This window comes from Salvelinus namaycush, unplaced genomic scaffold (assembly GCF_016432855.1).
Source record: "Salvelinus namaycush isolate Seneca unplaced genomic scaffold, SaNama_1.0 Scaffold1089, whole genome shotgun sequence".
Lineage (NCBI taxonomy): Eukaryota > Metazoa > Chordata > Actinopteri > Salmoniformes > Salmonidae > Salvelinus > Salvelinus namaycush.
In genome coordinates this window covers 10,197-82,285 of record NW_024057774.1, presented here as the reverse complement: position 1 = coordinate 82,285, position 72,089 = coordinate 10,197, and the positions used below count along the sequence as shown (strand labels likewise).

Sequence of the window (72,089 nt, the reverse complement as noted above, 5' to 3'; positions counted from 1 at the left end):
AGTCCAGAACAGACTATGGGAGGTGCACAGTACTACATAGAGCCATGACTACATGGAACTCTATTCCACATCAAGTGGTTCGACCGTGATCTAGCAGAGTTACTCCACCTCAAGAACTGCGTTTGGTGAAAGGCTCGGCACACGCATACTCAAGCTGACTGGCTCTCGTTCAGGCAAATGAGAAATAAGTGCACTCAGGCTATCCGGAAGGCCAAAGTTAGTTACTTTAAGGAGCAGTTCTCTCTCTGTGGGTCTAACCCCAAGAAGTTCTGGAAAACGGTTAAAGAGCTGGAGAATAAACCCTCCTCCTCACAGCTGCCCATGTCCCTTAATGTTGACGATGTGGTTGTTACTGATAAGAAGCACATGGCTGAGCTCTTTAATCACCACTTCATTAAAAAACTTCTTAGGGATCGGCGTCCCGTCCACTGTCCCGTCAACGGGACAGTTGTAAATCATGCTGCGCCTTGTGTCAAGATCGCAGATTCTAGAGAAACAACAAATGTCTGTACATATAAGTGTCTTATATCGGCTGAAAGGTTAAATTATTGTTAATACAACTGCACTGTCCAATTTACAGTAGCTATTACTGCAAAAAAAATGCCATGCTATTGTTTGAAGGGAACTCCTAACAACAAAACACTTTTTTCACGGCAATAGGTTTGATAAATTCACCTCTGAAGGTGAAATGTATACTTACATTCTGAAATCTTGCTCATATCCTAAAAAGGGTCCATATAGCACGCACAATCGATTTTGTATTTCCACTCGTTCAATCTGCAAAGAAAGTAATCTGTGAAAATCTAACCCTAAACGTTGTTTCAACCGGTCAAATCACGTCCGTAAGTATTCCTCAGAGATCCTAGAATGTAACCAGATTTCACTATATCATTAGGGGTGTAGTATATCCTATAGGACACCGTATTTGGTCAGAGAGCGACGCCTTCATGGCACGCCGATGACGCGGCTGGTCTTCATTTGACCGACTGTATCTTTTTCAAATAAGCACCAATCGGGGTCAAACAAAGCTAGCTAGATAGCCAACGAGCTGGGCTTTATGGGAGTATCCTGAAAGCCTGTGTCTGTTGCAAAATGCAGGTGCTAACCTTTTGCGACAGCATGCCTTTTCCTTTTGGAAGAGTTATGAAGTTATGAAAACTGGTTGTTTTGCAAATGTTGAACTTATAATATGGCTACTAATACTGGAAAAGCTAAATCAAAGTCCAAGTATACAGATTTGACAATATTATTTCAGAAAAATGTAATATGAATGCAAAGGTCTCCTTCACGATTTGCCCAAAAGTACCTGGGTGACTTCGCACTAAATGTCATGGAGAACGCTCGTACTTCAAGTTATCCTTCTGATACTTTGCAAATACACTGCTGCCATCTTGTGGACACCATCGGAATTACAACCAGAGTGATGGCTAGAACTTGAACCTTTCTCTTGCATTTCAAAGCCGGTGGAAGAAAAAAAACAGTTTATTTTGTATTTTCTTCTACCAGATCTATTGTGTTATATTCTCCTACATTCAATTCACATTTCCACAAACTTCAAAGTGCTTCCTTTCAAATGGTACCAAGAATATGCATATCTTTGCTTCAGGTCCTGAGCTACAGGCAGTTAGATTTGGTATGTCATTTTAGGCGAAAAAAGGGGGCTATCCCTAAGAAGTCAGGATTCCTATTTGACTCAGCCATGCCGCCAACATTTCCTCATCTCCCATCCCTTCTAATGCGACTATCCCCGATGCTTCTCCCTATTTTTCTCCTGCCCCGCTACAAAGTTTCTCCCAGCAGGCAGTCACTGAGTCCAAGGTAATAAAGGAGCTCCTTAAACTTGACCACCAAAAAACATCTGGGTCAGATGGTTTAGACCCTTTCTTCTTTAAGATTGCTGCCCCTATCATAGCCAAGCCTATCTCCAACCTTTTTGACCTGTCTCTCCTTCTGGGGAGATTCCCATTGCTTGGAAGGCAGCCACGGTTCATCCTTTATTTAAAGGGGGAGATCAAGCTGATCCTAACTGTTATATGCCTATTTCTATTTTGCCCTGTTTATCAAAACTGTTGGAAAAACTTGTCAATAATCAACTTACTGGCTTTCTTGATGTCTATAGTATTCTCTCGAGTATGCAATCTGGTTTCCGCTTATGGATGTGTCACTGCAACCTTAAAGGTCCTCAATGATGTCCCCATTGCCCTTGATTCTAAGCAATGTTGTGCTGCTATTTTTATTGACTTGGCCAAAGCTGTTGATACGGTAGACCCTTCCATTATTGTGGGCCGTCAAAGGAGTATTGGTGTCTCTGAGATGTCTTTGGCCTGGTTTGCTAACTACCTCTCTCAAAAAGTGCAGTGTATAAAGTCAGAACATCTGCTGTCTCAGCCACTGCCTGTCACTAAGGGTGTACCCCAATGCTCGATCCTAGGCCCCACGCTCTTCTCAATTTACATCAATAACATAGCTCAGGCAGTAGGAAGCTCTCTTATCCATTTATATGCAGATGATACAGTCTTATACTCAGCTGGCCCATCCCCAGATGTTGTGTTAAATGCTCTACAACAAAGCTTTCTTAGTGTCCAATAAGCTTTCTCTACCCTTAACCTTGTTCTGAACACCTCCAAACAAAGGTCATGTGGTTTGGTAACCCCACAGGTGTGATTACTACCTCTGAGGGTTTAGAGCTTGAGGTAGTCACCTCATACTAGTACTTGGGAGTATGGCTAGACAGTACACTGTCCTTCTCTCAGCACATATCAAAGCTGCAGGCTAAAGTTACATATAGACTTAGTTTCCTCTATCGTAATCGCTCCTCTTTCACCCCAGCTGCCAAACTAACCCTGATTCTGATGACCATTCTACCCATGCTAGATTACGGAGACATCATTTATAGATCGGCAGGTAAGGGTCCTCTCGAGTGGCTAGATGTTCTTTACCATTCAGCCATCAGATTTGCCACCAATGCCCCTTATAGGACACATCACTGCACTCTATATTCCTCTGTAAACTGGTCATCTCTTTAAACCCGTCACGAGACCCACTGGTTGATACTTATTTATAAAACCCTCTTAGGCCTCACTCCCCCCTATCTGAGATATCTACTGCAGCCCTCATCCTCCACATACAACACCCATTCTGCCAGTCACATTCTGTTAAAGGTCCCCAAAGCACACACATCCATGGGTCGCTCGTCTTTTCAGTTCACTGCAGCAAGTGACTGGAAAGAGCTGCAACAAACACTCAAACTGGACAGTTTTATCTCAATCTCTTCATTCAAAGACTCAACCATGGACACTCTTACTGACAGTTGTGGCTGCTTCACGTGATGCATTGTTGTCTCTACCTTCTTGCCCTTTGTGCCGTTGTCTGTGCCCAATAATGTTTGTACCATGTTTTGTGCTGCTACCATGTTGTGTTGCTACCATGCTGTGTTGCTACCATGTTGTGTTGCTACCATGCTGTGTTGCTACCATGTTGTGTTGCTACCATGTTGTGTTGCTACCATGTTGTGTTCCTACCATGTTGTGTTCCTACCATGCTGTGTTGCTACCATGTTGTGTTGCTACCATGTTGTGTTCCTACCATGTTGTGTTGCTACCATGTTGTGTTGCTACCATGTTGTGTTGCTACCATGTTGTGTTCCTACCATGCTGTGTTGCTACCATGTTGTGTTGCTACCATGTTGTGTTCCTACCATGTTGTGTTGCTACCATGTTGTGTTGCTACCATGTTGTGTTGCTACCATGTTGTGTTCCTACCATGTTGTGTTGCTACCATGTTGTGTTCCTACCATGTTGTGTTCCTACCATGTTGTGTTCCTACCATGTTGTGTTTCTACCATGTTGTGTTTCTACCATGTTGTGTTCCTACCATGTTGTGTTCCTACCATGTTGTGTTCCTACCATGTTGTGTTCCTACCATGTTGTGTTGCTACCATGTTGTGTTTCTACCATGTTGTGTTCCTACCATGTTGTGTTCCTACCATGCTGTGTTGTTGCCTCGCTATGTTGTTGTCTTAGATCTCTCTTTATGTAGTGTTGTGTTGTCTCTCTTGTCATGATGTGTGTTTTGTCCTATATTTATATATATTTTTTATCCCAGCCCCCATCCCCGCAGGAGGCCTTTTGCCTTTTGGTAGGCCGAAGAATGTGTTCTTAACTGACTTGCCAAGTTAAATAAAGGTTAAATAAATAAATACAATAAATAAAAAGTAACTGATGCAAGCAGTAGGGAGGAGGAGATATAACCATATATCTCCTCTAACCAGATGTATAAAACAGATAAAAATACATTTTATGGAACAGCGTGAAGCAACACAAACATAGGCACAGACACATGCATACACACACACAATAACATATGCACTATACACACACGTACCCATAGATTTTGTATTGTATATGTGTGGTAGTGGAGTAGGGGCCTGAGAGCACACAGTGTGTTGTGAAAGCTGCGATTGTATTGTAATGTTTTTAAAATTGTATAACTGCCTTAATTTTGCCGGTCCCCAGGAAGAGTAGCTGCTGCCTTGGTAGCAGCTAATGGGGATCCATAATAAACCCCAGGAAGAGTAGCTGCTGCCTTGGTAGCAGCTAATGGGGATCCATAATAAACCCCAGGAAGAGTAGCTGCTGCCTTGGTAGCAGCTAATGGGGATCCATAATAAATACCAATAACAACCCTGTTCCTGGAGAGCTACCGATCTGTAAGTTTTTGCTCCAACTAACCTGATTCTGCTTATTAACCAGCTAATTATTAGAATCAGGTGTGCTACATTAGGGTTGGAGTGAAAACCTACAGGACGGTAGCTCTTCAGAAACAGGGTTGGAGTCCTGCTCTGGCCAGAAACAGGGTTGGAGAGCCCTGCTCTGGCCAGGAACAGGGTTGGAGAGCCCTGCTCTGGCCAGGAACAGGGTTGGAGAGCCCAGCTCTGGCCAGGAACAGGGTTGGAGAGCCCAGCTCTTACCAGAAACAGGGTTGGAGAGCCCAGCTCTGGCCAGAAACAGGGTTGGAGAGTCCTGCTCTGGCCAGGAACAGGGTTGGAGAGCCCTGCTCTGGCCAGAAACATGGTTGGAGAGCCCAGCTCTTACCAGAAACAGGGTTGGAGAGCCCTGCTCTGGCCAGGAACAGGGTTGGAGAGTCCTGCTCTGGCCAGGAACAGGGTAGGAGAGCCCAGCTCTGGCCAGGAACAGGGTTGGAGAGCCCTGATCTGGCCAGAAACATGGTTGGAGAGCCCAGCTCTTACCAGAAACAGGGTTGGAGAGCCCTGCTCTGGCCAGGAACAGGGTTGGAGAGTCCAGCTCTGGCCAGAAACAGGGTTGGAGAGCCCTGCTCTGGCCAGAAACAGGGTTGGAGAGCCCAGCTCTGGCCAGAAACAGGGTTGGAGAGCCCTGCTCTGGCCAGAAACAGGGTTGGAGAGCCCAGCTCTTACCAGAAACAGGGTTGGAGAGTCCTGCTCTGGCCAGGAACAGGGTTGGAGAGCCCAGCTCTGGCCAGGAACAGGGTTGGAGAGCCCTGCTCTGGCCAGAAACAGGGTTGGAGAGCCCAGCTCTTACCAGAAACAGGGTTGGAGAGCCCTGCTCTGGCCAGAAACAGGGTTGGAGAGCCCAGCTCTTACCAGAAACAGGGTTGGAGAGTCCTGCTCTGGCCAGGAACAGGGTTGGAGAGTTCTGCTCTGGCCAGAAACAGGGTTGGAGAGCCCAGCTCTTACCAGAAACAGGGTTGGAGAGCCCAGCTCTTACCAGAAACAGGGTTGGAGAGCCCAGCTCTTACCAGAAACAGGGTTGGAGAGTCCTGCTCTGGCCAGAAACAGGGTTGGAGAGCCCAGCTCTTACCAGAAACAGGGTTGGAGAGCCCTGCTCTGGCCAGGAGCAGGGTTGGAGAGCCCAGCTCTTACCAGAAACAGGGTTGGAGAGTCCTGCTCTGGCCAGAAACAGGGTTGGAGAGCCCAGCTCTTACCAGAAACAGGGTTGGAGAGCCCTGCTCTGGCCAGGAGCAGGGTTGGAGAGCCCAGCTCTTACCAGAAACAGGGTTGGAGAGCCCAGCTCTGGCCAGGAACAGGGTTGGAGAGCCCTGCTCTGGGCTTAATGAATGTCTCCAATGTTCGTGGCTAGTTTCCTTCAAATCTGTTTGAGATTTCTCCATATGAATAAGCAATGCTACACTAGACATAGAACATATATTTGAAGAAATGTCACCTTACAGTTTAAAACACATCTGACAGCAAAACAAGGAAACAACAAAAGTAGACTTGTCAGTATTATTCAATTTACTTGTACAGCCAAACAACCACATACAACAATAGTGAACTCCACTGAAATGAAAAGCAAAGGATTTAACTTAACACCAGAATGAGAAAAGGCATAGGCATACATATAGACAAAACCATAACGCCTCCCAATGGGCAACCTGTTCCCTACATAGTGCACTACCTATGACCAGATCCCTATGGAGCAGTGGTCAAAAATAGTGCACTATATACGGAATAGGATGCCATTTGGAACGTAGACCCAGTCTTTTAGTCCCCTGGTCCTCTTCTCGTCCATCATCACCAGCCAGGAGACTTGTGTCAAAGGACAGAAAGCTGCTGATAAACACACAATTCTGCAAACCAGCTGCAGGAGGAATGTATGTGTCTATTCCCTATGGTGCATTATGGGGAACAGGGTGCCTTTTGGGACGCACTTTGTCTGTACATACAGGACCGCTGAAGACATCTGTTTTTACAGAATGAGTCGCTACGCTCACCGTCCACTTCCACCACGTGAAACACTAACAGCCAATTAAAACTAAAACAGTAACATGCATGTACAGATACTCGCTCACCTAGCTGATGTGATCATGAGGCAGACCTGGGTTCAAATAGTATTCAAAATCATTTCAAATACTTTAGCTGGTGTTATTAACCAATAGAATAATCTCAAAACAAGCCAACCCCGCCCATATGGCACTCCTGGCAGGCTAAAGCAAGTGCTAAAACCGTATGAAAGATTTCTACTACTATTTGAACCCAGGTCTGGAAGTAAGTGGTCCCATCAGTTAGCGGGGAGAAAACTATCCATCTATGTAGCATGTGCAAAAGCCATAGCCATAATCTCTCAATCTCAATACAAATAAAATAATATATTAAATTAACATGAAAGAACATCCCTTCTTTATAGGCAAATGCTATAGAAAATACAAGACCAAAACAGTGGAATGTCCTGCTACTGTCTTGCTATCCACACACACAGAGCAAGCCATTCATTTAACTCCCTTCTCTACAGCTCAGTTCAAAATCAGCTACTGTTATTAACCCGTGGCTTGCTTGACAGAAAAAAAATACACTTCAACAGGGAAACTGTTCAAGGACTCAAGCTTTGCCACCCGACAACCAGATTTAAAAAGCTTGAATTAGTTGGGGTAAGAAGGTGGCAAAGGTGCATAACAAACAACTTTTCTACCATGTAGTACTCAAATAACAATTGTTTTCTACCATGTAGTACTCATATAACAAGGGGTTTTCTACCATGTAGTACTCATATAACAAGGGTTTTCTACCATGTAGTACTCATATAACAAGGGGTTTTCTACCATGTATTACTCATATAACACGGGGTTTTCTACCATGTAGTACTCATATAACAAGGGTTTTCTACCATGTAGTACTCATATAACAAGGGTTTTCTACCATGTAGTACTCATATAACAAGGGTTTTCTACCATGTAGTACTCATGTAACAATTGTTTTCTACCATGTAGTACTCATATAACAAGGGGTTTTCTACCATGTAGTACTCATATAACAAGGGGTTTTCTACCATGTAGTACTCATATAACAAGGGGTCTTCTACCATGTAGTACTCATATAACAAGGGTTTTCTACCATGTAGTACTCATATAACAAGGGGTTTTCTACCATGTAGTACTCATATAACAAGGGGTTTTCTACCATGTAGTACTCATATAACAAGGGGTTTTCTACCATGTAGTACTCATATAACAAGGGGTTTTCTACCATGTAGTACTCATATAACAAGGGGTTTTCTACCATGTAGTACTCATATAACAAGGGGTTTTCTACCATGTAGTACTCATATAACAAGGGGTTTTCTACCATGTAGTACTCATATAACAAGGGGTTTTCTACCATGTAGTACTCATATAACAAGGGGTTTTCTACCATGTAGTACTCATATAACAAGGGGTTTTCTACCATGTAGTACTCATATAACAAGGGGTTTTCTACCATGTAGTACTCATATAACAAGGGGTTTTCTACCATGTAGTACTCATATAACAAGGGGTTTACTACCATGTAGTACTCATATAACAAGGGGTTTTCTACCATGTAGTACTCATATAACAAGGGGTTTTCTACCACCGTATTACTCATATAACAAGGGGTTTTCTACCATGTAGTACTCATATAACAAGGGGTCTTCTACCATGTAGTACTCATATAACAAGGGGTTTTCTACCATGTAGTACTCATATAACAAGGGGTTTACTACCATGTAGTACTCATATAACAAGGGGTTTTCTACCATGTAGTACTCATATAACAAGGGGTTTTCTACCATGTAGTACTCATATAACAAGGGGTTTTCTACCACCGTATTACTCATATAACAAGGGGTTTTCTACCATGTAGTACTCATATAACAAGGGGTTTTCTACCATGTAGTACTCATATAACAAGGGGTTTTCTACCATGTAGTACTCATATAACAAGGGGTTTTCTACCATGTAGTACTCATATAACAAGGGGTTTTCTACCATGTAGTACTCATATAACAAGGGGTTTTCTACCATGTAGTACTCATATAACAAGGGATTTCTACCATGTAGTACTAATGTAACAAGAGTTTTCTTTTGTTAAATGTCCCTGTAAAAAGTTAAGGTAGTACTCGCTTTTGTATTCATTCATTTTTATTACACACAAAAATGTGTATTTCCTTCTACACCCTGGAGTGTAACATGTTATCATTTAATATGTATCTATAAAGGGTCTTATACATTACTCTGTTGTATACTAGTACAGTCCCCAATAAATATCCTCACAACTATCACTTCATAATCACATCTGTTTGTCCACTTTGTCTGATGAGCAGAGTTCAGAGTTACCGTAAAATGTCTATTAAAAATTTTGTATGAAAATCTTTTCTTCGATCAAACTGATAGACTTGTCCGTCAGCATCGCCTCACTGTTCACAAACCTGTACCCAAACAGTTTCATTGTGGGTCCACAAACTCTCTGCACCACCTGGGCCAGTTTGTACGGTATGCTGAACCTCCATTTCTCTACTTGCTCGGAGGAGTTCTTCTGTGTTGAATAAACCCCACTCGCCTCATTGGAAGCCTGGGTGTTCTTTAGTACCCAGTCCTTCACCTGCGGAGTGAACGGGATCCCCGTGAACTTGTACATCTCCGCTGCCTTCCTCATAGGGAATCTGGCGATGTCCTCGTAACGTACTAGCATGTACCTCCGCCTCAGCCACGACGGCTGTCTCAGGCCAACCTCCGCAGACATCCTGATGTTGTCGCAGTTCCCTTTCAGCTTCCTCACCTCGTCGTCGTCAACGGGCACGTCTCCGTCCACGGCCCACTTCTTCCAGTTGTTGTACTTGGCGGAGAAGGCCACCATGCGGGAGGCCAGAACCGCCCGGGGGTCCCTCACCAGCTGGATGAACTTGATATCCAGACGAGGGTCCTCAGCGAGGGGTCTCAGGGTCTCCAGCTGACGCACCCGGACGGATTTAATGGCCCTGTGCTCCTTCTGCTGGCATGACTCGGACGCCATGGTCAGGTTGAGGGGACCACACTTCCTGGTCCGGCAATGGTAGCGTTCAAAGACTTTCTTAACGAACGGGCTACAGACGGACTCCTCACAGAGAGAGCTGCTAGATTCTCTCCTGAACAGGGCTGAGGTGACGTGGTCGACAGGAAGTGGGTCAATAAAGCTCTCCAGAGGGGTGAAGTCACACAGGAAGAGCCCCTGGAGGACTTCCCGGTAGGCCCGGGCGGCGGCTGTGGCGTTGGTCCCGCCGCCCTCTAACGTCAGCGACCTCTCGACGTGCCACAGCGGCTCGAACAGGTAGAACATGTTCTCTCCCTGCTGGTTGAAGAACTCGCCCACGAAGGAGGAGCCTGTCCGCGTGGTGGCCAATAGGAGGATGTGTTTTCTGTTTCCTGCTGACCCCATGACGTCTGACCTACAATACAGTACAAAATACAAAACTTTATTGTCCAATGTCAATCAGATCGGATACATTATTTTAACGTTATTCCAAACCACTTGGCCATCACACATACAAATACTGATGAGGAGTGGGGACACCATTATGCTAGCTTCAGGAATGTCTTTACTGAGATCAAACATGATTAGTTACACACAGCATTATAGGTACTGTAGTATCAATCAATCACATATATTTTATGAATCCCTTTTTACATCAGCAGTTGTCACAAAGTGCTTTTCAGAAACCCAGTCTAAGAAACCAGAGAGCAAGCAACGCAGAGACAGAAGCACAGTGTCTAGGAAAAACTCCCTGGAAGGCAGGAACCTAGAAAGAAACCTAGAGGAACCAGGCTCTGAATGGTGGCCAGTCCCCTCCTGACTGTACTGGGTAGAGAGTAACCAGGCTCTGAAGGGTGACCAGTCCTCTCCTGACTGTACTGGGTAGAGAGGAACCAGGCTCTGAGGGGTGGCCAGTCCTCTCCTGGCTGTACTGGGTAGAGAGGAACCAGGCTCTGAGGGGTGGCCAGTCCTCTCCTGACTGTACTGGGTAGAGAGGAACCAGGCTCTGAGGGATGGCCAGTCCTCTCCTGGCTGTACTGGATAGAGAGGAACCAGGCTCTGAGGGGTGGCCAGTCCTCTCCTGGCTGTACTGGGTAGAGAGGAACCAGGCTCTGAGGGCTGGCCAGTCCTCTCCTGGCTGTACTGGGTAGAGAGGAACCAGGCTCTGAGGGGTGGCCAGTCCTCTCCTGGCTGTTCTGGGTAGAGAGGAACCAGGCTCTGAGGGGTGGCCAGTCCTCTCCTGACTGTACTGGGTAGAGAGGAACCAGGCTCTGAGGGGTGGCCAGTCCTCTCCTGGCTGTTCTGGGTAGAGAGGAACTAGGCTCTGAAGGGTGGCCAGTCCTCTCCTGGCTGTACTGGGTAGAGAGGAACCAGGTTCTGAGGGGTGACCAGTCCTCTCCTGGCTGTACTGGGTAGAGAGGAACCAGGCTCTGAGGGGTGACCAGTCCTCTCCTGGCCTTATTGGGTAGAGAGGAACCAGGCTCTGAGGGGTGACCAGTCCTCTCCTGACTGTACTGGGTAGAGAGGAACCAGGCTCTGAGGGGTGGCCAGTCCTCTCCTGACTGTACTGGGTAGAGAGGAACCAGGCTCTGAGGGGTGACCAGTCCTCTCCTGGCTGTACTGGGTAGAGAGTAACCAGGCTCTGAGGGGTGGCCAGTCCTCTCCTGATTGTACTGGGTAGAGAGGAACCAGGCTCTGGGGGGTGGCCAGTCCTCTCCTGACTGTACTGGGTAGAGAGGAACCAGTCTCTGAGGGGTGGCCAGTCCTCTCCTGACTGTACTGGGTAGAGAGGAACCAGTCTCTGAGGGGTGGCCAGTCCTCTCCTGACTGTACTGGGTAAAGAGTAACCCGGCTCTGAGGGGTGGCCAGTCCTCTCCTGACTGTACTGGGTAGAGAGGAACCAGGCTCTGAGGGGTGGCCAGTCCTCTCCTGGCTGTTCTGGGTAGAGAGGAACCAGGCTCTGAGGGGTGGCCAGTCCTCTCCTGACTGTACTGGGTAGAGAGGAACCAGGCTCTGAGGGGTGACCAGTCCTCTCCTGACTGTACTGGGTAGAGAGGAACCAGGCTCTGAGGGGTGGCCAGTCCTCTCCTGACTGTACTGGGTAGAGAGGAACCAGGCTCTGAGGGGTGACCAGTCCTCTCCTGACTGTACTGGGTAGAGAGGAACCAGGCTCTGAGGGGTGGCCAGTCCTCTCCTGACTGTACTGGGTAGAGAGGAACCAGGCTCTGAGGGGTGACCAGTCCTCTCCTGACTGTACTGGGTAGAGAGGAACCAGGCTCTGAGGGGTGACCAGTCCTCTCCTGACTGTACTGGGTAGAGAGGAACCAGGCTCTGGGGGGTGGCCAGTCCTCTCCTGACTGTACTGGGTAGAGAGGAACCAGTCTCTGAGGGGTGGCCAGTCCTCTCCTGACTGTACTGGGTAGAGAGGAACCAGTCTCTGAGGGGTGGCCAGTCCTCTCCTGACTGTACTGGGTAAAGAATAACCAGGCTCTGAGGGGTGGCCAGTCCTCTCCTGACTGTACTGGGTAGAGAGGAACCAGGCTCTGAGGGGTGGCCAGTCCTCTCCTGGCTGTTCTGGGTAGAGAGGAACCAGGCTCTGAGGGGTGGCCAGTCCTCTCCTGACTGTACTGGGTAGAGAGGAACCAGGCTCTGAGGGGTGACCAGTCCTCTCCTGGCTGTACTGGGTAGAGAGGAACCAGGCTCTGAGGTGTGACCAGTCCTCTTCTGGCTGTACTGGGTAGAGAGTAACCAGGCTCTGAGGGGTGGCCAGTCCTCTCCTGGCTGTACTGGGTAGAGAGGAACCAGGCTCTGAGGGGTGACCAGTCCTCTCCTGGCTGTACTGGGTAGAGAGGAACCAGGCTCTGAGGGGTGACCAGTCCTCTCCTGACTGTACTGGGTAGAGAGGAACCAGGCTCTGAGGGGTGGCCAGTCCTCTCCTGACTGTACTGGGTAGAGAGGAACCAGTCTCTGAGGGGTGGCCAGTCCTCTCCTGGCTGTACTGGGTAGAGAGGAACCAGGCTCTGAGGGGTGACCAGTCCTCTCCTGGCTGTACTGGGTAGAGAGGAACCAGGCTCTGAGGGGTGACCAGTCCTCTTCTGGCTGTACTGGGTAGAGAGTAACCAGGCTCTGAGGGGTGGCCAGTCCTCTCCTGGCTGTACTGGGTAGAGAGGAACCAGGCTCTGAGGGGTGACCAGTCCTCTCCTGACTGTACTGGGTAGAGAGGAACCAGGCTCTGAGGGGTGACCAGTCCTCTCCTGGCTGTACTGGGTAGAGAGGAACCAGGCTCTGAGGGGTGGCCAGTCCTCTCCTGACTGTACTGGGTAAAGAGGAACCAGGCTCTGAGGGGTGACCAGTCCTCTTCTGGCTGTACTGGGTAGAGAGTAACCAGGCTCTGAGGGGTGGCCAGTCCTCTCCTGGCTGTACTGGGTAGAGAGGAACCAGGCTCTGAGGGGTGACCAGTCCTCTCCTGACTGTACTGGGTAGAGAGGAACCAGGCTCTGAGGGGTGACCAGTCCTCTCCTGGCTGTACTGGGTAGAGAGTAACCAGGCTCTGAGGGGTGGCCAGTCCTCTCCTGACTGTACTGGGTAGAGAGGAACCAGGCTCTGAGGGGTGACCAGTCCTCTCCTGGCTGTACTGGGTAGAGAGGAACCAGGCTCTGAGTGGTGGCCAGTCCTCTCCTGGCTGTACTGGGTAGAGAGGAACCAGGCTCTGAGGGATGGCCAGTCCTCTCCTGGCTGTACTGGATAGAGAGGAACCAGGCTCTGAGGGGTGGCCAGTCCTCTCCTGGCTGTACTGGGTAGAGAGGAACCAGGCTCTGAGGGGTGGCCAGTCCTCTCCTGGCTGTACTGGGTAGAGAGGAACCAGGCTCTGAGGGGTGGCCAGTCCTCTCCTGACTGTACTGGGTAGAGAGGAACCAGGCTCTGAGGGGTGACCAGTCCTCTCCTGACTGTACTGGGTAGAGAGGAACCAGGCTCTGAGGGGTGACCAGTCCTCTCCTGACTGTACTGGGTAGAGAGGAACCAGGCTCTGAGGGATGGCCAGTCCTCTCCCAACTGTACTGGGTAGAGAGGAACCAGGCTCTGAGGGGTGGCCAGTCCTCTCCTGACTGTACTGGGTAGAGAGGAACCAGGCTCTGAGGGGTGACCAGTCCTCTTCTGGCTGTACTGGGTAGAGAGGAACCAGGCTCTGAGGGGTGACCAGTCCTCTCCTGACTGTACTGGGTAGAGAGGAACCAGGCTCTGAGGGGTGGCCAGTCCTCTCCTGACTGTACTGGGTAAAGAGGAACCAGGCTCTGAGGGGTGACCAGTCCTCTCCTGACTGTACTGGGTAGAGAGGAACCAGGCTCTGAGGGGTGACCAGTCCTCTTCTGGCTGTACTGGGTAGAGAGGAACCAGGCTCTGAGGGGTGACCAGTCCTCTCCTGACTGTACTGGGTAGAGAGGAACCAGGCTCTGAGGGGTGGCCAGTCCTCTCCTGACTGTACTGGGTAGAGAGGAACCAGGCTCTGAGGGGTGACCAGTCCTCTCCTGGCTGTACTGGGTAGAGAGGAACCAGGCTCTGAGGGGTGACCAGTCCTCTCCTGACTGTACTGGGTAGAGAGGAACCAGGCTCTGAGGGGTGGCCAGTCCTCTCCTGACTGTACTGGGTAGAGAGGAACCAGTCTCTGAGGGGTGGCCAGTCCTCTCCTGGCTGTACTGGGTAGAGAGGAACCAGGCTCTGAGGGGTGACCAGTCCTCTCCTGGCTGTACTGGGTAGAGAGGAACCAGGCTCTGAGGGGTGACCAGTCCTCTTCTGGCTGTACTGGGTAGAGAGTAACCAGGCTCTGAGGGGTGGCCAGTCCTCTCCTGGCTGTACTGGGTAGAGAGGAACCAGGCTCTGAGGGGTGACCAGTCCTCTCCTGACTGTACTGGGTAGAGAGGAACCAGGCTCTGAGGGGTGACCAGTCCTCTCCTGGCTGTACTGGGTAGAGAGGAACCAGGCTCTGAGGGGTGGCCAGTCCTCTCCTGGCTGTACTGGGTAGAGAGGAACCAGGCTCTGATGGGTGGCCAGTCCTCTCCTGGTTGTACTGGGTAGAGAGGAACCAGGCTCTGAGGGGTGGCCAGTCCTCTCCTGACTGTACTGGGTAGAGAGGAACCAGGCTCTGAGGGGTGACCAGTCCTCTCCTGACTGTACTGGGTAGAGAGGAACCAGGCTCTGAGGGGTGACCAGTCCTCTCCTGACTGTACTGGGTAGAGAGGAACCAGGCTCTGAGGGATGGCCAGTCCTCTCCCAACTGTACTGGGTAGAGAGGAACCAGGCTCTGAGGGGTGGCCAGTCCTCTCCTGACTGTACTGGGTAGAGAGGAACCAGGCTCTGAGGGGTGACCAGTCCTCTTCTGGCTGTACTGGGTAGAGAGGAACCAGGCTCTGAGGGGTGACCAGTCCTCTCCTGACTGTACTGGGTAGAGAGGAACCAGGCTCTGAGGGGTGGCCAGTCCTCTCCTGACTGTACTGGGTAAAGAGGAACCAGGCTCTGAGGGGTGACCAGTCCTCTCCTGACTGTACTGGGTAGAGAGGAACCAGGCTCTGAGGGGTGACCAGTCCTCTTCTGGCTGTACTGGGTAGAGAGGAACCAGGCTCTGAGGGGTGACCAGTCCTCTCCTGACTGTACTGGGTAGAGAGGAACCAGGCTCTGAGGGGTGGCCAGTCCTCTCCTGACTGTACTGGGTAGAGAGGAACCAGGCTCTGAGGGATGACCAGTCCTCTCCTGACTGTACTGGGTAAAGAGGAACCAGGCTCTGAGTGGTGACCAGTCCTCTCCTGACTGTACTGGGTAGAGAGGAACCAGGCTCTGAGGGGTGACCAGTCCTCTCCTGACTGTACTGGGTAAAGAGGAACCAGGCTCTGAGGGGTGACCAGTCCTCTCCTGACTGTACTGGGTAGAGAGGAACCAGGCTCTGAGGGGTGACCAGTCCTCTCCTGACTGTACTGGGTAGAGAGGAACCAGTCTCTGAGGGATGGCCAGTCCTCTCCTGACTGTACTGGGTAGAGAGGAACCAGGCTCTGAGGGGTGACCAGTCCTCTCCTGACTGTACTGGGTAGAGAGGAACCAGGCTCTGAGGGGTGACCAGTCCTCTCCTGACTGTACTGGGTAGAGAGGAACCAGTCTCTGAGGGATGGCCAGTCCTCTCCTGGCTGTACTGGGTAGAGAGGAACCAGGCTCTGAGGGATGACCAGTCCTCTCCTGACTGTACTGGGTAGAGAGGAACCAGGCTCTGAGTGGTGGCCAGTCCTCTCCTGACTGTACTGGGTAGAGAGGAACCAGGCTCTGAGGGGTGACCAGTCCTCTCCTGACTGTACTGGGTAGAGAGGAACCAGGCTCTGAGTGGTGGCCAGTCCTCTCCTGACTGTACTGGGTAGAGAGGAACCAGGCTCTGAGGGGTGACCAGTCCTCTCCTGACTGTACTGGGTAGAGAGGAACCAGGCTCTGAGGGATGACCAGTCCTCTCCTGGCTGTACAGGATGTAGATTTAAGAGTGCATGTGGCCATTAAGGCCAGACTGTTTGTCTTACTGTATGATAAATAGTATATCATGATACACACACAGACCTCTGCTCGGTGTAGTTCTCCAGGCGTCTCTTCATGAGGGTGAAGACAGGGTCCAGCTTGCTCAGGGTAGTGAAGGAGGAGTCGTTCAACTTCAGGAGACCCAGGGCTGAGGCTGGGGCAGAGTTACTGGGCTGGAGGGGTGTCTGGGGGGTCTGCTTTGGGGTGAGCTTGTCTGAAACCCTACAAGACAGGGTTGGCAGTGTTAAACAACATGTTTTATAGTTTTACAAGACCATCTTATCCACAGACAGTGGAATCAATTAAAGTCAGTAAACAATCAATGCAATTGAAATCGAGACAACATGCCTACTTCATCCAATCAGACTACTTGGAAAACACAGCATGACACTTGATACCGCTTTGTGAGTAGCTGAAACGAATGTCCCAAACACACCGCTCTGAATAATGGTGAGTCTGTTCCAATCTGAGGGAGATCAGTACAGACAGACAGGCCTAATGCACACACACACAAACACACACACAAACACTCTCTCTGTTGATCATGGAGATGGGCTGAGGTTTACCGTGAGATAATGTTGTTTTCCTTCTCAATGATGACCAGTGCCACAATGAAGACAAGGGAGATTGTGTATTTCATCCTCATTCTGTGATGTAGCTGTGTCGGGATCTGCTGCTGTCACGGAATGTCTTCTTAATAGCTTCTGCCAATCTTCTTCTCTCCTCCAGACTCCCGCTGCCTATTCAAAGAGTCCTCCAGTTGTTCGTTGTTGTATTTTCCATCGTCTACACGGCTGCTTCATTCTGCAAAATGAGATTAGCATTACTAAACTGTCAGTCACACTTTCACGCTACAGTACTGTAAAAAAGAACACAATCCTTAAAAACAACTTAAACTGTTATAGTATAGAGGAATTCAATTGTTATAGTATAGATGACTTAAATTGTTATAATATAAATGACTAACATTGTAATAGTATAGATGACTTAAATTGTTATAGTAACGTTTACATAAATTGTTATAGTATAGTTGTGTTAGATTAAATCTTCTGAAAACTAATCTGTTGATAACCAGTCAAATAGAGGAGAAAGTATCACAGGTTCCACATACAGTATGCTATAGTATAGCTTGATGTAAACGTATCAGTGCCTTGTCGCTTAGTCAGCATGTTGGTGGTTTGAGGTGGGAGTTTAATAGCTGTGTTTATGGGTCATTCTAGCTTCCCGTCAACTGGAGTAGGACCCATTTTCGGAGACGATAATATCATTTCATACCACAGTGGTGTAAGAATAGAAAGCGTCAGAGTGGTTTCACAGGGGGAATTTAATCTGCTACTTCCCTTGGGTCTGCCTGTGTTTTCTTTAGGGCTACAGGGGGATTTCAAGAACCCAAGCACAATGTTAGTGTTGAAAGCTGGTGTCCCTCTAGAGATAAAACAATGTTTGCTCAGACTGAGCCTCTCTCTGTCTATCAATCTCTCTGTCTTAAACCAATTACAATAATATTTAATATTGCATATAGGTCGATCGTATTGCATCTACATGGCCATAATAGCATAAGAATGTGTTGTAACATGACCCATACACAGAGGAACAAAATATCTAGGCTTTGAATGCAACCAATACTGTCAAACATTACATGGCCAAAGGTATGTGGACCCCTGCTCGTTGAACATCTCATTCCAAAATCATCGACAAACCATTTCTGTATGGACCTCGCTCTGTGCACGGGGGCATTGTTAATACTGAAACAGCCGTTGTTGCTCCTACACATTTCCACTTCACAATAACAGCGCTTACAGTTGACCGGGGCAGCTCTAGCATGGCAGAAAGTCACTGAGCTCTTCAGTATGGGCCATTCTACGGCCAATGTTTGTCTATGGAGATTGCATGGTTGTGTGCTCGAGTTTATACACCTGTCAGCAACGGGTGTGGCTGAAATAGCCTAATCCACATACTGTTGGCCATGTAATGTATGTCACCAAGGTACCCAATCCACCAGCTGCTCCTTTATGTCAGCACTCAATGAGGTATTTTAAGAGAAGACTCAAGAGCACTCAGTGACATGTCCAGCAGGCTACCGAAACAAACCACTGTCTGGTGAAGACAGTACTGTAGCCTGGTCTCAGATCTGTTTGTGCTGTCTTACCAACTCCTAATCATTTATTCAATGATGGAGATAGGAGTTCACAAGTTAACACAAACAGATCTGGGACCAGGCTATTCATGGGTTGTTGATTTCGTCACAATATTGTTTTGAACGTTTGTTTAGGACTGAGCATTCTACTCAACGCATCGTCAATGAGCGCTGATGAAGAGTTCATCAAAAGGTGCATTACAGTGGCTTGTAAATACTATGACATTCAAAAGGAGGCAAATAATTAGTAGGAAAACCTTTCGTCATCATTTTGATGTCGCCCGATTAACATTAGATGCAATATAACGTTAGCTATCTAGCTAAGATTGAGGGGAGGCCACCGGATTTTAGCTAGCTAACGTCAGCATTGCCAGCTATTCTTTAAGAACTTTGCTAGCTAATGACAACATTGACATCTGTCTAAAGTCAATTTGACAACATGATAATGCTGGCAAAGATATTTCCTGCTAAATATTTGACTACTATTGTGTAATTTAGACTAAATAGCATTTAGCCTCCGTCCAGAATGATTAGGCTTATCACCACTTTAAAAGGATCCGCCCCTTTTTTAAAATATCCGCCCCTTTTTTAAATATTTAAATATAAATTACAAACCCAAATCTAAGTGCCTGTAGTTCAGGACCTGAAGCAAGGATATGCATATTCTTGATACCGTTTAAAAGGAAACACTTTGAAGGTTGTGGAAATGTGTAATGAATGTAGGAGAGAATATAACACATTAGATCTGGTAAAAGATAATACAAAGTAAAAGCCAACCGTTTTTTTGTACGATCATCTTTAAAATGCAAGAGAAAGGCCATATGTATTATTCCAGGCTAAGCACAATTTAGATTTTGGCCACTAGATGGCAGCAGTGCATGTGCAACGTTTTAGACTGATCCAATGAACCATTGTATTTCTGCTCAAAATGTTGTATCAAGACTGCCCAAATGTGCCGAATTGGTTTATTGATAACTTTTCAAGTTCATAACTGTGCACTCTCCTCAAACAATAGCATGGAATTATTTCACTGTAATAGCTACTGTAAATTGGACAGTGCAGTTAGATTAACAAGGATTTAAGCTTTCTGCCAATATCAGATATGTCTATGCCCTGGGAAATTTTCTTGTTACTTACAACGTCATGCTAATCACATTAGCGCACATTAGCTCAACCGTCCCGAGGATGGGACACCGATCTGTAGAGATCCTTAAGGCACCAGCATGGCGCCACCGGGAGATGGCGGCTTGAGAATGTTCTTGACGCGACCGAGTGACGGAGGTGCTATGAATAGCGAAGAAGGGCTTTCATTATTCCAACAGAGAGCTCCCAGACTGAGCACCTAAACAGTGACCTAACACTGCAGTAAAACAGTTACCTTTGAACAGGGGGATATATGGGAAACAGCACAGAGGCAAAAAGTTAACAGAAATTGAGGGGGGAAACCTGCTTGTCACGGGGCCATAAATTGTAACCATTATGAGAGTGTGAGAGTGTGAGCAAGCAGAACTGCAGCAGGATATGAAACCTGGTATCGGTCCCAAATGACCCCCTATTCCCTTTATAGTGCACTACTTTTGACCACTGTTCCTTTTATAGTGCACTACTTTTGACCACTGTTCCTTTTATAGTGCACTACTTTTGACCACTGTTCCTTTTATAGTGCACTACTTTTGACCACTGTTCCTTTTATAGTGCACTACTTTTGACCACTTTTCCCTTTATAGTGCACTACTTTTGACCACTGTTCCTTTTATAGTGCACTACTTTTGACCACTGTTCCTTTTATAGTGCACTACTTTTGACCACTGTTCCTTTTATAGTGCACTACTTTTGACCACTGTTCCTTTTATAGTGCACTACTTTTGACCACTGTTCCTTTTATAGTGCACTACTTTTGACCACTGTTCCTTTTATAGTGCACTACTTTTGACCACTTTTCCCTTTATAGTGCACTACTTTTGACCACTATTCCTTTTATAGTGCACTACTTTTGACCACTTTTCCCTTTATAGTGCACTACTTTTGACCACTTTTCCCTTTATAGTGCACTACTTTTGACCACTATTCCTTTTATAGTGCAGTACTTTTGATCACTATTCCTTTTATAGTGCAGTACTTTTTACCACAATTCCCTTTATAGTGCACTACTTTTGACCACTATTCATTTTATAGTGCACTACTTTTGACCACTTTTCCCTTTACAGTGCACTACTTTTGACCACTATTCCTTTTAAAGTGCACTACTTTTGACCACTTTTCCCTTTACAGTGCACTACTTTTGACCACTATTCCTTTTAAAGTGCACTACTTTTGACCACTTTTCCCTTTACAGTGCACTACTTTTGACCACTATTCCTTTTAAAGTGCACTACTTTTGACCAGGGCCCATTGTAGGGAATAGGGTCCCATTTGGGATGCATCCCTAGCTGTACCTGGCTTGCAGAGTGAGTAGAGTCTATCCATTGAAGACAAAGACGGATGTAATGAGGACTATTTAGGGATATCCTGCCCATTCTGCTGAAGGATTACTAAAATGTTACTGTTGGGATAATGTCAGCTTGGCTTTAATCCCTGACTAATGATCCAAGATGAAATGGGCAATCTGGGATTTAAACTCAACCAAAGCGGTCAACCCACCACTCTTTCTTTCTGTAAACAACTGAAGGATGTGGCTGGAGAAATGTAACCACTCTTAAATTAAGTTATATTCTTCAAATATCAATGGCTATTATATCATTCATAAAAATAAATGGATGTACCAATCCCAGATTTCCCCTTTAAACTCACTGCCTGCCATTAGAAAGGGTATCTTACATGACGAGAGACTGTGGCTATTCACCCACAGTAACAATTACTACATTGATTGAGGTGATGATTGAGGTGAAAATGTGCATCATTATTGAACCGGTTTGATATAATGGCCCATTCAATGAAAAGAGACAGGTTAACCCGTTGTCTATGTGTCTGCCACCACAACTACCATCGTTTAGTGACAAACCAGCTGTAGGCCTACTACACTATGGTCTCTTTCTATTCAAATGTCTATCTAATATCGATTTCAGGAAAAGTGTATCAACATGAAGCAGAACTTGTAAACCATCTGATTTGAATCGTATAGCTGGCTAAAACGTGTATACTGCATGTCAATAAGTGTTTCAAAAGGCACATCTGTGTGTGTGTGTGAAAAGGTCAGTTTATTAGATCCCTCTAATGGCTGCTATAGTAACCTGTGATCATTAATACTGTGTCCTAAATGGCAGCCAATTCGCTACATAGTGCACTTCTGACCAGAGCCCTAAAGAGGTGCCCTATATAGGGAACAAGGAGCAATTGGGGCCACATAATTGTGGAAACATCTGTTTATGAGGTTCCCCTGGCAGTAGCTACAGTAAACGTCTGTTTATGAGGTTCCCCTGGCAGTAGCTACAGTAAACGTCTGTTTATGAGGTTCCCCTGGCAGTAGCTACAGTAAACGGCTGTTTATGAGGTTCCCCTGGCAGTAGCTACAGTAAACGTCTGTTTATGAGGTTCCCCTGGCAGTAGCTACAGTAAACGGCTGTTTATGAGGTTCCCCTGGCAGTAGCTACAGTAAACGTCTGTTTATGAGGTTCCCCTGGCAGTAGCTACAGTAAACGTCTGTTTATGAGGTTCCCCTGGCAGTAGCTACAGTAAACGTCTGTTTATGAGGTTCCCCTGGCAGTAGCTACAGTAAACGGCTGTTTATGAGGTTCCCCTGGCAGTAGCTACAGTAAACGGCTGTTTATGAGGTTCCCCTGGCAGTAGCTACAGTAAACGGCTGTTTATGAGGTTCCCCTGGCAGTAGCTACAGTAAACGGCTGTTTATGAGGTTCCCCTGGCAGTAGCTACAGTAAACGGCTGTTTATGAGGTTCCCCTGGCAGTAGCTACAGTAAACGGCTGTTTATGAGGTTCCCCTGGCAGTAGCTACAGTAAACGGCTGTTTATGAGGTTCCCCTGGCAGTAGCTACAGTAAACGTCTGTTTATGAGGTTCCCCTGGCAGTAGCTACAGTAAACGGCTGTTTATGAGGTTCCCCTGGCAGTAGCTACAGTAAACGTCTGTTTATGAGGTTCCCCTGGCAGTAGCTACAGTAAACGTCTGTTTATGAGGTTCCCCTGGCAGTAGCTACAGTAAACGGCTGTTTATGAGGTTCCCCTGGCAGTAGCTACAGTAAACGTCTGTTTATGAGGTTCCCCTGGCAGTAGCTACAGTAAACGTCTGTTTATGAGGTTCCCCTGGCAGTAGCTACAGTAAACGGCTGTTTATGAGGTTCCCCTGGCAGTAGCTACAGTAAACGTCTGTTTATGAGGTTCCCCTGGCAGTAGCTACAGTAAACGTCTGTTTATGAGGTTCCCCTGGCAGTAGCTACAGTAAACGGCTGTTTATGAGGTTCCCCTGGCAGTAGCTACAGTAAACGTCTGTTTATGAGGTTCCCCTGGCAGTAGCTACAGTAAACGTCTGTTTATGAGGTTCCCCTGGCAGTAGCTACAGTAAACGTCTGTTTATGAGGTTCCCCTGGCAGTAGCTACAGTAAACGTCTGTTTATGAGGTTCCCCTGGCAGTAGCTACAGTAAACGGCTGTTTATGAGGTTCCCCTGGCAGTAGCTACAGTAAACGTCTGTTTATGAGGTTCCCCTGGCAGTAGCTACAGTAAACGGCTGTTTATGAGGTTCCCCTGGCAGTAGCTACAGTAAACATCTGTTTATGAGGTTCCCCTGGCAGTAGCTACAGTAAACGTCTGTTTATGAGGTTCCCCTGGCAGTAGCTACAGTAAACGGCTGTTTATGAGGTTCCCCTGGCAGTAGCTACAGTAAACGTCTGTTTATGAGGTTCCCCTGGCAGTAGCTACAGTAAACGTCTGTTTATGAGGTTCCCCTGGCAGTAGCTACAGTAAACGGCTGTTTATGAGGTTCCCCTGGCAGTAGCTACAGTAAACGTCTGTTTATGAGGTTCCCCTGGCAGTAGCTACAGTAAACGTCTGTTTATGAGGTTCCCCTGGCAGTAGCTACAGTAAACGTCTGTTTATGAGGTTCCCCTGGCAGTAGCTACAGTAAACGGCTGTTTATGAGGTTCCCCTGGCAGTAGCTACAGTAAACGTCTGTTTATGAGGTTCCCCTGGCAGTAGCTACAGTAAACGTCTGTTTATGAGGTTCCCCTGGCAGTAGCTACAGTAAACGTCTGTTTATGAGGTTCCCCTGGCAGTAGCTACAGTAAACGTCTGTTTATGAGGTTCCCCTGGCAGTAGCTACAGTAAACGTCTGTTTATGAGGTTCCCCTGGCAGTAGCTACAGTAAACGGCTGTTTCTGAGGTTCCCCTGGCAGTAGCTACAGTAAACGTCTGTTTATGAGGTTCCCCTGGCAGTAGCTACAGTAAACGGCTGTTTATGAGGTTCCCCTGGCAGTAGCTACAGTAAACGGCTGTTTATGAGGTTCCCCTGGCAGTAGCTACAGTAAACGGCTGTTTATGAGGTTCCCCTGGCAGTAGCTACAGTAAACGGCTGTTTATGAGGTTCCCCTGGCAGTAGCTACAGTAAACGGCTGTTTATGAGGTTCCCCTGGCAGTAGCTACAGTAAACGTCTGTTTATGAGGTTCCCCTGGCAGTAGCTACAGTAAACGGCTGTTTATGAGGTTCCCCTGGCAGTAGCTACAGTAAACGGCTGTTTATGAGGTTCCCCTGGCAGTAGCTACAGTAAACGTCTGTTTATGAGGTTCCCCTGGCAGTAGCTACAGTAAACGTCTGTTTATGAGGTTCCCCTGGCAGTAGCTACAGTAAACGTCTGTTTATGAGGTTCCCCTGGCAGTAGCTACAGTAAACGTCTGTTTATGAGGTTCCCCTGGCAGTAGCTACAGTAAACGTCTGTTTATGAGGTTCCCCTGGCAGTAGCTACAGTAAACGTCTGTTTATGAGGTTCCCCTGGCAGTAGCTACAGTAAACGGCTGTTTATGAGGTTCCCCTGGCAGTAGCTACAGTAAACGGCTGTTTATGAGGTTCCCCTGGCAGTAGCTACAGTAAACGTCTGTTTATGAGGTTCCCCTGGCAGTAGCTACAGTAAACGGCTGTTTATGAGGTTCCCCTGGCAGTAGCTACAGTAAACGGCTGTTTATGAGGTTCCCCTGGCAGTAGCTACAGTAAACGTCTGTTTATGAGGTTCCCCTGGCAGTAGCTACAGTAAACGTCTGTTTATGAGGTTCCCCTGGCAGTAGCTACAGTAAACGTCTGTTTATGAGGTTCCCCTGGCAGTAGCTACAGTAAACGTCTGTTTATGAGGTTCCCCTGGCAGTAGCTACAGTAAACGTCTGTTTATGAGGTTCCCCTGGCAGTAGCTACAGTAAACGTCTGTTTATGAGGTTCCCCTGGCAGTAGCTACAGTAAACGGCTGTTTATGAGGTTCCCCTGGCAGTAGCTACAGTAAACGGCTGTTTATGAGGTTCCCCTGGCAGTAGCTACAGTAAACGGCTGTTTATGAGGTTCCCCTGGCAGTAGCTACAGTAAACGGCTGTTTATGAGGTTCCCCTGGCAGTAGCTACAGTAAACATCTGTTTATGAGGTTCCCCTGGCAGTAGCTACAGTAAACGGCTGTTTATGAGGTTCCCCTGGCAGTAGCTACAGTAAACGTCTGTTTATGAGGTTCCCCTGGCAGTAGCTACAGTAAACGGCTGTTTATGAGGTTCCCCTGGCAGTAGCTACAGTAAACGGCTGTTTATGAGGTTCCCCTGGCAGTAGCTACAGTAAACGGCTGTTTATGAGGTTCCCCTGGCAGTAGCTACAGTAAACGGCTGTTTATGAGGTTCCCCTGGCAGTAGCTACAGTAAACGGCTGTTTATGAGGTTCCCCTGGCAGTAGCTACAGTAAACGGCTGTTTATGAGGTTCCCCTGGCAGTAGCTACAGTAAACGTCTGTTTATGAGGTTCCCCTGGCAGTAGCTACAGTAAACGGCTGTTTATGAGGTTCCCCTGGCAGTAGCTACAGTAAACGGCTGTTTATGAGGTTCCCCTGGCAGTAGCTACAGTAAACGGCTGTTTATGAGGTTCCCCTGGCAGTAGCTACAGTAAACGTCTGTTTATGAGGTTCCCCTGGCAGTAGCTACAGTAAACGGCTGTTTATGAGGTTCCCCTGGCAGTAGCTACAGTAAACGTCTGTTTATGAGGTTCCCCTGGCAGTAGCTACAGTAAACGTCTGTTTATGAGGTTCCCCTGGCAGTAGCTACAGTAAACGTCTGTTTATGAGGTTCCCCTGGCAGTAGCTACAGTAAACGTCTGTTTATGAGGTTCCCCTGGCAGTAGCTACAGTAAACGGCTGTTTATGAGGTTCCCCTGGCAGTAGCTACAGTAAACGGCTGTTTATGAGGTTCCCCTGGCAGTAGCTACAGTAAACGTCTGTTTATGAGGTTCCCCTGGCAGTAGCTACAGTAAACGTCTGTTTCTGAGGTTCCCCTGGCAGTAGCTACAGTAAACGGCTGTTTATGAGGTTCCCCTGGCAGTAGCTACAGTAAACGGCTGTTTATGAGGTTCCCCTGGCAGTAGCTACAGTAAACGGCTGTTTATGAGGTTCCCCTGGCAGTAGCTACAGTAAACGTCTGTTTATGAGGTTCCCCTGGCAGTAGCTACAGTAAACGGCTGTTTATGAGGTTCCCCTGGCAGTAGCTACAGTAAACGGCTGTTTATGAGGTTCCCCTGGCAGTAGCTACAGTAAACGGCTGTTTATGAGGTTCCCCTGGCAGTAGCTACAGTAAACGGCTGTTTATGAGGTTCCCCTGGCAGTAGCTACAGTAAACGTCTGTTTATGAGGTTCCCCTGGCAGTAGCTACAGTAAACGGCTGTTTATGAGGTTCCCCTGGCAGTAGCTACAGTAAACGGCTGTTTATGAGGTTCCCCTGGCAGTAGCTACAGTAAACGGCTGTTTATGAGGTTCCCCTGGCAGTAGCTACAGTAAACGGCTGTTTATGAGGTTCCCCTGGCAGTAGCTACAGTAAACGTCTGTTTATGAGGTTCCCCTGGCAGTAGCTACAGTAAACGGCTGTTTATGAGGTTCCCCTGGCAGTAGCTACAGTAAACGGCTGTTTATGAGGTTCCCCTGGCAGTAGCTACAGTAAACGTCTGTTTATGAGGTTCCCCTGGCAGTAGCTACAGTAAACGGCTGTTTATGAGGTTCCCCTGGCAGTAGCTACAGTAAACGTCTGTTTATGAGGTTCCCCTGGCAGTAGCTACAGTAAACGGCTGTTTATGAGGTTCCCCTGGCAGTAGCTACAGTAAACGTCTGTTTATGAGGTTCCCCTGGCAGTAGCTACAGTAAACGGCTGTTTATGAGGTTCCCCTGGCAGTAGCTACAGTAAACGTCTGTTTATGAGGTTCCCCTGGCAGTAGCTACAGTAAACGGCTGTTTATGAGGTTCCCCTGGCAGTAGCTACAGTAAACGGCTGTTTATGAGGTTCCCCTGGCAGTAGCTACAGTAAACGTCTGTTTATGAGGTTCCCCTGGCAGTAGCTACAGTAAACGTCTGTTTATGAGGTTCCCCTGGCAGTAGCTACAGTAAACGTCTGTTTATGAGGTTCCCCTGGCAGTAGCTACAGTAAACGGCTGTTTATGAGGTTCCCCTGGCAGTAGCTACAGTAAACGGCTGTTTATGAGGTTCCCCTGGCAGTAGCTACAGTAAACGTCTGTTTATGAGGTTCCCCTGGCAGTAGCTACAGTAAACGGCTGTTTATGAGGTTCCCCTGGCAGTAGCTACAGTAAACGTCTGTTTATGAGGTTCCCCTGGCAGTAGCTACAGTAAACGTCTGTTTATGAGGTTCCCCTGGCAGTAGCTACAGTAAACGTCTGTTTATGAGGTTCCCCTGGCAGTAGCTACAGTAAACGGCTGTTTCTGAGGTTCCCCTGGCAGTAGCTACAGTAAACGTCTGTTTATGAGGTTCCCCTGGCAGTAGCTACAGTAAACGTCTGTTTATGAGGTTCCCCTGGCAGTAGCTACAGTAAACGTCTGTTTATGAGGTTCCCCTGGCAGTAGCTACAGTAAACGGCTGTTTATGAGGTTCCCCTGGCAGTAGCTACAGTAAACATCTGTTTATGAGGTTCCCCTGGCAGTAGCTACAGTAAACGGCTGTTTATGAGGTTCCCCTGGCAGTAGCTACAGTAAACGTCTGTTTATGAGGTTCCCCTGGCAGTAGCTACAGTAAACGGCTGTTTATGAGGTTCCCCTGGCAGTAGCTACAGTAAACGTCTGTTTATGAGGTTCCCCTGGCAGTAGCTACAGTAAACGTCTGTTTATGAGGTTCCCCTGGCAGTAGCTACAGTAAACGTCTGTTTATGAGGTTCCCCTGGCAGTAGCTACAGTAAACGTCTGTTTCTGAGGTTCCCCTGGCAGTAGCTACAGTAAACGTCTGTTTATGAGGTTCCCCTGGCAGTAGCTACAGTAAACGTCTGTTTATGAGGTTCCCCTGGCAGTAGCTACAGTAAACGGCTGTTTATGAGGTTCCCCTGGCAGTAGCTACAGTAAACGGCTGTTTATGAGGTTCCCCTGGCAGTAGCTACAGTAAACGTCTGTTTATGAGGTTCCCCTGGCAGTAGCTACAGTAAACGTCTGTTTATGAGGTTCCCCTGGCAGTAGCTACAGTAAACGTCTGTTTATGAGGTTCCCCTGGCAGTAGCTACAGTAAACGTCTGTTTATGAGGTTCCCCTGGCAGTAGCTACAGTAAACGGCTGTTTATGAGGTTCCCCTGGCAGTAGCTACAGTAAACGGCTGTTTATGAGGTTCCCCTGGCAGTAGCTACAGTAAACGGCTGTGATCATTAAGTAGGGGCTCTCGAGTGGTGCAGCGGTCTAAGGCACTGCATCTCAGTACTAGAGGTGTCAATACAGACCCTGGTTTGATTCCAGGCTGTATCACAACCGGTCGTGATTGGGAGTCCCGTAGGGCGGCGCACAATTGGCCCAGTGTCGTCCGGGTTAGGGTTTGGCCGGGGCAGGCCGTCATTGTAAATAAGAACTTGTTCTTAACTGACTTGACTAGTTCAATAAAGGTTAAATATATACAAAAGTATCCTGAGACCGTTAAAGATCCAAGGCCTGGCTGATTCCTTCATATGGATCAAATGGCACCCTATATAGTACACTACTTTTGACCAGAACATTCTAAATTTGGGATTATAATGACAGAACTAAACCAGTTTGTATTTTGAGTTTTGTGGTTGCACATTGAGATTTGTGGTTGCAAGTACAATTCGCAAATGTGTAATTGAATTTTGCAAGGTTGTATCATGATGTGTTAAATATTTAACAGTCGCAAACATGTAACTTGCCATTATCAGAATTATTACAAATCCATTTAACGAGTATGAATATTCTGCTGTGAATCAAAAATACACTTGCAGATTTTGTATCTGCGTGCGCTCTGAGTTCTCTCAATGTTGTCACGTTACCAAGAGATTAAAATCAAATCAAATTGTATTTGTCACATGCACCGACTACAACAGGTATTCGCACCTTTCAGTGAAATGATTACTTACAAGCCCTAAACCAACAATGTAGTTTTAAGAAAAATACCTAAAAAAAATAAAAGCGGCAGTAATAAGCTTGTAGAAAGTTTTTGTAAGTTTGTAGAAAGAGATTCGCAAGTATAAATAGTTTTGATTTGAGCAGCTCTGAGGACAGGACCTTTTTCTCCAGACCAGTGGTGGAAAAAGTCCCCAATGTTCATACTTGAGTAAAAGTAAAGATACCTTAATAGAAAATGACTCGAGTAAAAGTGAGTCACCCAGTAAAATACGACTTTGGTAAATGTCACAATCGTTAGGCGAGACGGACCAAGGCGCAGCGGATGTTGAGTTCCACATATTTTATTAGAAAGTGAAACTAAGCAAAGACAAAGACAAAGACAAACACAAACAAACAATAAACAAACAACGAACCGTAACTACAGAGATGCTACGTGCACTAACTCAAAACAATATCCCATAACACACAGGTGGAAAAATGCTACTTAAGTATGATCCCCAATTAGAGACAAAGATAGCCAGCTGCCTCCAATTGGGAATCATACCAAAACACCAACATAGAAAAAACAACCTAGAACCCCACATAGAAAATATAAACTAGACTAAACCCCTAGTCACGCCCTGACCTACTCTACCATAGAAAATAAATGCTTTCTATGGTCAGGACATGACAGTAAAAGTGTAAAAGTATTTGGTTTTAAATATACTAAAGTATCAAAAGTAAATGTCATTGATAAAATATATTTAAGCATCAAAAATAAAAGTATAAATCATTTCAAGTTCAAATATTAAGTAAACCAGGCGGCATCATTACATTTTTTTTATTGAAGGATAGCCAGGGGCACACTCCAACACCCAGACATCCTTTACAAACGAAGGATGTGTTTAGTGAGTCCACCAGATAAGAGACTGTAGGGATCACCAGGATTGTCCTGCTAAGCATTCAAAATGTAATGAGTACTTTTGGGTGTCAGGGAAAATGTTTGGAGTAAAAGGTACATCATTTTCTTTAGGAATGTAGTGAAGTAAAAGTAAAAGTTGTAAAAAATATAAATAGTAAAGTACAGATACCCCAAAAAACCACTTAAGTAGTACTTTCAAGTATTTTTACTTAAGTACTTTACACCACTGCTCCTGAGCAATCAGTTCCCTCTGCCAAAACTATAGCTGCCTAACTATTGGCTGGATTGTTTCATCAATCAAATCTCAGGAAGTAGCAAACCACATCAGCAAGAGAGGATGAGGTAAACACATCCAAAACGTTATACTCTCTCTCTTATCTGTGTACATACATTTTTTGGGTGTAAAGGCAAGGCAGTAGTTTGTTTATCTTGTGAAATACAATGTACATTTCAGATGAACTCCAGCCATAGCATTGACAGCTGATATTGTGTTAACTGGCTGGCCTCTGACGTTCATCCTAGCTTTACTATCAACTGGCTAGCTTCATCAGGCGGTTTTAGATGTGAGAGGAAAACGGCTATATTTTTTTGTTAACCATCTGATTGATGTAAAAATCTAGCCAATGGTTAGGTAGCTATCGTTTTGGCAGAAGGAACTGATTGGCCAGGAGTAAAAGGTCCTTTCCTCAGAGCTGCTCAAATCCAATTTTTTAAACTTGCGAATCTCTTTCTACAAACGTACAAAACTTTCTACAAGCTTAGGAATGTCTTGGTAACGTGACAACATTGAGAGAACTTAGAGCGTGCGCAGATTCAAATTCTGCAAGTGTAGTTTTGATTCACAGCAGAGTAGTCATACTCGTGAATGAATAAAAACATGAGCTGGTGCACACCCAGAGAAAATTATTTTATGTAGAGGTGCTGACTAAAGGCGAATAAACTATAAGCTATGGAAATAAAGAGAGTCGCACTCTACAGTCGTGGCCAAAAGTTTTGAGAATGACACAAATATACATTTTCAAAGAGTCTGCTGCCTCAGTTTGTATGATGGCAATTTGCATATACTCCAGAATGTTATGAAGAGTGATCAGATGAATTGCAATTAATTGCAAAGTCCCTCTTTGCCATGCAAATGATCTGAATCCCCCAAAAACATTTCCACTGCATTTCAGCCATGCCACAAAAGGACCAGCTGACATCATGTCAGTGATTCTCTCGTTAACACAGGTGTGAGTGTTGACGAGGACAAGTTTGGAGATCACTCTGTCATGCTGATTGAGTTCGAATAACAGACTGGAAGCTTCAAAAGGGGGGTGGTGCTTGGAATTATTGTTCTTCCTCTGTCAACCATGGTTACCTGCAAGGAAACACGTGCCATCATCATTGCTTTGCACAAAAAGGGCTTCACAGGCAAGGATATTGCTGCCAGTAAGATTGCACCTAAATCAACCATTTATCGGATCATCAAGAACTTCAAGGAGATTGGTTCAACTATTGTGAAGAAGGCTTCAGGGCGCCCAAGATAGTCCAGCAAGCGCCAGGACCGTCTCCTAAAGTTGATTCAGCTGCGGGATCGGGGCACCACCAGTACAGAGCATGCTCAGGAATGGCAGCAGGCAGATGTGAGTGCATCTGTACACACAGTGAGGTGAAGACTTTTGGAGGGTGGCCTGGTGCCAAGAAGGGCAGCAAAGAAGCCACTTCTCTCAAGGAAAAACATCAGAGACAGACTGATATTCTGCAAAAGGTACAGGGATTGGACTGCTGAGGTCTGGGGTAAAGTCATTTTCTCTGATGAATCCCCTTTCCGATTGCTTGGGGCATCCGGACAAAAGCTTGTCTGGAGAAGACAAGGTGAGCGCTACCATCAGTCCTGTGTAATGCCAACAGTAAAGCATCCTGAGACCATTCATGTGTGGGGTTGCTTCTCAGCCAAGGGAATGGGATCACTCACAATTTTGCCTAAGAACACAGCCATGAATAAAGAATGGTACCAACACATCCTCCGAGAGCAACTTCTCCCAACCATCCAGGAACAGTTTGGTGACGAACAATGCCTTTTCCAGCATGATGGAGCACCTTGCCATAAGGCAAAAGTGATAACTAAGTGGTTCGGGGAACAAAACATCGATATTTTGGGTCCATGGCCAGGAAACTCCCCAGACCTTAATCCCATTGAGAACTTGTGGTCAATCCTCAAGAGGCAAACAAAACCCCACAAATTCTGACAAACTCCATGCATTGATTATGCAAGAATGGGCTGCCATCAGTCAGGATGTGGCCCAGAAGTTAATTGACAGCATGCCAGGGCAGATTGCAGAGGTCTTGAAAAAGAAGGGTCAACACTGCAAATATTGACTCTTTGCATCAACTTCATGTAATTGTCAATAAAAGCCTTTGACACTTATGAAATGCTTGTAATTATACTTCAGTATTCCATAGTAACATCTGACAAAAATATCTAAAGACACTGAAGCAGCAAACTTTGTGGAAATTAATATTTGTGTCATTCTCAAAACTTGTGGCCACGACTGTATATATAAACTCTGCGTAATTTATTAGATAAATCACCAACGTTTCAGCATGACTGTGCCTTCTTCAGGGCCTGTATGGTGACACACTTCTGCTTCAAGCTGCCTGCCTGAATACGGAGGCCTTCAGTAGTACCTTCCCTTTGATTACAGCAAGAGTCTCATTATCTCTGTCTCGTAACCATTTAACATGTACTGTATGTAACCACTCAGATTCATACAAACTGCAGCAAACACAACAACTGACTCGTATTCACTTGTCTCTGGCTGCGTTTAGACAGGCAGCCCAATTCTGATCTTTTTCCCACTAATTGGTATTTTTTCAGATCAGATCAGAGCCTATGTTCGAAAGCAGTGCACTATACAAGGAATAGGTGCCATTTGGGACACAAACCCAGAGAGACGGCAGCTCCCATTAAAGCTGAGGATGAAGCTCTTGTTGTAACTCCTGACCCAAAGACACTGCAGCCTTGGTGTATTTTAGACATTTTCACTCTGACACTATAGCCTTTGACATTAGGTTAGTGCTTTGTCATGTAACACACTGTACTTTACTATGACCGTGATATGTGGTTGTCTCACCCAGCGACCTTAAGATGAATGCACTAACTGTAAGTCGCTCTGGATAAGAGCCTCTGCTAAATGACTAAAATGTCAAACAAATGTACTCTACACTGTATCAACCATGGAAGTATATGGAAATGAAGAAAGACTAACAAGTCCAAAGCCTGATTGCAGATGACCGGTTGTTCAGAGTAAACCACACTTAAAGGGATACTTCAGGATTTTGGCAATGAAGCACTCTTATCTACCTTCCCGGAGTCAGAGGAACTCGTGGATACCATTTTTACGTCTCTGCGTACAGTTTGAAGGAAGTTGCTAACTAGCGTTAACGCAATTGCTAGCTAGCGTTAGTGCAATGACTGGAAGTCTATGGTAACTGCTAACATGCTAGTAGATATCATAGACTTCCAGTCATGGTGCCATCGCTAGTTAGCATTAGCTTGCGAAACTACCTCTAACTTCCTGTGTGCCATCGCTAGTTAGCATTGGCTTGCGAAACTACCTCTAACTTATTTTATACTGGATGCAGAGGCATAAAAATGGTATCCATGTATTCATCCAAAACCCCAGTATCCCTGATGTCCCCCCCTTTCTGTCTTCTGAATTCCCATGATGCCACAGATTTCCTAACTATTTTTTTGGTGCTATGAAGGCTGAGTTCCAACACCCTGTTGCAACCTCTGTCTGCCTCAGGCTGCTACTGTAGCCTGTCCAAAAGACTGCAAATCTTAACTCCCAAAATGATTAGACAAATCCTGTGAAATTCTCTGAAAAAGTGAATGAGTTATAGGACTTAGAGTAAAAGTTTTGAATTGGAACTAGACCCAGCACTCACTGTTGACGTGGACTAGTTGGTATTCACAAGTTGGACTTGGAGTACACTGAGTCTGTGTTTTCCCCAGAGAGGAAATCTCCCTCTGACCATCTCCGTCTTACACCGTCTGCCCGCATGACACAGACACAAAGGTCACAGAGTTCAGATTGTAAAAAAACTTCTGGCCTGAGAGCACAGCATTGTTGTCACGACTCCCGCCGAAGTCTCCTCCCCCGCCTGTTCGGGGGGTGCTCGGCGGTCGTCGTCACCGGCCTACTAGCCGCCACCGATCCCTTTTTCCTTTTCTGTTAGTTTTGTCTTATTAGTTGCACCTGTTCCGATGTGTGTTTTCTTGATTTGCTTCCCTATGTAAGCGTGTGGAACCCGCCCTTTGTTGTGCGGGATTATTGTGTGCTCCGGACCGTGTTTACCCTGTGTTTGGGTTGGTCAGTGTTTTGTGCCCTGTGTTTTGGGCATTACCATTTTCGGTGCCGGAATAAAGTGCATTTTTCCCCTGGAACTCTCTGCACCTGATTCCTACTAACACACCTAGTCAGCCGTGACAATTGTGATCTTTTTCAGCTTCAGAGTGGCGCAGTGGTCTAAGGCACTGCATCCCAGTGCGAGAGGCATCACTACATTCCCTGGTTCAAATCCAGGCTGTGTCACATCTGGCTGTGATTGGGAGTCCCATAGGGCACTGACAATTCGCCCAGCGTTGTCTGGGTTTGGCCGTCATTGTAAATAAGAATTTGTTCTTAACTAGGCAAGTCGCCTAGTTAAATAAAGTTTAAATAAAAAAATATATAAATGGATTTCAAGTCTATAAGCAGGCCTTGTTTAATTCACTCCGTGGCTCTTTCCCAATTCATCCTTTCTCAATTCCCTGCATCCTTTCTCCTCAAAACACATTGGAGGATTAGGTCAGAAGGGATGGACCTTGGATCTTTTCCCCCCAACGCTGTTTCAGAAGGAAGAGGACGCGAGGAATCATGGAAAGACTAATCGAGGAGGACATTTGAGTGCATGCACTCAGCATTGTATAGCCATAGACAACAGCCAATGGGAGACATACCATCATCATATAGCCACCGACCACAGCCAATAGGAGACATGCCATCATCATATAGCCACAGATCACAACCAATGGGAGACATGCCATCATTATATAGCCACAGACCACAGCCAATGGGAGACATGCCAGGGGAAATGAGAAGGGAAATGCATTGAGAGCTTCCTGACGATTGCTTAACAATTGCCCATAGCTGGATGAAGATTGGTTCATTTGTTATTTGTCATACGGGTGATTTTTGGCATAGTTCAATAACACCATGTAACTGTGTGGGGTCCAATGGTTGTTCTCTAACATGTATTTTTACCTTCAGTGAAAACTCTACTACACTACATGTACAACATTGTCGCTAAGTCCCATAGCATGAGCTATAGAATGGAATAGCTTTTTATAAATTTAACCTTTATTTAACTAGGCAAGTCAGTTAAAAACAAATTCTTATTTTCAATGACAGCCTACCCTTGGACAAACCCGGACCAATTGTGAGCCGCCCTACGGGACTCCCAATCCTAGCCGGATGTGATACAGCCTGGATTTGAACCAGGGACTGTAGTGACACCTCTTGCACTGAGATGCAGTGCATTAGACCGTTGCGCCACTCGGAATCATAGATTACTGTGAAAACCATCAAAAGAACATCTAGGAAATAGTATTTTCTTTCAAATGGTTTCATGATTGATAATGTAAGCCAGTACACACCAATTATCTGAGCTTATTATCCCATAGAAGCGTGGTGTCACAAAGAGCTCATCTTTATAGAGCTGCCATGGAAACATTCACAACCCACTGAGGCGTAGGACACATTTGATGATCAGCTCATGAAGGAACCACCATCTCCCCATTTATCAGCATGTTACAAATGCTTTTAATGGATGCCTCCTTCTTATGGCTCAAATATGTTTTTTTTTGTTTTTTTTTAATGAAAGAGGACTGAAGATAGAAGAGCCAGCATGACAATCACATTTGTAACCGTTTCTCTGTGTGAAATTTCAATTAATGCAGTCAGCGAAGCTTGAAGAACATATGGTTTTATTTTCACCTGTTCTGGCGGTGCAAAGCAGTGTATCAAGTGAAATCTTGAATAATTTCAGAATAGAAGCTATCAGCTGTTTTTTTTTACCCTACCTTGACAAAGTAATTAACAGTTTACCATTGCAGGTATATTAGGCTACCATAGGCACCACAGACGTATAGCAACATGACTTCACTTCAGGTGATTTTGCCTTACCCCTATCAACAAACGTTTAGCTTAACATACTGTAATACTTTAATTACACCGGGCTTTTAAAGCATGATACTCTAGTCGACGTGCATGATAAAGTAGAGGCTGTGCCCCATTGCTGTGCCCCATGCCCCTATGGCAGGTTGTCTCATATTTACAGAGAGCAGTTCAGTGGTACGCTTGAATGGATCTAGCCTGGACTAAGATCTGTTTGTGCTGTCTCGCCAAACCCTATGGCCAAGAAAGCACAAACAGATCTGGAACCAGGCTAAGATTAAGATCAAGATTACTTTATTGGTCAATTGCACACAAGGTCCAACTGAAACTTCGGACTTTAACCAACCCCTCCAAAAGAAACACATACATGTACAGGTTTTGGAGCGGTGCAGGGGCTGCCACACTGGGTGTCCGGGGAGATGTTGTTGAGAGGGGTCAAGAGCACAACGGCAGGTAATGCATCTAGGATTTGAAACCAGCAACCTTCCGGTTGCCAGCTCACTTCCAGAAAGATTTGTCCTATCAGACCCGGGATTCAAACCAGCAACCTTGCAGCCACTGGCCCGCCTCTAACCACTAGGCTACCTGCCGCACCAGGCTGTATTGGATCCTGACAGGCGGGCAAATTGACAGAGGGCAGCGCTGGTATCATATCACTGTGGGTTGTTTGATACCCTAGAAGCTCTCATCCATTGGTGGTCCTTCCAGCTCATGCAGGTATATGCCCAGCCAGTGGTTTTTAGAAATCAATAGCCAAGGGCTATCAGGTGAGATACAGCACAAATATTGTCTAGTCATCCACACTGGATACAGTACATCATTTATACAGAAGGAAGTCCTCATACAGTAATTAGTAAATAGGCTAGTAATAAAGTAGGCATACGTCATCAATAAATCATCAATAGACCATGTCATGTTATTTGTTCTCAAATAATGAAAAGTAGCAAACACTTTTTAAAATAATGAAAACACTAAAGCAACAACTTTAAAAAATAAATGAAAACATTTATTAAAAAAAGAAATTGGTTTAAAACGGAGCATTCCTTACCATTTTATTTTGACGCTCTCAAGCAACCAGTCGCCTAATCGACAGTTGTGCGCTCGATGGGTTCCCTCATGGTCTAGTCTTCCAAAAGCACGCTGCCTTATTCACGAACAAAAGGCACCTTGTGTGGGAAAAGTTGATAAACTCCTCCATGTCCGTTAGGCTATTTCTAATATCCCCAAGATGATTCCATAGACGAAGGTAGGCTACAAAAACACGCGAGCAAACTTTGACATTTTAGAAAGAAAAGTTTAGAAATAAAAATTATATCTCAAAACGTCCACACGAAAAATAAAGGGGGGAAAATCCGATCAATAATGAGATTAAATAAACTGGGGAAGATATATGTAACAAACTAAAAAAACGTATTAACGGTTGAATAATAATTATTTTACATCTCTAATCCCAACTAAAGGGCAAGAACTTCAACCGTGACCGAGTGTGCCGATCTTCCTCTAAAAATGGACACTGTAGTCACATGTGGAGAGGTTGGCCCCTCACCCATCGCTGTTTTTACATAGCCGAATTATAGAGGGCCACTCTTTCTCGGTCTCGCTCGCTTTCGCCTCCCTCGCTCCATCTTTCCCTCTCTCAATTCAATTCAGAGGGCTTTATTGGCATGATAAACATATGTTTACATTGCCAAAGCAAGTGAAATAGATACAAGTTAAATAAACAATCAGAAATGACAGTAAACATTACACTCACAGTAAACATGTATTTCTCTATCAACGTAAATGTGCAAAGACCCATTTAAAACAAATTTGATTTCCAAAGAGTCATAAGCAAGTTGAAACTGAAAGATATGCTATCCTAAAAAGTTGACTTGCAAAGGTTGCAGCACTTTTTGGTGGATGAAGATGTGCCGCCACCTGTTGGAATTAATTTTACACGTCTTTAGAATCTCTAGAAATAAAAAAAACGACCGAAGAACTACAAGTCACATAATTTCACTGAAATTCGTCCCTTGATTATGACGACATCGGTCAGAACGTTCACGAAACTGCGTCATATTACGTCAGTGAAGTGCGCACTTATCTCAAGGAAGGTGAACAGAACTCTAGCTACACGCTTGGTATGTAATATATAGCGATTTGACTTGTCTTTTAAACATTGTAAGTAGGATTACTGTGTTTTATTGTTGACATGATCAATCAATGTCTATTTGTAGCAACGCGTTCAAGGAGGAAACGAGGTTAACTTGTCAACTCGATATGATTCACAACAGCGATTAGCTACTATAGCGAGCAAGCTGCTAAATTAACTGACGTACGCAATGGTTACAAAACAAGGAACATTCTCTGCCAAATTCAATAAAATATATATTTTTTATGACTATGAAAGATAGTTTTGGTACTTTTGTGTTCATGACCTTGGTTATTTAATTTAAATTTTCCAAGCTTTGGGATTCTGTAGTTAGCTAATGTTAGCTAACATACTGTGTTATGAAAACCAGAATGATCAGCTTGTAAGCTAGCTATGTTTATCACTCGCCTTTGTATACTGAACAAAAATATAAAAGCAACAATTAAAAGATTTTACTGGGTTACAGTTCTTATAAGGAAATCAGTTAATTTAAATAAATAAATTGGGCCCTGATCTAATGATTTCAAGTTTCTGGGCAGGGGCACAGCCATTGGTGGGCATGGGCCCACCCACTAGGGAGCCAGGCCCAGTCAATCAGAATTAGTTTTTCCATAAAAAAGGGCATTATTACAGACAGAAATACTCCTTAGTTTCTTCAGCTGTTTGGGTGGCTGGTCTCAGACAATCCTGCAGGTGAAGAAGCCGGATGTGGAGGTCCTGGGCCGGCGTGGTTACATGTAGTCGGCGGTTTTGAGGCTGGTTGGACTACTGACAAATTCTGTAAAACGATTTTGGATGCGGCTTATGGTAGAGAAATTAACATTACATTCTCTGGCAACAGATCTTGTGGATATTCCTGCAGTCATGTCAATTGCACGCTCCCTCAACTTGAGACATCTGTGGCATTGTGTTGTGTGACAAAACTGCACATTTTAGAGAGGCCTTTTGTCCCCAGCACAAGATATGCCTGTAATGATCATGCTGTTTAATCATCTTCTTGATATGGAGAACAATGGAGAAATGGAGAACTGCTCACTAACAGGGATGTAACCAAATTTGAGCACCAAATTTGAGAGAAGTAAGCATTTTTGTGCATATGGAACATTTCTGGGATCTTTTTTTAAAGCTCATTAAACATGGGAACAACACTTTACATGTTGTTTATATTTTGTTCCCTATAGAAAACGAGCTAGTGGCCTGACAATGACTGTGATAGCAAAGATTTTTTATAACTAACCCAAGATAGACCAGAAACTGTCGTTTCCAATGGGAGCAAATTAATCATAGTTTTGGAAATGAACTGTATGGAGATCAAATATTTCATTGATGAGAAAATTCCGTCCACTGGGCATCCTCTCATCACCATATTTGGTATTGAGTGGAAACGCCAACTGGATGCTTCATATTTACACATCCTTTAAAATATCTGTCTCATTGTTCTATCTGTGGTGATACCTCTGGTTCACAGTCTGAGATTATTGGCATATATTTGTCTGGAAAATTTCTTCTCACAAGCTCTACAAGCCACAATGTTGAATACAATTATATTTTAACTTACTTTACCGGTTGTCTGTGCGGTTGCTCCTTTTGCAGGTTGGGATGTGAGACAGTATATCCACAGGAAAGTTTAATTACAAACTTTTCAGAGCGCTGGTATTGAGTTAATATTTCTATCAACTGAGGCCTGTGCAGAACCATGTATTCACATGGACGAACTCTGCAAGCAAAGACCTACAGTATAGAGACAGGCAGAGACTGCTTTTTCAATAGAAATCCCAGATCAGATGGCGACGTTCATTAGCTCATACGCAGAAACGTCATCGGCCCGCGCCAAACTGCGGATGTGTAGGCCGTCAAATCAAAGGCACGCCTTCGATTTAAAGTTGTTTTTGAAGAAAATGAAAACGTGTCAGTTTGTCACTTTCACGAGGTTGAAGTAATAACATGTTCAAGTACTGAAGACATTGGCTCCGATGTAGGTTGTGCCTTTTTAGATTGAGAAAGTTAACAACTAAGGAAGAATTGTTCACTTCTCTCGTTGACTTCTCAAACCCCGGCCTGGCCTGCTTGGTCTGTTTCGCAAGTGTTCCCGGAAGTCTTGTGACGTTGCTACAAGTATCCATGCTTCTCCTGCCTGTATTTTCAAGTATCCATGCTTCTCCTGACCCCATTTTCAAGTATCCATGCTTCTCCTGCCTGTATTTTCAAGTATCCATGCTTCTCCTGCCTGTATTTTCAAGTATCCATGCTTCTCCTGACCCCTATTTTCAAGTATACATGCTTCTCCTGACCCCTATTTTCAAGTATCCATGCTTCTCCTGCCCGTATTTTCAAGTATCCATGCTTCTCCTGACCCCATTTTCAAGTATCCATGCTTCTCCTGCCCATATTTTCAAGTATCCATGCTTCTCCTGACCCCATTTTCAAGTATCCATGCTTCTCCTGCCCTTATTTTCAAGTATCCATGCTTCTCCTGCCTGTATTTAAGTATCCATGCTTCTCCTGCCTGTATTTTCAAGTATCCATGCTTCTCCTGACCCCATTTTCAAGTATCCATGCTTCTCCTGCCTGTATTTTCAAGTATCCATGCTTCTCCTGCCTGTATTTTCAAGTATCCATGCTTCTCCTGCCCCTATTTTCAAGTATCCATGCTTCTCCTGCCCCTATTTTCAAGTATCCATGCTTCTCCTGCCTGTATTTTCATATTGTGCTCATGCTTCAGGTGATAGAAATGTGAACTCACTACCAGCGCTTTGAAAAGTTGACGTAATTATACTTTCCTGTAGAGATATTATATCACATTCCTAAAAAGGAAAGTAAGTTAAAATATATTATGTTTTTGACATTCTGGCTTGCTGAGGTCGTGAGAGGAAACTTTCCTGATCCAAACGCTCATTAATGCCCGACGTAGAAATCAATGCAATTCAACATTTGGTTTTCAAGTTAGTGAGCTAAAGTTAGCTGCTTTTAGCCACACGGTTGTATTTACATAGACAAGCGGTGCTCCCTATTGTATTGGGTTGCACAAAAACAGTCAGTGTGAAGCCAGATATTAAATACAATTCAATCAACTTACTGTGCTGGTGGGCAGGACAGTTGGTCATTATGACGGGGAATTTGAGACAAAATATCTAAAGAAACGTTTCCAAACGTGTATCTGTTGTAGACTGTGTCTGTTGTAGACCCATTTCCTCTCTGCTTACCTCATGCTTCAGGTGATAGAAATTGGACTGTTTTCCGATTGTAATTCCAGAGCTTCATCATGACCATGTTGGTGAGGCTAGCATGCCTGCGCAGTCTCCCTGTGTCCGGGCTGCGTCCTATGTTGACCCAGGGCTCTCCAGCCCTGAGGAGCTCCACCCTGAAGAGCTGCCCGCCCCTCCTCAAGGTCCACCAGGTAACACATCAGGGATGGGCTTTTGACATTGTTGGACTGTTCCAGCACTCACATTTTTACTAAAATTAAACAAGACATTTTTAGAACACAAGGCCTGCACTGGGGAAAACATATGTGCACATTTATCTATATGCCAACAGTTTGTAAAAATGCCTTGTTGATCATAACCAGTACAGACAACACATCCTAATTGCTAAATTGCCTCATATTTAAGCAATAAAAGACAAGTACAATTTGTTAATTTATTGAAACCGTAATATCAACTGGTTAAATTGTATTGTGGAACAACAATATTCAAAAAGGCAGCAATCTCAGAAGTGGCGCTTGCTTGTAGAAGCCTATGGCTGTGCAATGGTATTGTTTTGTTCATTTACCAGACGATATGCTCTTATTTCTCGAGGCCTTATCAGTCAAGACACCTATTTTATAGTAAAAAACATTGTAATATAACAGAATAAAATATAACAGAATAGTGTGACGTCATCTCACATCTGGAACAGTTACTCAGTGATCATTTGAAACGGGGATCAATTTGGTAAATATATTTTTTTTAAATTCAGGGTTACAAAACACAATTGTTCTTTTCGATATACAGCCGTTCAATGTAGTTTATTCCACCTGCACTTTGGAATTTTCTAAATGGATTAGCAATTCCACATTGAGCACTGCATGGGGGTGAATTACGGCTACGACATCTGTTTGGTGAGTAGGCCTAGGCTTAATGATTCTGATTTTAAAATACGCTCTTTATAAATCTAATGTTTTGGCGTATTTTCAGTGTGAAAGCTGTCTATGTTTACCCCTGGCCTAGGCTATAACCCTGCTATTCAATCCTGTTCATCCTGTTACCTACGCACTGCAGGAGTTTGTTCCAACTAGGCACCACACCTTTTATTTATTATTTAACCTTTATTTAACGAGGCAAGTCAGTTAAGAACAAATTCTTATTTACAATGACTGCCAAACCCGGACAACGCTGGGCCGATTGTGTGCCGCCCTATTGGACTCCCAATCAATTGATCAGTTCAGTGATTCCCTGAATGAAACACAAGGTCTTCCAGGTCAGTGAAAGGCCAGGGGGGGACTAGCAGTTCACAAAGTAGGGTCATCACTAGTTACCACAGCCACAAAGTCATAAACCCCGCCTATTTCTACAATTTGACAACCTAACCCTAGACCATAACCGCACTGCTAACCTTATGTCTAACCCTAACGAAGACCAAAAGCACTTATTTTTTTTAATGAATTTTTACTATATAGCCAATTTGGACTTTGTGGCTGTGGTAACTAGTGACAACCACAAAGTAGCCTGAGAGGAAAATAGACTGGACGCACTTATTACCAACCTGCAGGTCGTTGCTGGAACACATATTTCCCTACTTCAGTCAACCAGTCCAGTTTGAGTTTGTGATAAGGATGTTGACATTTATTTAGCTTGTGGATCAATTAAATGTTTCGATCAAATGTATTTTTTTAATTTAATTTTTAATTAATATTTAACAAATATCAACAAACAAAAGAGGAATAGTCACATGCAAACAAGCATACATACAAACTATTTACATGGCCAGGAATCCTACACAAACAAATCATATTCATTAATAATACAAGTTTTAATAGCCTTTTAGTTTTTCATTTTAGTTAAAGTAGTGCCATATTGTTTAAATTAATTTATAAAGTGAAAAAAGTTAGGTTTTGAATTAGACCATTTGCATTTGTGAATATGAAATTTACCTAGTATTATTAGCAGTTTAATTAAATATACTACATCTTTATCTATGTCAGAATTTCTGAAATAAATCATTATATCAAAACCATTAAATAGTACAACCGGTCCTGTTTTTTTTGTAACAAAATTCTGTATGTTAATCCAAAATATTGTACTATAAATACAGGCAAAAAACAAATGCAAAATGGTCTCCTTCTCCATTCCACAGAAATCACATTAGTCAGCTTGAATCTTTCCAAGACATGTTTCACTGGATACATTCTATGTAACATTTTAAATGAAAATGTATTATTTAAAAATGTGTTTATGAAGCCCTTTTTACATCAGATGTCACAAAGTGCTGTACAGAAACTCAGCCTAAAACCCCAAACGACAAGCAATGCAGATGTAGAATCAATTAGAGGGAAACACAGTTGAATGAGTGAGACACCGAGTGGAAAGGGAATTTAGGGAGAAGAACTGTGGGATGCTTGACTTGGTTTTATTTTTTTTAGTTTTGTCCCGCAAATGTACGTGTACCAATGGAACGCTAGAGTCAAAATAATTTATTTCTTTATCAAATAGTTTTGCAGTATTTAAAGAACAAAATGGATCTCTGGTTAAAGATTTAGTTTGGATGTCTATTCGGGTACACAATTACTCTTCCCCATCCCTAACACACACACACACACACACATACACACACACACACACACATACATACATACATACACACATACACACATACACACATGCATACATACATACTTGCTTAAGCCTCATCAGGTACAGTCATCTCTGACAGAGAAGTTGAATAAGACACACTTTACCAGTCAGAGCTCAAAACTGCGACCAAAACACTTTCATTTGACTTGGCAGTGCGACACTCCTTTTTTTGGTCGCTAGGTTGCCAATTATTATTTATTTATTTTAATTTTTTGTTCTGGACACAGTACTTTTTGGTTCACAATTAGATTTTTTTTAATCAAGGTTTATTCAAACAGCAATGGGTATGCAAACCAGATATTCCAAAATGTTGGTCCAAAGTGAATCTTCAGTCATCACACGCTGTTCAAGTGCACGTTTCTAAAGGCTTTTGTTAGCAGTCGATGCTACTCTTCAATAACACAAACCCCAAAGCAAATCAAGGGGAGGAAAATAGGTTTATTCAAAGAGGATAAATCAAAGATGTTATGCTGAGAAGTAGATGGTCATTCTCCCCTGTCCTCAGTGATTCTCTCCAGTGGTTCTCTCCACAGAACAAAGTGGAGACAGAATGTAGTTTTATAATCCAGCCCTAGCCTGTGTTTGACCAATTAGAATTCCTTGCAATAAAACTGGCCAAATACCAAGGATCCTATTTCAGAAGACATATCCCTCCCATGTCTCTGAACCATTGATCAATAATTACAGATAAAACACTATTTCCCTTCATCGGTATTACTCTATTGACCTCTCGTCCTTTTGACCTCTCGTCTTCTGTCTCTGTGTATTTATCTTCAACATATTCTTGCACTTTTTCCCCAAAAACCGTCCCAATTAAATGTTGACTGCAAAGTACGTCTACCTGGCAGAATGATATCCTGATGACTTGTATCAATTCTGCAGCATTGGTTTTCCAAACTCTGCCATCACATGTAGCCTACATTTGTACAGTACAAAAACACTGCTAGCCAAATACAACAGTCTCAAATCAAAAATGTATTGTTTACGTGCTTGGTAAACAACAGGTGTAGACTAGCAGTGAAATGGTTACTGACGGGTCCTTACCAATAATACAGATAGACATAAAATAGAGAAATAAGTCATAAGATAACAAAGTTAATAATAAACACTAGATTAATTAATTACACTACATGAAGACACACGGTTGGAATTGATTGAGCCATACAGAACAACTCTGTCTGTATGTAGTTGCTATATATCTGAGTTTTCTCTGAGAGGGGAGATGAAGAGAGATCAGGCTCTCTGTAGCTGGTGGCTCCCTGCCCTGGTTTGTTATGCTGCTGATTTACTCCTTGGTTACCTACTTCTCCAGGTCCAAATGTTTTGGCCCCAAAGCGTGATGGTTTCTATAGCTACTTCACACACATTTCCATTCAGTCACAATGTTGGCACAGCCTCAATGAGATCTTGAATCTCTCCTAAGGCGGCAAGTATTTGGATATGTAAGTCGCCTAAGGCGGCAAATATTTGGATATGTCAGTCAGTGTAGCTTGTTTTGGAGGTGTGTGTTTTTCATATTTTCTCTGATATTGTCTCTGTCACGTGTTGGCACCCTCCAATGCCCCCTTCTTTGCCTCAGGGTCTTTAGCATGTCATGTTTCAGCTGGCATGTCTCAGGGTCTTTAGTATGTCATGTTTCAGCTGGCATGTCTCAGGGTCTTTAGTATGTCATGTTTCAGCTGGCATGTCTCAGGGTCTTTAGTATGTCATGTTTCAGCTGGCATGTCTCAGGGTCTTTAGTATGTCATGTTTCAGCTGGCATGTCTCAGGGTCTTTAGTATGTCATGTTTCAGCTGGCATGTCTCAGGGTCTTTAGTATGTCATGTTTCAGCTGGCATGTCTCAGGGTCTTTAGTATGTCATGTTTCAGCTGGCATGTCTCAGGGTCTTTAGTATGTCATGTTTCAGCTGGCATGTCTCAGGGTCTTTAGCATGTCATGTTTCAGCTGGCATGTCTCAGGGTCTTTAGTATGTCATGTTTCAGCTGGCATGTCTCAGGGTCTCTAGTATGTCATGTTTCAGCTGGCATGTCTCAGGGTCTTTAGCATGTCATGTTTCAGCTGGCATGTCTCAGGGTCTTTAGCATGTCATGTTTCTCGAATCTTTGACAACTTTTACTCACCACCTGGGGGCGGCCCGTTAGGAAGTCCAGGATCCAGTTGCAGAGGGAGGTGTTAAGTCCCAGGGTCCTTAGTTTAGTCATGAGCATGGAGGGTACAATGGTGTTGAAAGCTCGGCTATAGTCAATGAACAGCACTCTCGCATATGTGTTCCTTTTGTCCAGGTGGGAGAGGTCAGTGTGAAGTGCGATAGAGATTGTGTTAGCTGTGGATTTGTTGGGGTGGTATGCAAATTAAAGTGGGTCCGGGATGATGGTGTTGATGTGAGCCATGACCAGCCTTTCAAAGCATTTCATGGCTACAGATTTGAGTGCTACAGGATGATAGTCATTTAGACAGGTTACCTTGGCATTCTTGGGCACAGGGACTATGGTGGTCTGCTTGAAACATGTTGGTATTACAGACTGGGTCAGGGAGAGGTTGAAAATGTCAGTGAAGACACTTGCTAGCTGGTCAGCGCTTGCTCTGAGTACGAGTCCTGGTAATCTGAATGTTAACCTGTTTAAAGGTCTCACATCAGCTACGTAGAGCATGATCACACAGTCCGGAACAGCTTGTACTCTCATGCATGATTCAGTGTTGCTTGCCTCGAAGCAAGCATAGAAGGTTTTTAGCTTGTCCGGTAGGCTTGCGTCAATGGGCAGCTCGCCGCTGGGTTTCATTTTGTAATCTGTGATAGATTGCTAACTCTGCCACATCCGTCGAGCATCAGAGCAGGCGTAGTAGGATTCGATCTTAGTCCTGTGTTGAAGCTTTGCCTGTTTGATGGCTCGTCGGAGTATGTACTGGAATTTCTTATAAGCATTAGTGTCCCATTCCTAGATAGCAGCCATCGATTACAGCTCTAGCCTGTAATCCATGGCTGCTGTTTGGGATATGTACATACAGTACCTTGCAAAAGTATTTACCCCCCTTGGTGTTTTTCCTATTTTGTGGCACTACAACCTGTAATTTAAATACATTATTATTTGGATTTCATGTAATGGACATACACAAAATAGTCCAAATTGGTGAAGTGAAATGAAAAAAAAAAAAGCTTGTTTAAATATTTTTTTGAAAAGTGGTGCGTGTGTATGTATTCACCCCCTTTGCTATGAAGCCCCTAAATAAGATCTGGTGCAACCAATTACCTTCAGAAGTCACATAATTAGTTAGATTGCATACAGGTGGACTTTAAGTGTCAGATGATCTGTCACATGATCTCAGTATATATACACCTGTTCTGAAAGGCCCCAGAGTCTGCAACACCACTAAGGTCAGGGACAAAGTTGTGGAGAAGTACAGGGCTGGGCTAGGCTATTAAAAAAAATCCTAAACTTTGAACATCCCACGGAGCACCATTAAATCCATTATTAAAATATGGAAGGAATATGGCACCACAACAAACCTGCCAAGAGAGGGCCGCCCACCAAAACTCACGGACCAGGCAAGGAGGGCATTAATCAGAGAGGCAACAAAGAGACCAAAAATAACCCTGAAGGAACTGCAAAGCTCCACAGCGGAGATTGGAGTATATGTGCATAGGACCACTTTTAAGCCGTACACTCCACAGAGCTGGGCTTTATGGAAGAGTGTCCAGAAAAAAATAACCGCACATGTTTGGTGTTTGCCAAAAGACATGTGGGAGACTATCCAAAAATATGGAAGAAGGTACTCTGGTCAGATGAGACTAAAATTGAGTTTTTTTGGCCATCGAGGAAACACTGTGTCTGGCGCAAACCCAACACCTCTCATCACCCCGAGAACACCATCCCCACAGTGAAGCATGGTGGTGGCAGCATTATGCTGTGGGGATGTTTTTCATCTGCAGGGACTGGGAAGCTTGTCAGAATTGAAGGAATGATGAATGGTGCTAAATACAGAGAAATTCTTGAGGGAAACCTGTTTGTCTTCAAGAGATTTGAGACTGGGACGGGGGAAACATTTTAAATATCTTGGAATGGCGTAGTCAAAGCCCAGACTTCAATCCATTTGAGAATCTGTGGTATGACTTAAAGATTGCTGTACATCAGCGGAACTCATCCATCTTGAAGGAGCTGGAGCAGTTTTGCCTTGAAGAATGGGCAAAAATCCCTGTGGCTAGATGTGCCAGGCTTATAGAGACATACCCCAAGAGACTTGGAGCTGTATTTGCTGCAAAAGGTGTCTCTATAAACTATTGACAAATTGTAGACCTCCACAAGTCTGGTTCATCCTTGGGAGCAATTTCCAAACTCCTGAAGGTATCACGTTCATCTGTACAAACAATAGTACGCAAGTATAAACACCATGGGACCACACAGCCGTCATACCGCTCAGGAAGGAGACGCGTTCTGTCTCCTAGAGATGAACGTACTTTGGTGCGAAAAGTGCAAATCAGTCCCAGAACAACAGCAATGGACCTTGTGAAGATGCTGGAGGAAACGGGTACAAAAGTATCTGTTTTCACAGTAAAACAAGTCCTATATCGACATAACCTTAAATGCCGCTCAGCAAGGAAGAAGCCACTACTCCAAAACCGGCATAAAAAAGCCAGACTACGGTTTGCAGCTGCACATGGGGACAAAGGTTGTACTTTTTGGAGAAATGTGGTCTGGTCTGATGAAACAATAATGGAACTGTTTGGAATGACCATCGTTATGTTGGGAGGAAAAAGGGGGATGCTTGCAAGCCGAAGAACATCATCCCAACCGTGAAGCATGGGGGTGGCAGCATCATGTTGTGGGGGTGCTTTGCTGTAGGAGGGTCTGGTGCATTTCACAAAATAGATGGCATCTTGAAGGGAAATTATGTGGATATATTGAAGCAACATCTCAAGACATCAGTCAGGAAGTTAAAGCTTGGTCGCAAATGGGTCCTATATAAACTTTGTGGGCAGAACTGAAAAGGTGTGTGTGAGCAAGGAGGCCTACAAACCTGACTCAGTTACACCAGCTCTGTCAGGAGGAATGGGCAAAAACTCACCCAACTTATTGTGGGAAGCTTGTGGAAGGCTACCTGAAACATTTTACCCAAGTTAACCAATTTAAAGGCAATGCTACCAAATACTAATTGAGTGTATGTAAACTTCTGACTCACTGGGAATGTGATGAAAGAAATAAAAGCTGAAATAAATCATTCTCTACTATTATTCTGACATTTCACATTCTTAAAATAAAGTGATGATCCTAACTGACCTAAGACAGGGAATTTTTACTAGGATTAAATGTCAGGAATTGTGAAAAACTGAGTTTAAATGTATTTGGCGAAGGTGTATGTAAACTTCCGACTTCAACTGTATTAATGAAGCCGGTGACTGATGTGGAAATCTGATGTCCAGAAGCTCTTTTCGGTCATAGGAAACGCTGTATAAAAAAGTTTCAATCAAAGCCCCCAAAAAATACACAAAATGGAAGAATCGGTCAAGAGCCTGTAATTCGATCAAGAGCCTGTAAACTGTAAGCCACTATCCATTGCAGCGCTGTTTTCTTGCTAGGCTCGCAATTGAACTAAAGGGCAACTACATCTGCCAAATATATATATATATATATATATATATATATAGTTCCCAGACCTCCAAAAGTGGTCTCCTGATGTGTTTTAAGCATTGTTGACTTAGAACATCCATTGTTTTTAGTTTTTCTCTAAAAAGTGGGATTTGAGAGTGAAAACCTGAAAAAACTAGGAAACCTTGAAAACCTTGAAAAACTAAACTGGTGGAACTAAATTTACCCAAAAAATAAAACTGATTTTATAGGGCCCTACATCTGTAGACTGACTGTTCAAAATTGCTAACAATAACACCCTTTTCGAGATGGTTCTAAACAGTCAATGTAAACATGATATTTCCAAGTTGAAATGTAATTGTTTGTGTGTGTGGATAGGCTACTTGCTCAGCCTGCAAATTAAAGATGTGCACATCATCTGCTTTCTGTGCCGGTATTCTTTTAATTCAGGACAGTAGTTTTCCGTTGGTACTGGCGCGGTGTGCCACTGGCAAATTTACCTGAATGCCAAGCCCTGCAAGGTCATGCTAATTAAAGTTGGCTAGTCATTATTAACCTGGTTCTGTATGGAATGCAGGCACATTATGGGACACAGGTAATGACTAGAGCCGTGCCAGTACAGCTGATGATGATGATGATAAATGGATCAGTTTTAGACAATAGTGAATGCATTACGGGGGGGGGGTTCTACTAAGCTAACATATGGCGTTGTTTTAACATGGTCATACCATGGATCATTTAGTTATTTACATTGAGTTTTAGGACCCTTAAGATATGAAAAAAAGATATATAATATATATTTTATTATTATATTTTTTTTTTGTCATTTAATTATTTTCAATGTATTTATTATGGTAATAAGATTTCTGCAGGGCTACGGACATCGACTTGTTTTTCTTTGAAAGACCCTACCTGTGGACAATTTGTATGTCTTCAATTGTAGGTCAACATGCCGTAATAATAACTGCTTATGTGTTATATTTAAGCTTTATTTTCCTCTTTCATCAGGGCTATTCCACCAAATCCAGATTTGGTTTCCGTCGTGGGAAAACGGCCAAGGACCAGCTCCAACAGGCCGCGTTCGAGCCAGCGACTGATACTGCCATCAGAAGTGAATATATTGACTTACTAAACCACTTTTAAATAAATGTCAGCTCGCAACACAAACGTCTGCTTGCTAGGGGGGGGCAGGAGAATGATGGACCTGTCATGTAAACATAGCTGAAGGAAACACAGGCCCATCTCACACCCCTCACAGTTACATCAGGAAGTCAGTACCTTGTGCCGGTCAGCAGCAGGTTTTACCTGCTGTATGTGTGCTATTTATTCCCTCACAGTGGATTCCATGGGCAGGATGTTCCTGGCTGGAGGGGCTGCTGTAGGCCTGGGAGCTCTGTGCTACTACGGACTAGGCATGTCCAATGAGATCGGTGCCATCGAGAGGGCTGTGTAAGTGCTGATGCTTCCATTGGTAGTGTGTGTTGTACTGGTATTATCCCATGGTAGTGTGTGTGTGTTGTACTGGTATTATCCCATGGTAGTGTGTGTGTGTGTTGTACTGGTATTATCCCATGGTAGTGTGTGTGTGTTGTACTGGTATTATCCCATGGTAGTGTGTGTGTGTTGTACTGGTATTATCCCATGGTAGTGTGTGTGTGTGTTGTACTGGTATTATAACATGGTAGTGTGTGTTGTACTGGTATTATCACATGGTAGTGTGTGTGTGTTGTACTGGTATTATCACATGGTAGTGTGTGTGTGTGTTGTACTGGTATTATCCCATGGTAGTGTGTGTTGTACTGGTATTATCACATGGTAGTGTGTGTGTGTTGTACTGGTATTATAACATGGTAGTGTGTGTGTGTGTTGTACTGGTATTATCACATGGTAGTGTGTGTGTGTTGTACTGGTATTATCCCATGGTAGTGTGTGTGTGTGTTGTACTGGTATTATCCCATGGTAGTGTGTGTGTGTGTTGTACTGGTATTATCACATGGTAGTGTGTGTGTTGTACTGGTATTATCACATGGTAGTGTGTGTGTGTGTTGTACTGGTATCAAGTACATATGTCATTGTTATTACTGCAGCTATTTCTGTGTAGTTCCATAGGTTTCACCACAACTCAAACGAAAGTGTTACTTTATCTGTGTCGAAAATGGCACCCTATTCCCTACAGAGTGCACTCACTCAGAGCACTTATGATTCCTGGTTGAGTATAGTGCCCTATGTTGGGAACAGGGTGCATATTGTGCAGGTATATCAACTAGAGGTCAACCGATTATGATTTTTCAACACCGATACCGATTATTGGAGGACCCAAAACAGCCGATACCGATTAATCAGCAGATTTTTTAAATAAAATCTATATAGTCTCAAATAAATAATGAAACATGTTCAATTTGGTTTAAATAATGCAAAAACAAAGTGTTGGAGAAGAAAGTAAAAGTGCAATATGTGCCATGTAAGAAAGCTAACGTTTAAGTTCCTTGCTCAGAACATGAGAACATAGGAAAGCTGGTGGCTCCTTTTAACATGAGTCTTCAATATTCCCAGGTAAGAAGTTTTAGGTTGTAGTTATTATAGGAATTATAGGACTATTTCTCTCTCTACCATTTGTATTTCATATACCTTTGACTATTGGATGTTCTAATAGGTACTTTAGTATTGCCAGCCTAATCTCGGGAGTTGATAGGCTTGAAGTCATAAACAGCGCAATGCTTGAAGCACAGCGAAGAGCTGCTGGCAAACACAGTAAAGTGCTGTTTGAATGAACGCTTACGAGCCTGCTGCTGTCTACCACCGCTCAGTCAGACTGCTCTATCAAATATCAAATCATAGACTTAATTAGAATATAATAAACACACAGAAATACGAGCCTTAGGTCATTAATATGGTCGAATCCGGAAACTATAGTTTTGAAAACAAAATGTTTATTCTTTCAGTGAAATACGGAACCGTTCCGTATTTTATCTAACGGGTGGCATCCATAAGTCTAAATATTGCTGTTAGATTGCACAACCTTCAATGTTATGTCATAATTCCGTGGAAATTCTGGCAAATTAGTTCGCAACGAGCCAGTCGGCCCAAACTGCTGCATATACTCTGACCCTGCGTGCAGTAATCGCAAGAGAAGTGACACAATTTCCCTAGTTTAATATTGCCTGCTAACCTGAATTTCTTTTAACTAAATATGCAGGTTTAAAAAAATATATACTTCTGTGTATTGATTTTCAGAAAGGCATTGATGTTTATAGTTAGGTACGATTGTGCTTTTTTCGCTTATGTGCTTTTGTTAAATCATCCCCCTTTGGCGAAGTTGGCTGTCTTTGTTAGGAGGAAATAGTCTTCACACAGTTCGCAACGAGCTAGGACGGCCCAAACTGCTGCATATAGCCTGACTCTGTTGCACAGAACGCAAGAGAAGTGACACAATTTCCCTAGTTAAAAGAGATTCATTTTAGCAGGCAATATTAACTACATATGCAGGTTTAAAAATATATACTTGTGTATTGATTTTAAGAAAGGCTTTGATGTTTATGGTTAGGTACACGTTGGTGCAACGACAGTCCTTTTTTCGCGAATGCGCACCGCATCGATTATATGCAACGCAGGACACGCTAGATAAACTAGTAATATCATCAACCATGTGTAGTTAACTAGTGATTATGTGAAGATTGATTGTTTTTTATAAGATGCGTTTAATGCTAGCCAGCAACTTACCTTGGCTCCTTGCTGCACTCGCGTAACAGGTAGTCAGCCTGCCACGCAGTCTCCTCGGAGTGCAATGTAATCGGCCATGATCGGTGTCCAAAAATGCAAGATACCGATTGTTATGAAAACTTGAAATTGGCCCTAGTTAATCGGCCATTCCGATTAATCGGTCGACCTCTAATATCAACACGTGTTGTCCTCTGTAAATGTTTATTTTCCCTGTGTCTCCTCCAGTATCTGGCCCCAGTACGTGAAGGACAGGATCCACTCGACCTACATGTACTTTGCAGGCAGTGTGGGGATGACAGCTCTGTCAGCTGTAGCCGTCAGCAGGACCCCGGCCCTCATGGGTGTCATGATGAGAGGATCCTGGCTGGTAATTCACATTGTATTATTTCACCTGGATTTAACCAGTCAAGACAGCTTGTATTATTTCACCTGGATTTAACCAGTCAAGACAGCTTGTATTATTTCACCTGGATTTAACCAGTCAAGGCAGCTTGTATTATTTCACCTGGATTTAACCAGTCAAGACAGCTTGTATTATTTCACCTGGATTTAACCAGTCAAGGCAGCTTGTATTATTTCACCTGGATTTAACCAGTCAAGACAGCTTGTATTATTTCACCTGGATTTAACCAGTCAAGACAGCTTGTATTATTTCACCTGGATTTAACCAGTCAAGGCAGCTTGTATTATTTCACCTGGATTTAACCAGTCAAGACAGCTTGTATTATTTCAGCACCGCAGATATTGAGATGAGAGAGATGCAAGACTTCACTCTCACACAGTTACACAAAGATCTGCCATTTGCATAGATTTAGCTTTACGCTGTTACAGCAGGGTAGCCAAGGGACCAAAACAGCAGAGAAGCTGTTACAGCGGGGTAGCCAAGGGACCAAAACAGCAGAGAAGCTGTTACAGCAGGGTAGCCAAGGGACCAAAACAGCAGAGAAGCTGTTACAGCGGGGTAGCCAAGGGACCAAAACAGCAGAGAAGCTGTTACAGCGGGGTAGCCAAGGGACCAAAACAGCAGAGAAGCTGTTACAGCAGGGTAGCCACGGGACCAAAACAGCAGAGAAGCTGTTACAGCAGGGTAGCCAAGGGATCAAAACAGCAGAGAAGCTGTTACAGCGGGGTAGCCAAGGGACCAAAACAGCAGAGAAGCTGTTTAGCGGGGTAGCCACGGGACCAAAACAGCAGAGAAGCTGTTACAGCGGGGTAGCCAAGGGATCAAAACAGCAGAGAAGCTGTTACAGCGGGGTAGCCAAGGGACCAAAACAGCAGAGAAGCTGTTACAGCGGGGTAGCCAAGGGACCAAAACAGCAGAGAAGTTGAGCCTCACGCTTCAACGCTTTTAGTTGTTGTGAAAATTGACCCACTATGCTGTTTACTTTCTGCATCTACGTCATATCGCTGAGTTTACCTTCAAGGAAATATTAGTATTTATGATGACGATTGCCACTGGGCCAGTGACTAATGACTACAAATATATCTGCATCCACAGAATGTTATTAACCCTTAAAAAGGAAAGTAGTGGTTTGAGGGCCCACCTAACCTCATTGTGTTGATACATCTGGTGCTGGTTTTCAAACCATTGTGTATGATTTCCAGACACTTTTCAATAGCCACTGTGGGTATTTTTGTTGTTGTTGAAATAATATAGACATTTGTCATTTTTTTCACCAGGCTATTGGCGCTACCTTTGCAGCCATGATTGGAGCAGGCATGCTGGTCAGATCTATCTCTTATGACCAGAGCCCAGGAGCCAAACATCTAGCCTGGATGCTACATGCAGGTGTTGGACTGCTTTACCTTCTCACTGTATCAAGCATTTGTCAATTGAAACGTCCCACTTGCTTATTCTCACCACTAGAGGGCAGTACTATCAAGGTTCAGAATACCCTGACTATGCAGCAGCAGTCGACTTGAATGGAACAGGGTTTTCTAGTACTTACTGACACTGGTGCTGTGCCTGTGAGAATATTCTGAGAAGACTGTTAAATACCAGATCTGTTTTCTTTAAATAGAACATCTTGTGATATATATATATATATATATATATATATATATATATATATATATATATATATATATATATATATATATAACCTCTTTATTTGGACCTCAGATGATAAATAGGCGTGTAGCTAAAATCTGGTGCTTTTTCATGTTTGATGTACGTACATGGTCCCTTTTTTAAACTAACCTAATAAATCAATCCATTTGTCCCTGTGTTTCCAGGTGTGATGGGAGCGGTCATAGCCCCCATGACTCTGCTAGGTGGGCCCCTGATGATGAGGGCAGCCTGGTACACAGCGGGCATTGTGGGGGGTCTGTCCACCGTGGCCATGTGTGCCCCCAGTGAGAAGTTCCTCAACATGGGAGGACCCCTAGCGGTGGGCTTCGGAGTCGTCTTTGCCTCCTCCATTGGTTAGTATCTTTAGATCAATATCCCTGGCTGTGGGTTTCACTGGTCTCCACCACCTCCATCGGTTAGTATCTTTAGATCAATAACCCTGGCTGTGGGTTTCACTGGTCTCCACCTCCTCCATCAGTTAGTATCCTTAGATCAATAACCCTGGCTGTGGGTTTCACTGGTCTCCACCACCTCCATCAGTTAGTATCTTTAGATCAATAACCCTGGCTGTGGGTTTCACTGGTCTCCACCACCTCCATCAGTTAGTATCTTTAGATCAATAACCCTGGCTGTGGGTTTCACTGGTCTCCACCACCTCCATCAGTTAGTATCTTTAGATCAATAACCCTGGCTGTGGGTTTCACTGGTCTCCACCACCTCCATCAGTTAGTGTCTTTAGATCAATAACCCTGGCTGTGGGTTTCACTGGTCTCCACCACCTCCATCAGTTAGTATCTTTAGATCAATATCCCTGGCTGTGGGTTTCACTGGTCTCCACCTCCTCTATCAGTTAGTGTCTTTAGATCAATAACCCTGGCTGTGGGTTTCACTGGTCTCCACCTCCTCTATCAGTTAGTATCTTTAGATCAATAACCCTGGCTGTGGGTTTCACTGGTCTCCACCACCTCCATCAGTTAGTATCTTTAGATCAATAACCCTGGCTATGGGTTTCACTGGTCTCCACCACCTCCATCAGTTAGTGTCTTTAGATCAATATCCCTGGCTGTGGGTTTCACTGGTCTCCACCACCTCCATCGGTTAGTATCTTTAGATCAATATCCCTGGCTGTGGGTTTCACTGGTCTCCACCACCTCCATCAGTTAGTATCTTTAGATCAATAACCCTGGCTATGGGTTTCACTGGTCTCCACCACCTCCATCAGTTAGTATCTTTAGATCAATAACCCTGGCTGTGGGTTTCACTGGTCTCCACCACCTCCATCAGTTAGTATCTTTAGATCAATATCCCTGGCTGTGGGTTTCACTGGTCTCCACCACCTCCATCGGTTAGTATCTTTAGATCAATAACCCTGGCTGTGGGTTTCACTGGTCTCCACCTCCTCTATCAGTTAGTGTCTTTAGATCAATAACCCTGGCTGTGGGTTTCACTGGTCTCCACCACCTCCATCAGTTAGTATCTTTAGATCAATATCCCTGGCTGTGGGTTTCACTGGTCTCCACCACCTCCATCAGTTAGTATCTTTAGATCAATAACCCTGGCTGTGGGTTTCACTGGTCTCCACCACCTCCATCAGTTAGTATCTTTAGATCAATAACCCTGGCTGTGGGTTTCACTGGTCTCCACCACCACCATCGGTTAGTAGGCATTTTATTATGGTCCACTCCACAAAGGAACATAAAATGCAGGGATGTAAACATCATACTTTTAGAGGACAACTAAATGGTTATTGCCTTTTTTAAAAGTGTTTATCAATGATAAACAACATGGTGGACAGACATCAATGAAGTCTATTGAACGGTAACCTTTTGTTCCATCAAACCCAGTGAATTGTTAGTGGAGTATTCAGAGTTCAGGAGTTTCTTCTTTTTCAAACAGCATTATTTAGGTTCTGGCTCTCTGCTGACAAACACCCTTGACACATCATTTCCCCTCAGTTATTAATTGAGCTTGAGGACATGGTGTTAATACAATGTCCTCTCCACTCTCTCTGTCCCCAGGCTCAATGTTCCTGCCCCCTACCTCAGCGATGGGAGCAGGCCTGTACTCCATCGCTATCTACGGAGGTCTGGTCCTCTTCAGCCTGTTCCTGCTCTACGACACCCAGAAGGTCATCAAGAGGGCGGAGACGTACCCCATGTACGGGATGCAGAAATACGACCCCATCAACTCGTAAGTGACGTCTGCAGAGTAATCTTTACTGTCTGATTTCTGTACCTTACTGTTCAAACAGATAGTCAACTAGTCCAGTTCTGTACCTTACTGTTTAAACAGATAGTCAACTAGTCCAGTTCTGTACCTTACTGTTTAAACAGATAGTCAACTAGTCCAGTTCTGTACCTTACTGTTTAAACAGATAGTCAACTAGTCCAGTTCTGTACCTTACTGTTTAAACAGATAGTCAACTAGTCCAGTTCTGTACCTTACTGTTTAAACAGACCGTCAACTAGTCCAGTTCTGTACCTTACTGTTTAAACAGATAGTCAACTAGTCCATTTATCCTGTTTATTTTTTATTTCTTTGTCCTGCTTTGATATATACTGAACAAAAATATAAACGCAACATGTAAAGTGTTGGTCCCATGTTTCATGAGCTGAACTAGAAGAGCCCCAACATCTTCCATACGTACAAAAATCTAATTACTCTAAAATGTTGTGCACAAGTTTGTTTTACATCCCTGTTAGTGAGCATTTCTCCTTTGCCAAGATAATCCATCCACCTGAGAGGTGTGGCATATCAAGAAGCTGATTAAACAGCTTGATCATTACACAGGTGCACCTTGTGCTGAGGATAATAAAAGGCCACTCTAAAATGTGGAGTTTTGTCACACAACACAATGCCACAGAGGTCTCAAGTTTTGAGGGAGTGTGCAATTGGCATAGTGACTGCAGGAATGCCCATCTGAGCTGTTGCCAGATAATTGAATGATAATTTCTCTACCATAAGCCACCTTCAATGTCGTTGGCAGTACGTCAGCATTGTTTCAGCATGATAATGTACAGCCCCATGTCACAAGGATCTGTACACAATTCCTGGAAGCTGAAAATGTCAGTTCTTCCATGGCCTGCATACTCACTAGACATGTCAACCATTGAGCATGTTTGGGATGCTCTGGATCAACGTGTACGACAGCTTGTTCCAGTTCCCGCCAATTTCCAGCAACTTCGCACAGCTATTGAAGAGGAATGGGACAATCTTCCACAGGCCACAATCAACAGCCTGATCAATTCTATGTGAAGGAGGTGTCACGCTGCATGAGGCAAATAGTGGTCACACCAGATAATGACTGGTTTTCTGATCCACACCCCTACCTTTTTTTAAGGTGTCTGTGACCAACAGATGCATATCTGTATTCCCAGTCATGTGAAATCCATAGATTAGGGCCTAATGAATTTATTTCAATTGACTGATTTTCCTTATATGAACTGTAACTCAGTAAAGTCTTTGAAATTGTTCCATGTCGCGTTTTATATTTTTGTTCAGTGTAGAATACCATTATGATGCAGTATAATACTATCAATACCATTATGATGCAGTATAATACTATTCATACCATTATGATGCTGTATAATACTGTCAATACCATTATGATGCTGTATAATACTGTCAATACCATTATGATGCTGTATAATACTGTCAATACCATTATGATGCTGTATAATACTGTCAATACCATTATGATGCTGTATAATACTGTCAATACCATTATGATGCTGTATAATACTGTCAATACCATTATGATGCTGTATAATACTGTCAATACCATTATGATGCTGTATAATACTGTCAATACCATTATGATGCTGTATAATACTATCAATACCATAATGATGCAGTATAATACTATCAATACCATTATGATGCAGTATAATACTATCAATACCATAATGATGCAGTATAATACTATCAATACCATAATGATGCAGTATAATACTGTCAATACCATTATGATGCAGTATAACACTCAATACCATTATGATGCAGTATAATACTGTCAATACCATCATGATGCAGTATAATACTGTCAATACCGTCATGATGCAGTATAATACTGTCAATACCGTCATGATGCAGTATAATACTGTCAATACCGTCATGATGCAGTATAATACTGTCAATACCGTCATGATGCAGTATAATACTGTCAATACCGTCATGATGCAGTATAATACTCTCGATACCGTCATGATGCTGTATAATACTCTCGATACCGTCATGATGCAGTATAATACTGTCAATACCGTCATGATGCAGTATAATACTGGCAATACCGTCATGATGCAGTATAATACTGGCAATACCGTCATGATGCAGTATAATACTGTCAATACCGTCATGATGCAGTATAATACTGTCAATACCGTCATGATGCAGTATAATACTGTCAATACCGTCATGATGCAGTATAATACTGTCAATACCGTCATGATGCAGTATAATACTGTCAATACCGTCATGATGCAGTATAATACTGTCAATACCGTCATGATGCAGTATAATACTGGCAATACCGTCATGATGCAGTATAATACTCGCAATACCGTCATGATGCAGTATAATACTCGCAATACCGTCATGATGCTGTATAATACTCTCAATACCGTCATGATGCTGTATAATACTCTCAATACCGTCATGATGCTGTATAATACTCTCAATACCGTCATGATGCTGTATAATACTCTCAATACCGTCATGATGCTGTATAATACTCTCAATACCGTCATGATGCTGTATAATACTGGCAATACCGTCATGATGCAGTATAATACTGGCAATACCGTCATGATGCAGTATAATACTGGCAATACCGTCATGATGCAGTATAATACTGGCAATACCGTCATGATGCAGTATAATACTGGCAATACCGTCATGATGCAGTATAATACTCTCAATACCGTCATGATGCTGTATAATACTCTCAATACCGTCATGATGCAGTATAATACTGTCAATACCGTCATGATGCAGTATAATACTGTCAATACCGTCATGATGCAGTATAATACTGGCAATACCGTCATGATGCAGTATAATACTCTCAATACCGTCATGATGCTGTATAATACTCTCGATACCGTCATGATGCTGTATAATACTCTCGATACCGTCATGATGCTGTATAATACTCTCCTAATGTACTAAATACATTATGAAACAGTATATTATTCTAAATACCATTGATACAGTATAAATCTGGCTTACTATACTCCTACTATACAGTATTATCCTACTATTTACCATTCTGATTCAGTATGATTTTATACTAAATACTATTGATACAGTATAATTCTGGCCTACTATACAGTAGAATACTGGCCTAGTGGTGTTTATCCTGTCTTGTATAGTGATATATGAAACTGACGGTTGGTGCTCTGTGGTGTTTATCCTGTCTTGTATAGTGATATATGAAACTGGCGGTTGGTGCTCTGTGGTGTTTATCCTGTCTTGTATAGTGATATATGAAACTGACGGTTGGTGCTCTGTGGTGTTTATCCTGTCTTGTATAGTGATATATGAAACTGACGGTTGGTGCTCTGTGGTGTTTATCCTGTCTTGTATAGTGATATATGAAACTGACGGTTGGTGCTCTGTGGTGTTTATCCTGTCTTGTATAGTGATATATGAAACTGACGATTGGTGCTCTGTGGTGTTTATCCTGTCTTGTATAGTGATATATGAAACTGACGATTGGTGCTCTGTGGTGTTTATCCTGTCTTGTATAGTGATATATGAAACTGACGATTGGTGCTCTGTGGTGTTTATCCTGTCTTGTATAGTGATATATGAAACTGACGGTTGGTGCTCTGTGGTGTTTATCCTGTCTTGTATAGTGATATATGAAACTGACGGTTGGTGCTCTGTGGTGTTTATCCTGTCTTGTATAGTGATATATGAAACTGACGATTGGTGCTCTGTGGTGTTTATCCTGTCTTGTATAGTGATATATGAAACTGACGATTGGTGCTCTGTGGTGTTTATCCTGTCTTGTATAGTGATATATGAAACTGACGGTTGGTGCTCTGTGGTGTTTATCCTGTCTTGTAGGTGCATGGGGATCTACATGGACACGCTGAACATCTTCATGAGGATGGTGATGATTCTGTCCGGCGGCGGAAACAGAAAGAAATAAAGACGTTCCAGTCTGACTTCCACGTTAAACCTTCAAACTTCCACAGAGTTGAACAACAACGATGTCTTCTACAATTAGCACCATACACCAGATGTTACATACTTTTAGTTTGAAAACCTATTTTCAACTCACACAATAATAAATCTGTTGCTTTTGTGTGAAGAAGAGGATTGCAATTTCCTAGAACATATTGCCACTCATCCTTGTAAAGGAGACAACTTGCTCTGTTCTATATTCAGAATGTTAAAAATATGCTTTTGTCTTGATTCTGAGGGAGGCATATTTAGAAGTCAGGATTGTTCATGGGGATATCTGTCAACATCACAGGTTGCCCCTCAGTCTCCTTCTCTAATTATTCCTTTATATTTTATATATATTTATTTTCACTTGAGGGGCGTGTTCCCATTCCTGACAAGCAAGACAAAGATGGGCAAACATCAGATATATCATCCCTCAACCTTGTACTTCTTCTAGCCTCCACACATACAATACGTGTGACTATGTACTTAACTCCTTGACAGAGACTGAACTTGGATGTGTTGTATCGGGCTGATCCTTGGATGGGTTGGGCTTTGACATGTTGTTTCTGTTAGAATGAAAGTGATTGAAAGTGATCTACGCTGTTCTGGTATCATTCAATAAAGTGAAAGAGAATACAGTTTGTGTATTTATGTTGAGTTATTTCATGAAAACAAAATGGACATTTTTGAAGCATATTGATCAGTGTTATTCTCTGAATAATTTGTGTGATACTGTCGAGGCTCGTCTTGACTGTTTTCAGTAACATCTTGGTCAGGAGAATCTCCACTAAGTAACAGGATGAGGAAAATAATCACGGTCACCTTTATTCACCATTTAAATGTACCAGGAGGAAAGACTAACCTGTCTGAGTAAAGATCACTGACAGCAGGAAAGACTAACCTGTCTGGATAAAGATCACTGACAGGAGGAAAAACTAACCTGTCTGGATAAAGATCACTGACAGCAGGAAAGACTAACCTGTCTGAGTAAAGATCACTGACAGGAGGAAAGACTAACCTGTCTGAGTAAAGATCACTGACAGCAGGAAAGACTAACCTGTCTGAGTAAAGATCACTGACAGGAGGAAAGACTAACCTGTCTGAGTAAAGATCACTGGCAGCAGGAAAGACTAACCTGTCTGGATAAAGATCACTGACAGCAGGAAAGACTAACCTGTCTGGATAAAGATCACTGACAGGAGGAAAGACTAACCTGTCTGGATAAAGATCACTGACAGCAGGAAAGACTAACCTGTCTGAGTAAAGATCACTGACAGGAGGAAAGACTAACCTGTCTGGATAAAGATCACTGACAGGAGGAAAGCCTAACCTGTCTGAGTAAAGATCACTGACAGGAGGAAAGACTAACCTGTCTGGATAAAGATCACTGACAGGAGGAAAGACTAACCTGTCTGGATAAAGATCACTGACAGGAAGAAAGACTAACCTGTCTGGATAAAGATCACTGACAGGAGGAAAGACTAACCTGTCTGAGTAAAGATCACTGACAGCAGGAAAGACTAACCTGTCTGAGTAAAGATCACTGACAGCAGGAAAGACTAACCTGTCTGAGTAAAGATCACTGACAGCAGGAAAGACTAACCTGTCTGAGTAAAGATCACTGACAGCAGGAAAGACTAACCTGTCTGGATAAAGATCACTGACAGCAGGAAAGACTAACCTGTCTGAGTAAAGATCACTGACAGCAGGAAAGACTAACCTGTCTGACGCCAGGCCGTGGACACCACACGCCAGGCCCTGGACACCACATGCCAGGCCCTGGACACCACACGGAAGGCCGTGGACACCACACGGAAGGCCGTGGACACCACACGCCAGGTCGTGAACACCATGGTCGGGGCAAGAATCAGTCAAAACCACACTCAGCTTAGAGGAGGTGGTGCAACACCAGGGGCTGGTTGCTCGCTGGCCTCTACCACGTTTCCTTGGCCACCTATCTGAAAGGACTGGATAGGTGGAAGCACAGCCTTATTACTATGGACTACTGGAGGGCAATTGACTAATTAGTCATTGTAGGTTTTGTAATGCACACACATTTTTGTGCACAAATGGGAGTTTATCAATTTTACTGTCTGGCTTTCATTAATACAATCAGATGGAAGAAAAAGCAGGAAATACACTTACATCACAATATCAGAACATCATATCAAAACATAATATCACAACATCAGAACATACTATCAGAACATCACAATATCAGAACATCATAATATGAGAACATCATAATATCAGAACATCACAATATCAGAACATCACAATATGAGAACATACTATCAGAACATCACAATATCAGAACATCACAATATCAGAACATCATAATATGAGAACATCATAATATCAGAACATCACAATATCAGAACATTACAATATCAGAACATCATAATATCAGAACATCATAATATGAGAACATAATATCAGAACATCACAATATCAGAACATCACAATATCAGAACATCATAATATCAGAACATCACACCATCAAAACATCACAATATCAGAACATCACAATATCAGAACATCAGAATATCAGAACATCACAGCATCAAAACATCACAATATCAGAACATCATAATATGAGAACATCATAATATGAGAACATCAGAACATCACAATATCAGAACATCATAATATGAGAACATCATATCAGAACATCATAATATCAGAACATCACAATATGAGAACATAATATCAGAACATCATAATATGAGAACATAATATCAGAACATCATAATATCAGAACATCACAATATCAGAACATCATAATATCAGAACATCATAATATCAGAACATCACAATATCAGAACATCAGAATATCAGAACATCAGAATATCAGAACATAATATCAGAACATCATAATATCAGAACATAATATCAGAACATCAGAACATACTATCAGAACATCACAATATCAGAACATCATAATATCAGAACATAATATCAGAACATCATAATATGAGAACATCATAATATCAGAACATCACAATATCAGAACATCATAATATCAGAACATAATATCAGAATATCAGGACATCAGAATATCAGGACATCAGAATATCAGAACATCAGAATATCAGAACATCAGAATATCAGAACATCAGAATATCAGGACATCAGAATATCAGAACATCACAATATCAGAACATCATAATATCAGAACATCATAATATCAGAACATCACAATATCAGAACATCATAATATCAGAACATAATATCAGAATATCAGGACATCAGAATATCAGGACATCAGAATATCAGGACATCAGAATATCACAACATCAGAATATCACAACATCAGAATATCACAACATTAGAACATCAAAATATTCTGCCAGTGCCAACTATATAATATATAATGATCTGGATTGATAGTTGTGGCCTGCTGTAATTAACCACTCTGGAAACTGTCTCTAGGCAACACTGGTGATGTCAATGCAGATCAGACATGTCACCGTGTTTAGATAGTAGATGTTTGTGTTGAGTTTTGGTTGGTAATCACCGTCTCTGTCTATATTGGATACGTCTTGTTTCTGTCAACTTCAACTAACAACTTTTAAAGCCTCCATTGATGTACAGTAGTAATGTCCTGTAAGTTAATTTGGTAACACCCTACATAGCGCTCTCCTTCTGTAGTTCCCTCTGGGGCAGTTGAGATCTTTGTCTCTGATTGCATTCCAAATGGAACCCTATTCCCTAAAGTAGTGCACTACTTTAGACCAGGGCTGGCACCCTATTCCCTACATATAGTGCACTACTTTAGACCAGGGCTGGCACCCTATTCCCTACATATAGTGCACTACTTTAGACCAGGGCTGGCACCCTATTCCCTACATATAGTGCACTACTTTAGACCAGGGCTGCCACCCTATTCCCTACATATAGTGCACTACTTTAGATCAGGGCTGGCACCCTATTCCCTACATATAGTGCACTACTTTAGACCAGGGCTGGCACCCTATTCCCTACATATAGTGCACTACTTTAGATCAGGGCTGGCACCCTATTCCCTACATATAGTCCACTACTTTAGACCAGGGCTGGCACCGTATTCCCTACATATAATGCACTACTTTTGATAGAGCCCTATGGGTAATAGGGCACCAATTTGGAATGTAGACTTGGTCTTAATTCATTACATTCAGCAACAAATCAGTTTGTCCCTCTAATCAAGAGCAGGAAGTAGTGATGTACTGTACGCTGGTTCTCCAGGAATGACATCTTTTCATCTTTTCCAGAACTTTCCTCTTCTCACCGTCCGTCTGTCGACCAGATTACTGGTGACATTTGTTGAGCTGAGTTTCCTTCCTCCATCTCTTACTTTTCCACCGAATTGTTGATTCTACTCAATTCAAAGAAGTGTGTCAGCCTTCAGCCCGCCTCACGAATCCTCTAGGTCACGTCCAAACGGCACCCTATTCCCTGTGTAGTGTACTACATTTGACGAGGACCAATGAGAAATAGCGTTCCATAGCGTTCCATTTGTGATACACCCCCAGTCTGCTCCTAGGGCCGACAGACATACCAGCATATTGGAAAAATATGGATGTAAGTTTTCTGCCTCTGAAGTCCCTCTCCTTCCTCCATCCCTCCTACTCCTCTATGTGCTCAGTTTAGAAGGCATTAGCTCACTAACCAGGCATTTCAGTAGAAGCACATTTGAACAAACAAACGGCATGTCAAACGGCATGAGGTAACAAGCTCCGATCTGGTTCTGCTGTGTTTATTTAACCAGTCTGTTTGGTATAGGAGTGGAGCGCTAGGCTAGCAAACGGCTAGCTACACTGTACTGACAGAGAGGAGGGTTGGGAAATATATTATTTAACCAGTCTGTTTGGTATAGGAGCAGAGCACTAGGCTATCACAGCACAGAATCGTTTCACTCAAATTGAGTTTCTGTATTGAAAAAAATGTATAACTACCTTAGACAAACATCAACAAATGTGGGAGCCTGTTGACCTGGCTGAAAAATAAGTAGTTGCTTTGGCCGGTGTCCTTAAGGGTCAGCAGGAAATGTACTTTTACAGCTTGATTTCTGCTAATGCTGTTCTAGCAAGTCTGCCTTAACTTTCACAATCAGTCAGACCAAGGCTGCTACTTCACAATCAGTCAGACCAAGTCTGCTACTTCACAATCAGCCAGACCAAGGCTGCTACTTCACAATCAGCCAGACCAAGGCTTCTACTTCACAATCAGCCAGACCAAGGCTGCTACTTCACAATCAGCCAATCAGCCAGACCAAGGCTGCTACTTCACAATCAGCCAATCAGCCAGACCAAGGCTGCTACTTCACAATCAGCCAGACCAAGGCTTCTACTTCACAATCAGCCAGACCAAGGCTGCTACTTCACAATTGAAACATACTCCTCACTTAATCCAAATCACTTAGATTTAACGTTTGTTAAGATATCGAGTCTAATGTTACTATTGTACAGGATGCGAACAGGTGACTACAATGGATTAAATTGAGCAAAAATAAATACATCTCTTTTTGTTGATGAGTGCTCCAATTAGTTTTTTTTATTTTTTATTCTTGGTAAGCCATTTTCATGATTTTTGTCATTGTTGTTGAGCACCCCTCCTTTCCTTAGTTTGCTGAAGCGTGAAGGACCACCTGAACTCTAATATCACTACTTAACACTGATATATGTGACCACATTGCTGGTGGATCTAATGGGTGCCCACAAGATCACAGTTGTGATGGGAGGAGAGAGAGTGAGATGGAGAAAGAAAGAAGGAGAGAGACATACAGAGGAGAGACACACACAGAGAAAGACACATAGAGAGAGAGAGAGGGAGTGAAAGAGAGAGAGGGTGAGTGAGAGAGAGAGAGCGAGTGAAAGAGGGAGTGAGTGAGAGAGAGAGAAAGAGTGAGTGTGTGTGAGAGAGAGAGAGCAAGTGAAAGAGAGAGTAAAAGAGAGAGAGAGTCCGAGAGAGTGAGTGAAAGAGAGAGAGAGAGTGAAAGAGAGAGAGAGAGAGAGAGAGTGAAAGAGAGAGAAAAAGAGAAACAGAGCAGAGTCCCTGGGAGGTTTACACTAGCACACCAAACATTCCACCCATTCATTTTGTACCACCTTCTACTCACCTTGCCCCATGGGGACGCCCAGATGAATCATGTTAAGAGTTAGACTTAGCCTTCCCTCATCGAGCTGCAACGGATAAATTACAGGCTGGCTTCAGACCCTGACTGACAGGCCTAGACCAGAGGAGTCCTTCCATTCTTTCTGTCTTTATTCTTCCTGTCTTTCTGTCTCATCCTCTCCCCCTTTCTTTACTGTTTACTTCCACACTGTCCCCTCTCTGTCTGTCTGTCTGTCTGTCTGTCTGTCTGTCTCTCTCTCTCTCTCTCTCTCTCTCTCTCTCTCTCTCTCTCTCTCTCTCTCTCTCTCTCTCTCTGTCTCTGTCTCTGTCTCTGTCTCTGTCTCTGTCTCTGTCTCTCTCTCTGTCTCTCTCTCTCGGACTCTCGGACTCTCTCTCTCTCTCTCTCTCTCTCTCTCTCTCTCTGTCTCTGTCTGTCTGTCTGTCTGTCTGTCTGTCTGTCTGTCTGTCTGTCTGTCTGTCTGTCTGTCTGTCTGTCTGTCTGTCTGTCTGTCTGTCTGTCTCTCTTTCTGTCTCTCTTTCTGTCTCTCTCTCTTTCTGTCTCTCTCTCTCTTTCTCTCTCTCTCTCTCTCTTTCTCTCTCTCTCTCTTTCTCTCTCTGTTTCTCTGTTTCTCTCTCTTTCTCTCTCTGTTTATCTCCCTGTCTCCCTCTCTCCCTCTGTCTCTCCGAAGCAAGTGAGGTAGATAATATACAAAAGTGAAATAAACAATAAAAATGAACAGTAAACATTACAGTCACAGAAGTTTCAAAAGAATAAAGACATTACAAATGTCATATTATGTATATACAGTGTTGTAACGATGTACACATGGTTAACAAAAGGGGGAAAAAATAAGCATAAATATGGGTTGTATTTACAATGGTGTTTGTTCTTCACTGGTTGCCCTTTTCTTGTGGCAACAGGTCACACATCTTGCTGCTGTGATGTATATATGGGAGTTTATCAAAATCGGGTTTGTTTTCAAATTCTTTGTGGATCTGTGTAATCTGAGGGAAATATGTGTCTCTAATATGGTCATACATTGGGCAGGAGGTTAGGAAGTGCAGCTCAGTTTCCACCTCATTTTGTGGGCAGTGTGCACATAGCCTGTCTTCTCTTGAGCGCCAGGTCTGCCTACGGCGGCCTTTCTCAATAGCAAGGCTATGCTCACTGAGTCTGTACATAGTCAAAGCTTTCCTTAAGTTTGGGTCAGTCACATTGGTCAGGTATTCTGCCGCTGTGTACTCTCTGTTTAGGGCCAAATAGCATTCTAGTTTGCTCTGTTTTTTTGATAATTCTTTCCAATGTGTCAAGTAATTGTATTTTTGTTTTCTCATGATTTGGTTGGGTCTAATTGTGTTGCTGTCCTGGGGCTCTGTTTGGTCTGTTTGTGTTTGTGAACAGAGCCCCATGACCAGCTTGCTTAAGGGACTCTTCTCCAGGTTCATCTCTCTGTAGGTGATGGCTTTGTTATGGAAAGTTTGAGAATCGCTTCCTTTTAGGTGGCTGTAGAATTTAACGTCTCTTTTCTGGATTTTGGTAATTAGCGGTTATCGGCCTAATTCTGCTCTGCATGCATTATTTGGTGTTCTACGTTGTACACTGAGGATGTTTTTGCAGAATTCTGCATGAGTCTCAATTTGGTGTTTGTCCCATTTTGTGAATTCTTGGTTGGTGAGCGGACCCCAGACCTCACAACCATAAAGGGCAATGGGTTCTATAACTGATTCAAGTATTTTTTGCCAGACCCTAATTGGTATGTTGAATTTTATGTTCCTTTTGATGGCATAGAATGCCCTTCTTGCCTCTGAGATCGTTCACAGGTTAGTGGAAGTTACCTGTGGCGCTGATGTTTAGGCCAAGGAATGTATAGTTTTTTGTGTGCTCTAGGGCAACGGTGTCTAGATGGAATTTGTATTTGTGGTCCTGGCGACTGGACCTTTTTTGGAACACCATTATTTTGGTCTTACTGAGATTTACTGTCAGGGCCCAGGTCTGGCAGAATCTGTGCAGAATATCTAGGTGCTGCTGTAGGCCCTCCTTGTTTGGTGACAGAAGCACCAGATCATCAGCAAACAGTAGACATTTGACTTCAGATTCTAGTAGGGTGAGGCCGGGTGCTGCAGACTTTTCTCGTGCCTGCTCCAAGTCGTTGATATATATGTTGAAGAGGGTGGGGCTTAAGCAGCATCCCTGTCTCACCCCACGGCCCTGTGGGAAGAAATGTGTGTATTTTTTGCCTATATTAACCACACACTTGTTGTTTGTGTACATGGATTTTATAATGTCGTATGTTTTCCCCCCAACACGACTTTCCATCAATTTGTATAGCAGACCCTCATGCCAAATTGAGTCGAAGGCTTTTTTGAAATCAACAAAGCATGAGAAGACTTTGCCTTTGTTTTGGTTTGTCATTTAGGGCGTGCAGGGTGAATACGTGGTTTGTTATTTGGTAAAAAGCCAATTTGACATTTGCTCAGTACATTGTTTTCAGTGAGGAAATGTACGAGTCTGCTGTTAATGATAATGCAGAGGATTTTCCCAAGGTTGCTGTTGACGCATATTCCATGGTAGTTATTGGGGTAAAATTTGTCTCCACTTTTGTGGATTGGTGTGATCAGTCCTTGGTTCCAAATATTGGGGAAGATGCCAGAGCTAAGGATGATGTTAAAGAGTTTTAGTATAGCCAATTTGAAACTGTTGTCTCTATATTTGATCATTTCATTGAGGATACCATCAACACCACAGGCCTTTTTGGGTTGGAGGGTTTTTATTTTGTCCTGTAGCTCATTCAAGATAATTGGAGAATCCAGTGGGTTCTGGTAGTATTTAATAGTTGATTCTAAGATTTGTATTTGATCATGTTTATGTTTTTGCTGTTTGTTCTTTGTTATAGAGCCAAAAAGATTGGAGAAGTGGTTTACCTCTCTCTCTCTCTCTCTCTCTCTCTGTATCTCTCTCTCTATCTCTCTCTCTGTGACCCACTCACATCAGTTTGGTTTCTATCCTTTACAACATACTGTAGAGGCATCACCAATCCATGTACACACTCTGATCTAGGATCAGGTCACCCTTTCCTGATTCTAAACATAACCATTAGGATAAAAAATATGAACTGTCCTTAGATCAGCCGTTAGTAGAGTCAACTTTATCCAGTAATTTACCATCATGTGCACCAGCCGTATAATGATGTTATGCTGTCATTCTACAGAACAGCCAACTCTGAGTGTGTGTCACAAATAGCACGCTATCTGGTCAAACGAAGTGCACTACAAACTGTGAGGAAGTGTCCCAAATAGCATGCCATCTGGTCAAAAAAAGTGCACTTCATAGGGATTAGGGTGCCATTTGGGATGAATCTGTAGACTGTTGATTGATGTTTACCTCTGACTCGGCCCTGACCTCGCCTGAAAACCCCCAAGCCCATATGGGTACAACATGAAATCAGGGCTTTTCCAGCTTAAAGCGTGGACTTCCTCAACACATAAAGACTTGATCAGCTCGCTCCGTGCGTTGGGGAACGCATTTACTCTCTGTTCAAAGAGAGGAGTGGAGAGACTACTCTTAAATCCTTCACTGATAGACGCATACACACACACACACACACACGCACGCACGCACACACACACACACACACCACACACACACACACACACACACACTCTGATCTAGTTGAGGTGTATAATGGACTTGATCCTCATAATTCCTGGGACAGTGGTGCATTCTCTGTCTGTACAAACACACACACTCACTCACACAGTGGTGCATTCTCTGTCCGTACAAGCAGATGAGACCACAGCTGTTGGAATGTAAATTTCCAAATTAATTCTCCAACCTCTAAACTGAAGGCCGTGAGTGTGGAATTCTGCCCGAATGACAGATGATTGTTCTTAAGGAATGTGTGTGTGTGTGTGTGTGTGTGTGTGTGTGTGTGTGTGTGTGTGTGTGTGTGTGTGTGTGTATACACGGCTCTATGGGCCTGCTGAGAGTGTGTGTGTGTGTGTGTATTTAGGGGTATTGTATGTGTGTGTGTGTGTTGTGTGTTTAGGGGTATGGTATGTGTGTGTGTGTTGTGTATTTAGGAGTATGGTGTGTGTGTGTTGTGTGTTTAGGGGTATGGTGTGTGTGTGTGTTGTGTGTTTGGGACAGGGATGAAGTGGATCAGTCTGTTCTCAGGGGGCCTCTCTCTGATGTCAGAAGGGTGTGTTGATGTTCCAACAGCTGGAGCAGCTCCATGGTTACCTCTCAAACAGCACCCTGGTCTCTATACAACTGGAGCAACTCCATGGTTACCTCTCAAACTTCACCATGGTCTCTATAGTGGTTACCTCTCAAACAGCACCCTGGTCCCTATAGTGGTTACCTTTCAAACAGAACCCTGGTCCCTATAGTGGTTATCTCTCAAA

General features: G+C 43.7%; 2 protein-coding genes across 2 annotated transcripts; one reads left to right on the top strand and one right to left on the bottom strand.

Annotated features, from left to right (window-relative positions):
• Positions 1-9,014: 9,014 nt before the first annotated feature.
• Positions 9,015-17,037, bottom strand: LOC120035675 (carbohydrate sulfotransferase 3-like). Its single transcript, XM_038982243.1, has 3 exons — positions 16,894-17,037; positions 16,362-16,549; positions 9,015-10,191 (listed from the first exon to the last, which is right to left on the bottom strand). Exons 1-3 carry the CDS (start codon positions 16,971-16,973, stop codon positions 9,122-9,124), a joined length of 1,338 nt encoding a protein of 445 aa, XP_038838171.1. The 5' UTR covers positions 16,974-17,037; the 3' UTR covers positions 9,015-9,121.
• Positions 17,038-38,107: 21,070 nt separating this feature from the next.
• Positions 38,108-62,227, top strand: LOC120035676 (growth hormone-inducible transmembrane protein-like). Its single transcript, XM_038982244.1, has 9 exons — positions 38,108-38,199; positions 41,464-41,607; positions 50,633-50,735; positions 50,962-51,073; positions 53,570-53,711; positions 55,025-55,133; positions 55,580-55,768; positions 57,434-57,605; positions 61,485-62,227. The coding sequence occupies exons 2-9, from the start codon at positions 41,473-41,475 to the stop codon at positions 61,567-61,569; spliced, it is 1,047 nt and encodes a 348-aa protein (XP_038838172.1). The 5' UTR covers positions 38,108-38,199; positions 41,464-41,472; the 3' UTR covers positions 61,570-62,227.
• The last annotated feature ends 9,862 nt before the right edge of the window (positions 62,228-72,089 follow it).

Bases quoted from the DNA above. Each gene is read 5' to 3' on its own strand.
- LOC120035675 (XM_038982243.1), bottom strand. From the start codon at position 16,973: ATGAGGATGAAATACACAATCTCCCTTGTCTTCATTGTGGCACTGGTC. The intron at 16,550-16,893 runs GTAAACCTCAGC...CCTGTCTTGTAG, and splicing joins GAAAACAACATTATCTCACG to GGTTTCAGACAAGCTCACCC. The intron at 10,192-16,361 runs GTGTATCATGAT...ATTGTAGGTCAG, and splicing joins CACCGAGCAGAGGTCTGTGT to ACGTCATGGGGTCAGCAGGA.
- LOC120035676 (XM_038982244.1), top strand. From the start codon at position 41,473: ATGACCATGTTGGTGAGGCTAGCATGCCTGCGCAGTCTCCCTGTGTCC. The intron at 53,712-55,024 runs GTAATTCACATT...TTTTTTCACCAG, and splicing joins TGATGAGAGGATCCTGGCTG to GCTATTGGCGCTACCTTTGC. The intron at 55,769-57,433 runs GTTAGTATCTTT...CTCTGTCCCCAG, and splicing joins CGTCTTTGCCTCCTCCATTG to GCTCAATGTTCCTGCCCCCT.